Raw genomic sequence first — 53,678 nt, 5'->3', positions numbered from 1 at the left:
GAATAGAAGGTCTAGAGAAGAGCAAATCTTAATGGCCAGAAACATGAAAATGCTCAAATTCCTTAGGAGTAAGGGAAATAGAAACCAGCGAGTTTATACCCACAGACTGGTGGGCAAGACTTTTTAAAGTGCTGTATCATACAGCTGCAGCTATTCCCTGACGTTGACGGGTAGTCACCACTTCTCTTCTGCCTCACACTGTACAGCTGTCCTGACATATCAAAGTTAAAGGAGAGGCCTGTTTTCAATTTTCACAGATGTTGCCAGATTGACTTCCAAAGAAGCTAAAACACTTCATATTTTACCAGCAATATATATGTTTTTCCCTTCCACCTCCACATCAGCAACTTTTAAAATGATACAGCACTTTAAAAAAGATCCGGCCGCCGCCATTAAAGAGTGAGCTGAGAATTAGAGCTGCTCCCTAAAGGGATTCCACAAGGAAGGGCGAGTGGGAACAGAGAGGTGCGGAAATGTGCATATTATCTCATTCTAAAAATAAGTAACCACGTTACATGTACGCGTGTGTGTATTTGTGCTTATGCTTGTCTGGAAGGGACTAAGAGCACAGAGAAAAATGTGGAAGGATACATTCTAGATAATGACCTCTGTCATCTAGGATGGGATGGGCCCTTTTAGATTTCTTCCTGCTGCTCTCCTGGAACACAGACCTGACGGCTGGTGCTTCAGCAGCCATCTTCAACCTTGAGATGACCTTGATAGTGGAAACCACCCACATACAATGGCAGAATCTGGGTTCCTGTCAACCAGCCATCCCACTAGCCCTGGACTGCCTACCTCTAGACTTCTTTTATGTGAGAGGGAAATTAACTTTTTAAACTCTGTTACTTTTGGTCTGTGTTACAAGCAGCCGAACATAGTTCCTGTTTGATACAATATATACTTTAAAAAAAGAACTTAAAAAGAATACACGTTCAATCAACAAAGTGCTCAGTTACAGGAGGAGTATTAAAAATCGCAAGAAGAGACCAAGGCAAATGGATATCGTCTAGATTCAGTGCAGTCATGGATATTTGCTTCCAGGCTATACGTTCTGACTTGGCTGAATTCAAAGTAACTCTTGACCACCTGCTTCCCACTCTGAAAAGTCCAGGCTTCCTTTTAGAAGCATAGACATTATCCAAATTGCCAGAATCCAAGTGAGTAAAGCATCTTCTACTAAGCATCTTCTCTCTCCACCACGAAGTTACTCTGTACATTAAGGAATGCAAAAGATGGATCTGATCCAGTCCCTGACGGCAAGTTAAGACTCCCTAGAAACTAGAGAACAATGGCTGAGAGTGCAATTAAATACCACGTGAGGAAGTGCTGCAGAATGTAGTGCTCTGCTTTCTGTCATGTTATGGATTATTCCCTGGATTTGCTTTTGAATTGGAACAATAGTTTTAGAACATTAACTGGAAAAGATTTTTTTTTTCAAGCAAAAAAGAAAAATGGCTTTATAACCTCAGAGAAGTAGTATACTGTTGAAAGATGATAGGCAAAGACTTCAGAGGAATCTTAAATTAGACTGTGCTTTTGAAGACCTGCAGTTAGACAGAGGCGTGTTATCTCTTACATAATATTTTCTTGCTTAAATTACATTTCATAATGAGCTACTTATACTTGGGTTTCAGGAAACCAATTCCAGCGTGGGGAACATGATTTTCCTCGCAAGTGGAGAAACATCAGAATGACAGCACTGCCCTCTGGCGCCTCTCTCCTGGAACTACAGGTTTTGCCTCCGCAAAAGGCAATGCTTTTGAAGCTTTTCTGAATGTTAGCTTGCAAACTGGTAATGGTAGGGACTACCTCATAAATGAAAAAAAATTGGAAGTACTGATGAGAAGTTATGACCAGAAAGCAGAATTTCTTCCAACTTTGTGGAAGCATTTTTATAAACAATATGGAGCGTTATATAAGTTTTATTGTTTGTATATTATTGGTTGCTCAGGCTTATTACAAAATAACTTGATTTGGGAGCGCATAAAACAAAAAGATGTTGCCCGGTCTTTTTATGTCCTCTCCTTTTTTCATACAGCTCTAAATCAGCGGTTATTTTTGCCTTTTCTAAAAACGGAGGCATAGTTTACACACAGGGAGTGTATGCATCTGAGTCATAGTTCAGCGAATGCTGATGAACTCATGCAGCCACACCTCTCCTAAGAGAACAGAATGTCTCCATCCGCACTGAAGCTTCCACGTGCACAGCAAGCACCGTTCTGTCTTCCTTCACTGTACAGTAGTTTTGACTGTTGTAGAAGTTCGTGTAAGTGGAATCCGACAGCGGAACGTACTCTTTCGGTCAGGCTGCTTTTTGCTCAACATAGTATTTTTGAGGTTCATTCGTGTCGTTGTATAAATCAGCCATTTGTTCCTTTATTGTCCATTGTACGAAAACAGCGGTTTATTTATCCGCTCTCCTGCTGATGGGCACGTGGATTGTTTTCACTTTGGGCCTGTAACGAATGAAGCTGCTGTGAACAAGTCCTTATAGATACATGTCTTCATGTCTCCTGGATGAATACCTAGGAGTGGTGGGATTACTGGGTCATAGGGCAGATGGTGTTGGGCTTTATAAGGAGTTGACCAACCTTTCCCAAGTGGTGGCTGCTTGGAGCCTTCCCTTCCTGTGTCTTTAGAATTCTTTCTGCCCCACTGAACTAAAGTGGTGAAGCCCCTCTCATGAATTGTTCTTTGTATTAAATTTTACCTGTATCTTCCTCAGTGAAGTATTTGCTCAAGGCTTATGCCTCGTTTTGGCGGTTGGTTTTTTTTTTTTTTTGCGGCACTTGGGCCTCTCACTGTTGTGGCCTCTCCCATTGCGGAGCACAGGCTCCAGACGCGCAGGCTCAGCGGCCATGGCTCACGGGCTCAGCCGTTCCGCGCCATGTGGGATCTTCCCGGACCGGGCCACGAACCCGTGTCCCCCGCATCGGCAGGCGGACTCGCAACCACCGCGCCACCAGGGAAGCCCCTGGGGGTTGGTGTTTTTATTACTGAGTTGTAGGAGTTCTTTATTCAGGATATAAGTGCTGTGTCAGGTATATGTTTTGCGAAAATTTTATCCTAGTCTATCCTTGCCTATTCATTTTATTGTAGTAAAAACACAAAACAATTACCGTTACAAAATGTTAAGTGTATTTACATTGCTGTGAAACCCGTCTCCAGGACTTTTTCATCTTGTGGATCTGAAACTCTGTGCCCCCTGAGGAGCACGCGCCCCTCCTCCTTCAGCTCCCAACACCCACCACTCTCCTTTCTGTCTTACCTCACATAAGTAGGTTGATGCAGTATTTGTCTTTTTGTGACTGGCTTATCCCATTTAGTGTAACGTTCTCAAGACTCACCTGTGTTGCAGCCTGTGCCGGAACTTACCTCCTTTTTAAGGCTGAGTAAGAGTCCATTGTGTGGACGGACATTAGGCTTTTCCGTTCATCCATCCATGGACACTTGGGTGGCTCGCACCTCTTGGCTGTTGTGAATAGTGCTGCTGTGAGCATGGGTGTGCAAAGATGTCCTCAAGACACTGCTTTTAATTCTTTTGGTTGAATACCCAGAAGTGGGATTGATGGACCATATGGTAGTTCTAGTTTTAATTTTTTGAGAACCCTCCATACTGTTTTCCATAGTGCCTGCACCATTTTAAAATCCTGCCGGCAGTGCACAAAGCTTCCAATTTCTCTACCTTCTCGCCACTATTTGTTGTTTTCTGTTGTGTTGTTTTTTATAGTAGCCACACTATTGGGTATAAGGTGACGTCTCGTTGTGGCGTTATTTGCATTTCTCTGATGATTAGTCACGTTGAGCATCTTTTCAGGTGCTTATTGGTCATTTGTATATAATCTAGAGAAATGTCCATCCAAGTCCTTTGTTCATTTTTATTTTTTTTATTTTTAAATTTTTTTTGCGGTACATGGGCCTCTCACTGTTGGGGCCTCTCTCTTTGCGGAGCACAGGCTCCCGGACGCGCAGGCTCAGCGGCCATGGCTCACGGGCCCAGCCACTCCGCGGCATGTGGGATCTGCCCGGAGCGGGGCACGAACCCGCGTCCCCTGCATCGGCAGGCGGACTCTCAACCACTGCGCCACCAGGGAAGCCCCTTTGTTCATTTTTAAAGTGAGTTATTTGATTTTTGTTGATTTGTAGGAATCCTTTATATATTCTATTAACCCCTTATCAGGTACCTGATTTGCAAATACTTTCTTTGATTCTGTAGGTTGCTTTTCACTTTGTTTATTGTGTCCTTTGATGCACAAACGTTTTAAAGTTTAATCTAGTCCCATTTGTCTGTCTTTCTTTCGTTGCCTGTGCTTTTGGTGTCACATCCAAGAAATTATTGCCAAGTCCAGTGTCATGAAGCTTTCTCCCATGTTTTCTTCTAGGAGTTTTATAGTTTTAGGTCTTACGTTTAGGTCTTTTAGCCGTTTTGAGTTATTTATTATATGTGGTCTATTCATTTTTTAACAGTGTCTTGAGATGAAGTGTAGTTTGGGATTTTGATGTTTATTAATTTAAAATTTTGATTTTATGGTTAGTTCCTTTGAGTTTCCTAAGAAGTCTTTGTCACAGAGAAATGCTTCTGTGTTTTCTTCTAGAAATGTTACAGTTTTAGCATTTGTATTTGCGCTTGTGACCCACGTCAGGTTCACTCCTGTGTGGGGGGAGGTCGGGGCGCAGGATATTCTCCCTTGGAGGGTCTACTGCAGCAGACCTCCCCGTCCTGTTGGATGCTGCAGAGGATGCTGCGGTGCTCCACTGGCTTCCCCTCAAGGTGGCAGACGTTCTCCTCCAGCTGGCAGGGCCCCTCGGCTGTCAGTTCTCTCTGGGGACGTTTTTTGCTGAAGAAGCCCTGCCCTCCCCTGCTTCCCAAATCACACTTTCCTCCAGAGGAAGTGTGCGTCCAGTGACTGATCCATACAGGGCTTGAAAGCACCTTCTCTCTGACTCCAGACAGCCGTGCAGGCTGGCCCCGAGGCCCTGGGCTGGCCGGGGTGTCCCTGGGGCTGGACCTCCCTGCCCTGCAGGGCTGCGTCCCAAGAGCACCCCCCAATCAGCCTACCCCAGGGCCCGGCCACGCCTCACACCTCCTTGACTGGGGGCAGGGGTGGGGCTCCTGCAGGGCGCCTGGACCCTCCGGGGAGTGGGAGGGCAACAGCGGCCTACTCTTCCCAGAGCCCCTGGTCACACGCGTGGCACGGTCTTCGCGTGCAAGGCATCCACTTGGTCCCTTTCGGCTCCTTGTACCAGTTTCCAGGCGGGGTGTTTTCCCCCTCACCTCCAGCAAGCAATCCCTGGGCCTCAGCAGGTGCCTGGGACGTCCCGTCAGCTCTCACGTCCAGGGATCAGCCCTGCAGAATGGTCCCCCCGCCTCACACACACGTCAGACCCCAGTCACAAGGCTCGGTTGTCACCTGGGCTTCTGACTGACAGTCTGTAGATCAAGGTGTCCGTGACCCCCTCCTCAGGTTCAATTAACTTGCTAGAGCGGCTCGCAGAACTCAGGGAAACACGGTGCTTACACCAGATTAGCCCAAAAGGGGTGTGAAGATTAATGGAGGGAAACCTCACTGAAACGGGGTCAGGAGGCCAGAGGGGGCGCCCTCATCACGGACCACTCGCATCAGTGCAGCTCCCGGTGGGTGGACACTGCAGGCCGACGCTGCTTTGTTGCCCTTTGCAGATACCGTGTGTTTTTACAAACTGAAGCTTTGTGGTGACCTTGCGTCAGCACGTCTGTTGGCACTGTTTTCCCGGAAGCATTTGCTCACTTTGTCACGTTTTGGTAATTCTCTCAGTATCGCAAACTTTATTATTATTACCGTATTTGTTATGGTGACCTGTGACCTTTGAAGTTACGTTGTCATTGTTTTGGGGCGCCTTGAACTGCACCCATGTCAGCCGGCAACCTTAATGGATGGATGTGCCTGTGTTCTGACTGCTGACCGGTGTCCCCCCCCTTCCCCCGCTTCTTCCCCCCAGGCCTCCCCATCCCCTGCGGCATGACAGCACGAAATCAGGCCAGTTAATCCCCCTACAAAGGCCCCTAAGTGTTCAAGTGAAAGGACGAGTGGCATCTCTCTGCAAGCCGCACCCCGCATCCCCGCAGGGGCCTGCCCTGCAGCCCGACACCACCCTCTGCATGGCTCAGAAAGACTCCGCCTGGTGCCCGGGTCACCCTGGGTCCCTTCTAGCCCGTCCCTCGTCCTCCACGCCGCCCTTTGTCCCCAGAGCAGTGGGCTACCCTGTGACAGCTCAGAGTGTCCCGAGGCGGTGAGAGGCAAGGCCTGAGTCCGGTGTGCAGTTACCAGCGGCCTGGGCGGGCATGCCAGCGAGCCTGCTGCCACCCTCCCGGGGCTGAGTCCCGGGGTGGGAACAGCTGCTGCCCCCAGTGACCGGGCTCAGGCAGGAGCGTGTCAACGGTGGGTGTGTGGAGCCGCAGCCTTTGGGAGGAAGGCCCGAGCTGGGGCTCCGAGCTCGGGGGGCCATTTGGGCTTAGCCGAGGAGGCTCCCCACTCTTCTCCCCGGTTCCCATCCCCCATCGGGAGGGCTTCTTTGGCGCCTCTCCCTCCTGCGCCTCCCGCCATGTCCCAGGAGCAGCTCTTCTCCCTGCTCTGTTCTCGAGCTTCCTGTTGACAAAAACATTCATCCATATTCAATCTAAGAAAAAATGGAAAATTTTATTCGAGCCAACCTGAGGATTCTAACGCGGGGGACAGTCTTTCAGAAGCTCTGAGGACTGTTCCTCCCGTTAGAGATCAAAGCACAGTTGTATATGTTTTTGAGACAAAGAGTTATACGTCAAGGTAACGTGGACACTTTACAGAGTCCAGCAAGGGGAGTGGTGGGTCGTCGTGACCCCTTATGGGATTGAGAAAGGAATGTTATCTCCTAAGGAGTGACTTTGCTGGCGCCAGGGGAACCGGCCTTTTGGGCGTGTCTTGCGGCGGGGGGTGTCTAGTTAGTGTGTGATGCAGACGCACAGGGCGTGCTGAAAGGGGCCAACGGCAGAGAAAATTTTATGTTAACTTTTTCTTTTCTTGCCTTAAAAATCACCTTACCTTGGGCTCTCCTGGTGGCGCAGTGGTTGCGAGTTCGCCTGCCGATGCAGGGGACACGGGTTCGTGCCCCGGTCTGGGAAGGTCCCACATGCCGCGGAGCGGCTGGGCCTGTGAGCCATGGCCGCTGAGCCTGTGCGTCCGGAGCCGCAGCGGGACATGCCATAGCGGTGAGAGGCCCGCGTACCGCAAAAAAAAAAAAAAAAAAAAAAAAAAATCACCTTACCTCGTCATTCCCACCTGACGGCCCTTAGTCTCCACTGCAGCCGTCTGAGCCGGTGCCTGCCGCTGTCCCCACGTGCTGTCCACAGGCCCGCCCTGCTCACTGGCCACAGGAGCCTCGCGGAGCCTCAGGGGTCTCACGTGACACACAGGTGCGTCCCAGGCCGAAGGAATCGTGTTCGTGAGGGTGTCCCGCAGTGACTGGCCCCTCGGATGGCTTTGTTAAAGGGGGAGAAGCTGAGGGAGCCTGTGGCCCCCCGGTGTCTGCCAGGGCCTCAGGAGAGAGGGGGTGCGCTTTTCCCAGAGGACTGGTGGGGGGCTGCTTCCCCAGTGCCCACCATACCTTCAGGACCCGCGGCTGCTCTGCCCCCATGGAGTCCCCACGTGTCTGTCTGCAGAGGCCAGGCCCTCGGACCGCTGCTCGAGACCCATGAGGGCGGAGGCGACGACCAGGGACGAAAGTCTGCCCCAGTGGGTGGGCTGAGTGGAGGGGGGTCCCCGTCTGCCACCGGAAGGCCAGCCACCACGTGGCCACTGGTTCTCCGCCGGCCGCTCCCCACACCGCACATAAGTGTGTGGACGTGACCGTCCCCATAACGCTTCATTTGCGGGGACAGCTGGGTCACATTTGGCCCTTGAGTCATGGTTTGCTGGCCCCTGGTCTAGGCCCGTGGTTCTCAAACTTGTGCTTGCGTCATTGTTCCCCCGCGGGGGTATCGGAGCATAGATTGTCGGGGTCCACCCCCGGGTTTCTGAGCCAGGCCGTCTGCCAAGTGTGCCTTTCCAAGTTCCAGGTGAGGCTCTAGACCAGGGCTGGCTTTGAGAGCCCTGCTCCGGAAGACGGGTACGAGTGCCGGGTGGGCAGGGAGCAAGTAGATGGGGCTGTGGGTGCATTGGGACCAGCCAGGAGCTTCCAAGCCCCAGACACGCCTCCCGCGCCGTGACCCCGCTGTCTGGGACACGCCTCCCCGCCGTGATCCCGCTGTCTGGGACACGCCTCCCCGCCGTGACCCCGCTGTCTGGGACACGCCTCCCCCGCCGTGATCCCGCCGTGATCCCGCTGTCTGGGACACGCCTCCCCCGCCGTGACCCCACCGTGATCCCGCTGTCTGGGACACGCCTCCCCCGCCGTGACCCCGCTGTCTGGGACACGACTCCCGCGCCGTGACCCCGCTGTCTGGGACACGCCTCCCCCGCCGTGACCCCGCCGTGATCCCGCTGTCTGGGACACGCCTCCCCCGCCGTGATCCCGCCGTGACCCCGCTGTCTGGGACACGCCTCCCACACCGTGATCCCAATGTCTGGGACACGCCTCCCCGCCGTGACCCCGCTGTCTGGGACACGCCTCCCCCGCCGTGATCCCAATGTCTGGGGTGGGGCCGGGCGTCATACTTTATAAATGCCCCGGGAGGGGTTCTGACCCCGAGCACCCCTGTGCTGGGGGCAGGAAATGGCTCTAGCAAGGGTGTGGATGGGAAGAGAGAGAGAAAAGAGGGTACGAGGGGTCCCTGGGGGGGGGGGTCCAAGAAACAAGTTCCTCCGAACAACTTGAGAAGTAAAACAGATAAAGGCAGGGGTTGGGGTGACCTTGATGAGAACTGATGGCCCTGCCCAGGTCCTCCAAACCCGCCTCCCAGTCTGGGCACCACTGGCAAGGCTTGACCAGTGGAGGAGCCTTGGGGGATCCTGGAACAGCTCTTCACTCCAGGGAGAGGGTCTGGGACAGTTCCCTGCCCCCAGGGGGAGAGAGAGGATTGGGGACAGCTCCCGCCCCAGGGAGAGGGCTGCACATGTCATCACCCCCAACCACTGAGTTGGGAAGACCAGTCCCTGTGGGAGGAGCCAGATCCTCCGGCAGGGGCACGATGGGCACTGAAGCAGCCCTCCAGGGGTCGTTTGTCCCCTCTGCTCCACAACGGGGGGTCAGGTTGCCCAGGGCCTTCATCTTCCTTAGGGTCTGGGCACCCCACCCACCCATCCACACACACACACTCAAGCCCTGGTGTTGGCATGTGGACCCCACCTTCACCCCTGACTCTCCTGGCTTCTCCCCTTTTCCTGGCTTCACAGCTGCAATGCCAGGCTCAGGCTGGGCCTCGGTCTCCCTGCTTCCACTCCAAGACACCTTGTTGCCATGACTTTAAATGTCATCCCTGTGCTCCTGACTCTAGAGCATACAGCTGTTGTTTCCTCTGGGCTCTCCAGGTGGCATCTCAAACATAAGGCACCCAGCATGGCCCCAATTCCTGCCCCAGGCTTTCTGGACTTGGGAAAGAACATCTCCATCAAAGGTGCTGCTCTAGTCCAAACTTGAGTTGTCCTTGTTTTTATTTTTAGTGTTCCAATAAAACTTTATTGGGGATGGGGATATATGTATATGTATAACTCATTCACTTTGTTGTAGAGCAGAAACTAACACACCATTATAAAGCAATTATACTCCAATAAAAATGTTAAAAAAAAGAACAGAAAACTTTATCGGGAGACTCCCCTGGTGGCGCAGGGGTTGAGAATCCACCTACCAATGCAGGGGACACAGGTTCGGGCCTGGTCTGGGAAGATCCTATGTGCCGCGGAGCAGCTAAGCCCGTGCGCCACAACTGCTGAGCCTGTGCTCTTGAGCCCACGAGCCACAACTACAGAGCCCGTGAGCCACAACTACTGAAGCCCACACGCCTAGAGCCCATGCTCCACAACAAGAGAAGCCACCACAATGAGAAGCCCACGCACCACAACAAAGAGTAGCCCCCGCTCGCCACAACTAGAGAAAAGCCTGTGTGCAGCAACAAAGACCCAACGCAGCCAAAAATAAATAAATAAATAAGTAAATAAATTTACTAAAAAAAAAAAAAACTTTATTGGAACTGGCCCAAGTGGTGGGTCAGATTTGGTCCATGGGTCACTGTTTTCCACTTTTGCATTAATCCACTGTCCAGTGGTGTGTTTTTTAAAAAATTTTATAGTGATTTTAATTAATTAATTAATTTATTTTTGCAGTACACGGGCCTCTCACTGCTGTGGCCTCTCCCATTGCCAAGCACAGGCTCCGGACACACAGGCTCAGCGGCCATGGCTCACGGGCCCAGCCGCTCCGCGGCATGTGGGATCTTCCCGGACCGGGGCACGAACCCGTGTCCCCTGCATCGGCAGGCGGACTCTCAACCACTGCGCCACCAGGGAAGCCCTGATTTTTATTTTTATACAATTTTATTTTATTTTATTTTTTAATAATTTATTTACTTTTGGCTGCGTTGGGTCTTCACTGCTGTGCGGGAGCCCTCTCCAGCTGCGGCGAGCGGGGGCCACTCATCGCCGCAGTGCATGGGCCTCTCACTGTGGTAGCTTCCCTTGTTGCGGAGCACGGACTCTAGGGGCGCGGGCCTCAGCAGCTGTGGTGCACAGGCCTAGCTGCTCCGCGGCATGTGGGATCCCCCTGGACCAGGGCTCGAACCCGTGTCGCCTGCATTGGCAGGTGGACTCCCAACCACTGCGCCACCAGGGAAGTCCCTTTTATACAATTTTAAAGGTTACTTTCCATTTACAGTTATTACAAAACATTGGCTATATTCCCCCAAATACATGGAACACTTCGCGAATTTGCGTGTCATCTTTGTGCAGAGGCCACGCTAATCTTCTCTCTGTCGTTTCAGTTTTCACATATGTGCTGCCAGAGTGAGCACGAGTCGTCCCCTGAGTCTTGTCTTTGCCTCACACCCCAAGCTTCAAAACATGCTCCCAGGATGACCACCTCTCACTTCCTCCCCAGCCACTGTCACGCTTCTGCGGGACCCTGACTGCACAGCCCTCAGCGGCTCTCCTGACCCCTCCTGTCTGCCTCTCTCCACACAGCAGAGCTTAAGTCGAACCAGCCAGCCCTCTGGGGGCTGACAGTCACATTTAGGGTTAAACCCAGGGTCCTTACCTGGCTCCACGGCCCCTCAGCCAGCATCCGACCTCCTGGGCATTGTTCAGACTCTCAGGCTTGTGCCTGCCTGGGGCCCTGGCACCTGCCTCTTTCTGCCTGGCATGCTTGCTCTCTGCTTAGGCTCTGCTCAGACATCAGCCCTTCAGAGAGACTGTCCCTTGCCACCCTGTTGGAAGCAGGACCATCTATCACTCTGCTCCCTGTTGTTCCTTACAGCACTTGTCATCGCCCGACACTGGGGGAGGGTCGTCTGTTGCTGCTCCTCCCCACCAGAAGGTGTGCTCCAGGAGGACAGGGGCTGAGTCCCCAGGGCTTAGAGAAGCTCCTGGCACACAGCAGGGACCCACACACGTGTCACGTAAACAGTTAAGTAAGAGAACGTTTAGACATAGGTAACCATAAGCAAAAATACAATCAAAGCAGAATAGTGAAGAAGGCTGGCAGAGGAGCTGAGCTGCCAGAGGTGTCTGCAAATGACATTCAGTCACACACCCTGGAAAAGAAGCCACTGTTAGGATATCACCAGAAAAGCCCTGCCCGACATACAAACTTGGTTTCCTGGGACTTACGGTTAACCAGTGGGTTGTAAAGGAATGGCTTCCCAAGGTGAATTGTGGCCCAGATAGACAGAGGAGCACGTATGAAAGAGTCTGCTTACCCCGCAGGCAGGGGCCCAGGCAGGTGTTAGGACCCGCTCCAGGCAGAAGCCCAATGACAGACACACATCGAGCAGGAACAGTGATGTGAATGTGCAAACAGACGCAACACTGGGCTTTCTGGGTGGAGGGGCTGAACTGTGTCTCCCCCTATATTAACATGGTGAAGCCCTGACTCCTCAGCAGCTCAGAATGTGACGGGCTGTATTTGGAGACAGGACCTTGAAAGAGATGATTAGGTTAAAACTAAAAAACAAAATGTGGCCATTAGGGTGGGTCCTAATCCAATCTGACCGGTGTTCTTTTAAGAAGAGGAAATGTGTTCACTCAAAGAGACAAAGAGATGTGTGTGCAGAGAGCCATCCACTTACCAAGGAGAGGCCTCAGAAGAAACCCACCCTGCTCAGCTTGACATAGAACTTCCAGCCTCCAGAGCTGTGAGAAAATAAACTTCTGTTGTTTAAACCACACAGTGTGTGGTACTTTGTTGTAACAGCCTGAGCCGATTAACACAAACACTCCCCGGACAGGTTCATTTGCTTGTGTGTAGACAAGAATTACTTTTGCATTGTTGTCAGTTATCAAAATAACTTCTGTCGATGAAAAACATTAATCAACAGTCAATCTAAGAAACAGATGGAAAATTTTATTTGAACCAACCTGAGGATTATAACCTGGGAGACAGTCTTTCATAAAGCTCTGAGGACTGTTCTGTCTGTTAGAGGTCAAAGCACACTTATGTAAGATATTTTGAGAAAAAGGGTTATACGTCAAAGGACATATTGACAGTTTACACAATTCAGATCTGCACGTTCAAAGTGAGTAGTGGGTCATCATGACCCCTTACAGGATTAAGAAGGAAGCTTGTCTCCTAAGAAGTTAAGAATGTGGTGGGTCATTTCAACCTTAACAAGATTAAGAAGGAATGTTATCTACTAAGGAGGTCTGGTTAATGCAAATGCACAATGCACACTAGGGGGGAGGGAGGAAACCCAAACAGGCAGAGAAAATTTTTATATTTAAATTTTTCTTGTCTTGCCATAAAATACGAATTTTATGTCATCAATTTCCCCCTTTTGATCATTAATCTTTTGATAGAAAGCATTAGGTGGTCAAATATTTGGTCCCTCAATATCAGGGTGGCTGCTTACCTGCCCTGAGTCCATCATGTCCCTCAATGTTGGGTCTTAGTAAACCCAGTTCTTTCTTTCCCTTTAGGGGTTGCACTAGTAAGATATTTGGTGAGGACTAATGGTGAATTCCAATTTGTCCAATAGGACTTATGCCAATTTTACCTTGCATGTGCATGTTCATTAATTTATAGAGAACTCTAGATGTGAGCAATAGTTTCAAGTTGTTTAGATATCATCTTAATAGAAGTAGGTGATACACAGACCGAAAGGCAAGAAACTATCACTTTACTTTTTAAAAATGTTTATTTATTTATTTATTTAGCCTGCTCTGGGTCTTAGTTGTGGCATGCAGACTTCTTAGTTGCAGCATGCAAATTCTCAGTTGCAGCATGCAAATTCTCAGTTGTGGCATGCATGTGGGATCTAGTTCCCCGACCAGGGATCAAACCCGGGCCCCTTGCACTGGGAGCCCTGAGTCTTAGCTACTGGACCACCAGGGAAGTCCCCAAAAACGATCACTTTCTATGTTATACAAACTGTAATCAAAATTGACAATAACAGTAACAATGTCATTAGTAAAGGTTTAAGCAAAGATCCTGCTAAACCATAGCATTTTCCTAGTATCTCCCCTAAATTGGGAAGAGGATTCTTCAGAGCTGAAGTTTGATTCTTCATATGTATCTTAAGATGAATTATGTTAGAAGACTCATCAGGTATAAAAACCCAATGTTCAGTATGTGTCATAACACAAGTTCCCCCTTGGAGAGCAGTTAGAGAATATTTAGGGCTCTACGATTCTGGAGGACCGATTTTCTCATCATGAAGACTTCTGAATCAAGCAAGCTAATGGCTTGATTACTGCCAGAGCTTGCTGAGTAAACTTTGTTAAAGCCTCTGTGGTTCATGTTATATTCTATTCCAAGTGAAGGAACAAATATTGCCACCAAGTGGTCATACCATTGGAAAATCGATCAAACCCGGGGTGCTCACATTACAGGCAGATTGGCAGGGACTGTCTCCAAAACTACCCACGGGTGACCTTGAGCCAAAGGGAGAAATACATTCGGTTCCTAAGCAAAAGTGTGAACAATTATCAAAGTTATTGGTATGCAAGCCTGGTCTTGTATACCATCTTGCGTCAGGCGTCTACGTCAGATGTTTGTTGTCTCCTCATCCTGGTCTGGTAGTGCTGGTCTTAGTTGAAGTAGGGTGTCAGAAACAGGAGTTGCAGTCAATTCAAGAGAGGAGGACTGTTAGGTCCCTTCCAACCTGGCTGTAAAGAGTCCTTTATCTGATGACTTTTCCAGTATGCATAATCTCCTGATCGAAGTTCCTGGGGCATCCGATCTTCATCCAAAGATAGATTATTGTGATAAGATTCAGAAACAAACTTAGAATGTCCTTTTAATATAATCCAGTTAAACTTTACGGTAATGTAACATAGCAACAAGGAGCCATCTGGGAAGTGATTCTTAGGTGGTAAATACAAAACAAAAGCAAAAACACCCTTAAAGACAGCAACACTAGAACTTAATGTTCACTGAAATGTAATATTTTTCTCTCTCAAGTTACCCTCATTTCTACCAATGATATGGCCAAATTAAGACTAATTAATTTGCAAACTAAGTCTGGTTTCAATAAACTTGGCCTGATTATTTCCATAAGTGTAATTGATCATACGGGTTCTTACAATATGGCTGTGCTGGAACTTTTTCTAAAGAATCTCAAATTGAACTTTTAAAAGACCTCTCTGGGCTTCCCTGGTGGCGCGGTGGTTGAGAGTCCGCCTGCCAATGCAGGGGACACGGGTTCGTGCCCCAGTCCGGGAAGATCCCACATGCCGCGAAGCGGCTGGGCCTATGAGCCATGGCCGCTGAGCCTGCGCGTCAGGAGCCTGTGCTCCGCAATGGGAGAGGCCACAGCAGTGAGAGGCTCGCATACCGAAAAAAAAAAATAAAATAAAAATAAAAGACCTCTCAAGGCCAGGAAAGCCATGCCAAGGTCTTGTTATCAGATTCTGCCTGTAATATCTACAGATTTGGGTGGATTCCTTTCTTCTAGAGGTCCCCCAAGTATCTTGAGATTCTTGCACCTGTCAGGAGGTGGCCTTCCTTGTTCACCTGGAAAGGCTTCTGGGAACTTAAGAGTTTCCAGTTTCTGGAGGGATCAGGTAGAAAGAAAAGATAAATGTTTCAGTTCTAATTACAAAGGTATAATTTACCAAAGTTAAGTCATAAGTAGCTTAAGGGGAAGCGTTTCCTTATATCTGGAAAACACAGATTAAAAACCAGTAATATTCCAGACAAAAACCCAAAAAATTATAACCATACTCATCAGGTTGCTCAGTCTATGTGACTAATCCTTAATCTTCTTTTAACAGCTTTATGAAGTCACCAGATTAAAGAATTCTTTAATTTCTTACCCAGCTCAGCAGTATGACCTGAAAGTGATCAGAAACCTGTACTTGTCCAAAAGTCCTTTATATGAATCTTCTTGAAGATGGAGCATTTTTGCAAAAGCATCTGAGTAAAACAATAACTATCTATAAATGGCAAAAGACTTTAAAAGGCATGGTTAAAGATCTGATTACAATGCAATTGACAAACTTCGTTACTGTTGTGACATACAACATTTTAAGATGTTAACTAGAATTATAATGGATAACATTTTATCAGGATATACCCGATTTTTAGGAGTTCCATATAATTTCTTTTTTAAAAAATAAATTTATTTATTATTTATTTATGTTTTGGCTGTGTTGGGTCTTCATTGCTGCACGTGGGCTTTCTCTAGTTGCGGCTAGTGGGGGCTACTCTTCGTTGTGGTGTGCGGGCTTCTCATTGGGTTGGCTTGTCTTTGTATAGGAGCACAGGGTCTAGGTGTGTGGGCTTCAGTAGTTGTGGCACGTGGGCTCAGTAGCTGTGGCTCGCGGGCTCTAGAGCACAGGCTCAGTAGTTGTGGCACACGGGATTAGTTGCTCCGCGGCATGTGGGATCTTCCCGGACCAGGGCTCGAACTTGTGTCCCCTGCATTGGCAGGCAGATTCTTAACCCCTGCGCCACCAGGGACTTCCCTGTATAATTTCTAAACTATCTATTTTAATAAAATTTACCCATACAATATAACCTAAGAAGGTTTATCACTCATTTGTTGATGCTTCCCTTGTAATTTAACAACCAAATAAGCCTAATTAGGTTAATATGCTTCTTTGATAAGAAGAGCAAACAATTCTCTTGAGGTGTTCTGGGGGCCTTCGGGAAACCTCAAAGTTAGTCAGAGGTCAGACAAACTTCAATTAGAATTTGATCTTTGTCAAAAATATCAAAAAGGCTTTAAAAACCCTTTGTCAAATAGGATCATAGGTCTCTGTGAAACAATACTTATTGAGTTAACCAAGTGACAGTAAAAGATTTCAAAGGCACATACATAAAGTTACAATAGATTAATTAAAAGGTAAAGGAACCTTACAATCTGTTATCAAAAGCAGATTGATATTCTAAGAAAACTTTGTTCTCTTAACAAAGAGAAAATCATACTCCATTTTTGCGCCAGCCTTTTTTTTTCTTTTTCTCGCTGCACAGCTTGCGGGGTCTTAGTTCCCCAACCGGGGATTGAACCCGCGGCCCCAGCAGTGAGAGTGCCGAGTCCTAAGCACTGAACTGCCAGGGAATTCCCACCAGCTTTTTTTTTTTTTCTTTTTTTGCGGTACGCGGGCCTCTCACTGCTGTGGTCTCTCCCGTTGCAGAGCACAGGCTCTGGACGCGCAGGCTCAGCGGCCATGGCTCACGGGCCCAGCCGCTCCGCAGCATGTGGGATCTTCCCGGACTGGAGCACGAACCCGTGTCCCCTGCATCGGCAGGCGGACTCTCAGCCACTGCGCCACCAGGGAAGCCCCCACCAGGTTATTTTTAATAACAAAATTCATTTACTCAAATTCAATCTAAATCTTAGTCCTGACCACCGTAGAATTCCTTTATTTTTTTTATTTTTAAAAATTAATTAATTATTTGGCTGCATCTGGTCTTAGTTGCGGCACACAGGATCTTTGTTGTGGCATGCAGGATCTTTTGTTGCGGTGCGCGGGTTCTTTGCTGCAGTGTGTGGGCTCTTCTCTAGTCGTGGTGCGGGGGATCCAGAGCGCACGGGCTTAGTTGCTCTGAGGCATGTGGGATCTTATTTCCCTGACCAGGGATCGAACCTGCGTCCCCTGCGTTGGAAGGTGGATTCTTAACCACTGGACCACCAAGGAAGTCCCTAGAATTCCCTTCTAAAGATCTTCCCCCGCCCCCGCAAACCTTCTACAACTTTCTATATCCATATTAATTTGTGCTTTATTTTCTATACTATTTAGAAATAGCCAGCTTTAGGACAAAATTACTTTCTTTTCCTTTACAAAAACACATTTCCATTTCTTTTACCTTCTTTTTCCTTGCATACAGTAGTGTTTTCCTTATTAATTTTTAATTATATATTTTAATTACAATTTTTAACCTTAGTTTTAAAACCTTAAAAAACCTTAGTGAAAACCAAGAAGTTAATTATGAACTATTTATCATACCAGCATTTCCTGATTGGCAAATTTAAGAACATAGTCTAGAAACTAATTTCTTTCCTCAGTGGGATACAAGACCTGTCCAATGAACAAAACATCTTTAGTTTTTCTCTAATAAGAAGACTAAAGTAAGGGCTTCCCTGGTGGCGCAAGTGTAAAGAATCCACCTGCCAATGCAGGGGACACGGGTTCGCTCCCTGCTCTGGAAAGATCCCACATGCCACGGAGCAGGGGACACGGGTTCACGCCCTGGTCTGGAAAGATCCCACATGCCATGGAGCAACTAAGCCCGTGCGTCACAACTACTGAGCCTGCGCTCTAGAGCCCACGAGCCACAACTACTGAAGCCCGTGCGCCTAGAGCCCGTGCTCCGCAACAAGAGAAGCCGCTGCAATGAGAAGCCCACGCACCGCAATGAAGAGTAGCCCCTGCTCGCCACAACTAGAGAAAGCCCGCGTGCAGCAATGAAGACTTAATGCAGCCAAAAATAAAATAAATAAATTAAAAAAAAAGACAAAAGTAGGTAAACTTAGACTCGTTTAGCAATGAATGTTTCAGTATCTTATTTGGAAATGATATGGATATTCAATGAATTCCCATCATTTAACTTAATTTAGCAGTTTCAAGTTACCAAAAACCTGGAGAAAGTTTTTTTTTTTTTTTTTTTGCTGTACACGGGCCTCTCACTGTCGTGGCCTCTCCCGTTGCGGAGCACAGGCTCTGGACGCGCGGGCTCAGCGGCCATGGCTCACGAGCCTAGCCGCTCCGCGGCATGTGGGATCTTCCCAGACCGGGGTACGAACCCGTGTCCCCTGCATTGGCAGGCGGACTCTCAACCACTGCGCCACCAGGGAAGCCCGAGAAACTATTTTTAAGTAGACAGTCCTAAAACATACTTTTTCCTAAAGAATTCACCTAGAAACTCTTATTTACATTTAATTTACTTAAAAGTTTCATCATATCATGTTATTTTTCTTGCTGACAAATTTTGCAACAGGAATAAGATTTTTGTTTTTAAAAGAACTAAATTTTTTAAAAAAATTCATTTATTTTTGGCTGCGTTGGGTCTTTGTTTATAGAACTGCTTAATTCCCTATAAGCCAGTTAAACAGAGCTCTTTTACTTGTTAAATTTGGCAACACCACACATCTACAACACACACATATATATAGATACAACACACAGACACAGAGACCCCGTAGTTCCCATTCCAAAATTTCAGCCATGAGTCAGGTACAAGAGTACAAAATCCATCAGTTACATACAACACAGGGAATATAGCCAATATTTTATAATAACTGTCAATGGAAAAGCAATCAGTCAATCTAAGAAAGAAACGGAAAATTTTATTTGAGCCAAATTTGAGGACTCTAACCTGGGAAGAGCATCTCAGAAAGCTCTGAGAACTGTTCTGCCCATTAGAAGTCAAGGCACAGTTCTACAATTTGTTGAGACAGAAGGCTGTACGTCAGATGACGTATTATTGACAGTTTACATAATCCAGATCTAAGCGTCATCCTGGTGAGTCATGTGACCCCTTACAAGATCAAGAAGGAATGTGACTATTTGGGGAGTTGTCTTGTCGACGCTAGGAGAAAGTTCCTCTTCACGGTTGAGCAGGTATTCCTGCTGATGGGGGAGGGGGAGGTCTGGTCGACGCCTAACGCAGACACACAACGCACGGTGCGGGAAGTGAGGAGGCCAAAGGGCAGAGAAGCGTTTTTATGTTCACATTTTTCTTGTCTCGCCATAAAATCTGAATTTTGTTTCACATAACTATAAATAGAGCATAACTTTTAAAACTTGTGAATCGCTATATTGTACACCTATAACATATAATGTCTACATCAACTATACTGCAGTAAAAAAAATAATAATAAAAGGTAAAGTTACCCCCGCAAAAAATCTCATCAGTTACAAAAGGGGTTGGCTTCAAATTGGGTTTCTGGCGGGTAGAACAGATCAAGGTCACCTGTTTGGATGGCTAAACCCGTTTTGCTAATATACAGGGAGAAGACATTTGTATCTGTCCTTGACAAGTCAAGTTCCAAATTACCTATCCCTCCCCTCCCTTTTGTTTTTTCTTAGGTTAAGAGTTACCGTCCTGAAATTTGCATTTTTAAAAGACGGCCGGGATTAAAGTTCCCAGAGAGGACCAGGTAGAACATTGACATCTGAAAGGCATAGGAGAAAAGCGAGTTCCTCCCAGGAAGATTTTGTTCCCTTGAGGCCAGAATTATTTTTACTCTTGTCTTGCCAGAAAATAAGAATTTTATTTCATCACTTCCATGGAATCAAAATCAAGTACGGGAAGGGCTCTCTCTGGAGAGGAATCAGTTTTCTGGCAAACCACGTCGTGGTCCCTGTCGTCCCCCCAGCCCGCCACCGCCGCCAGTCAGGGTACAGGGCCTTGGTGTGCCGGCACCCAGGGAGGGAAACACGGACTCAATGCATCTGAGATGAAGCCCGCGGCTTGTTCCTCCCGCTACCCTGCATCCCCCTTCCCTTCCCTCCGTAGGCTCTCCTGCGACTGAAGGTGGTGGGCTCTATCTAGCCCTGGAGGGGGTCCCCTCGGGCCCTTCTGGACGGTGTGAGTGGGCCGGCTGGGGTCTCTGCCTGCCCCCGCCATCCCAGGCACTGGACACCGAGGGCATGGTCAACAGTGCTGGATCTGCTGGAGCGCCAGGGCCTGGGGGGACTGCCTGGGAGGGGAGGGCGACCCCGCTCCGCATTGGGGGTCCTCTGGCACCACTGTCCGTGAGGCACCTGGCCTTTGAGCCACAAGTCACAGCTACTCAAAACGCCCCGGCCCGCTGCACTGAAGTCGGATCGCCTGGGATCGCTCCGGACCTGTCCCCTATCCGCCCACCCGGGACCGGACCGGCCCCGCCCCGCCCCGCCCCTCCCCCTCCCCTCCCCCCATCCCGGGACATGCCCGACCCTCCGGCAAGTATCCGCCCCCAGGCAGGTCCCTCCACAGCCCCCGCAGGTCCCTCCCTCCCCCGCCCCGCCCCCGGCAGGCTCCGCCCCTCCCCCCGGCAGCCCTCTGCGCGCCCCGCCGCCTGCCGTCAGTCCCCCCGGTCCCCGGCCCCCTGGCTCACGGGCATGGCGCGCGCGGCGGGGCCCGAGCGGCGGCTCCTGGCCATCTACACCGGAGGCACCATCGGCATGCGGAGCGAGCGCGGCGGTGAGTGGGTGCCGGCGCCCGGGCACCGGGGGTGGGGTGGGGGTCGTCCGCTCGCCCTTTGGCCTGTCGGGGGTCGCCAGGCCCCGCAGGGCCGCGCACCTGACCCCGCCGCTCCCGGTGGGCGGTCAGCCCGCCCGGGGGCACAGCCTCTCCCCCGCGCTGTCGTCGGCTCCTCCCGGGGCCGAGCCTCGACCACCGTGGCGTCTGTCTGAGCGCCCTTCCCCGCACAGACAAGCCGGTGGGCAGGTGTTCAGAGCCTGCCGAGGCCCCTCACTGGGGACCACCGAGCGGCTGCAAGGCGACCCCAGCCGTTCCCCGCTGTTCCCGGCCCGGGCTCGGCTGGGCAGCGGGCACCAGACACCTTTGGGAAGTGTTCACGTGCACGAGCAGTCCGGGCAGGTTGGGCGTTTCGTTTCTCTGCCCCTGTGACGTTGGCCTGAGTGGGTCCTCGAGGCAGTGACTGCTGGGCCGGGCGCTGAGCTCTGCGGGCCACTGGGGCAGGGGTGCCCCCAGGCTGGGCAGAGCACCTTCGGGCAGCGACCGGGTTTGGGGAGCCTGGGGCCCCGCAGGGGTGGGAAGAGGACTGCACACACCTCCAGAATGTTCCAGCGCTCCCGGGAGAGCGGACACTGTCTGTGCCCTCCACACAGGCCCCCCTGGGCTCCCTCCCTGGCCCCAGGTGCCTGTCCGGGCTGTCCTCACACCTGGGGCAGCCCCACACCTGGCCCTGGAGTGTCCCCCTACTCGGATCCTCTGCCAGCTCCACAGCGGGGGACTTGCCAGAGCTGCCCCGTGCTAAACAGGACGGTCGCCTTTGCCCTTGGGCCTGGGGCCACTTCCCCAGCCCCCCCCTCCTGGCCACCGTTTCCATTGAAGCAGCTATCCAGATGCCACTAGCACTTTCTCGCTCCAGCAACTGCTTCTGGGTCCTCTGGGCCTGTTCGTGCCACCCCCCGATGCTGGCTGCCAATTCGCAGACATCTCTTGAGGCCCAGGACTCAGACCCCCAAAGAACCCTGTCCTGGAGGCGCTCAGGGATGGAGAGCATGGTTTCCACACCCCCTCACACCCTTCCCCCCCAGTTGCTCCCCCCGGGCTGCTGGGGAGTCTGCCCTGTGCTGCCCCAGGGCTGGGGCAGAGAGCGGGGAGTGGCTGGCCCCGTCTGCATCCCTGGACTGTCTGGGGCCCTGGCCCACCCCTGTCGCTGCCCCTCCAGGCTTGGCACCTGGCCAGCTGTGATTGCTGGGATTCCATTGAGCTCACTCATTGTTCTCCAGGGTCCAGGCTGCAGGGACAAGGTGGACTCTGACCTGGCTCCCACCTGCACTGCGTCGTGTCCCCTCACAGCCCCCCACCTCCCCGGGGCCCCTTAGGCTCACTCTCCCAGGCGCTGCATTTTCCAGAGAGGATGTAAACTCCCACGTCTGGAAGGTGAACTGGAGACTGACTCTAGAAAGACGAGGTGTGGTGGGAGCGCCTTTCAGACAGGCAGGAGTCATCCACGAGACCTCAGGACGGCACCCCAGGCTGGGGACGGAGCCAGATGGATGGAGGAGCCAGGCCTGGGCCCAGTGGGCCGCCGTGCTCTGCCGGCCTCTGCCCTCTCTGAGCCCAGCTGGGGGCTGGGGGGACGCAGACACTCCAGGCCCTTCCTGCCTGGGGCATTCTGATCCGGAGGGCGGAGGGCATCAATGATTAACTCGCCTGGCACTGCTGATGTGGGCTCCGGCCCACGAGGTGGGGTGAGGGGCGGCCACAGCAAAGCTGTTTAGATTGTCGCTGTTGGGAGCCCTTCTGCGCCTGCTGGTAAACAGTGGCCTGCAGGGCACTCGGCGCCCCACACGTGAGCTCTGCCAAAGGTCAGGATGGTGACAGGAGGGCAGAGGCCGTGGCAGCTAGGGACGCCCGCCACCCATCCCCTCTCTGAGTTTGGGGAAGATGTCACTGGTCAAGGGGCATCGTGAATCCCGTATCAGCGGGTAACCCCAAGCCCAAGGCCGAGCCGCATCGCGGCCGAGGAGCCCTGACGCCCTGAGCGTCCCGGTGGGCCTGGCTCCTGGCGGGCGTAGCAGGGTGAGTGGAGCCTCGGAGCCTGGCGGCTGAAGGTGCCAGGACATCCCAGGAGGCCACCGGAGGGCCTGGCAGCCAAGCCTCATCCGGAGGGGTGACGTCCATGGCTTCTTGCGCCCTTGGCCTAGACCCCCTTCCTGAGCGAGTTGCCACACGTTCACAAGTTCACTGTTTCATGGCCTGAGCTGTCCTGGGACGGCCCTTACAGATGAGTGGGTCTCGTGGAGCCGCTGCCAGGGACAGCTCCCTGCCTGCACGGCCTGGGGACAAGGCCCGGGCAGGGCGGCTTCTGCTTCTGTAGAGCCTGAAGCTTGGGGGCCCGTGCTAAGAAAGAGACTACAATTTACAAAATCAGAATTAGATGAGAAAGCAGGTGTTTATTTGTTTGTTTGTCTGTTTCGTTGTTGTTAGTGTTTTCGGCTGCACCGCGCAGCACGTGGGATCTTAGTTCCCCCACCAAGGCTCGAACCCATGCCCCCTGCGGTGGAGGTCTTAACCACTGGATTGCCAGGGAAGTCCCCTTGTTTTTGTTTGTTTTGGGGGGGACAGGTGTTTATTTAGAATGACGAAGGAAATCACAACAAACTGCTAGTTCTGAAAAGCCAAGAACATTACAAATCCCAGAAAAATATTTTTTGTTCGTTGACTTCCTGACCCTCCCTCAAGGCTGTTTTCCCCACACTTTTGGCTGCTTGGTGTAATGATGTGTCGGCAGAATTTTGCACAGAGCGAATAGAACAGAAGGAGAGTTTAGCCTTCTCTTCGGCTGGTTTTGCCTGTCCACCCACACGCTCCCCCGGCGGGGACACCAGGGTCTGGGCCGCGTGGGGCTCGCTGGCCCTGCACCTTCCTGCCGCCCCGAGGCGTGGGGTGTTCCCGGAAGCCAGTGTCCCACCGTCCACTAGCAATAGCCTCGCTCTGGGTGGAGATGACCGTGCACATCACCTGCCCCGTCCGTGGATCCCCAGGTTTACATGGACACCCCAGTGCCACCCACTGGGAGGGCAGCTAGTGTGAAGAGTGACGTGCGGGCTTCCTGCGGCTGCCCTGACCCATGAGCACAAATGGGGGCCTAGAGCAGCAGAAGCATCTCTCGGGAGATGCTCCGTCACTGCAGGCCGGTGTGTTCGTGTCTCTGCTCTGTCCTTACACGGCCTTCTCTGGGTGTCAGCTCTCTTCTGTCTCTGTCTTACAAGGATGTGAGTGGTGGCACTCAGGACCCACCCACATAAGCCAGCATCATCTCATCATCTCAGGACCCTAACTCAATCACGCCCTCGAAAACTTTGCATTTCAGGTCCTGGGGGTCAGGAGGGGACACCTTTGGGGGCCTGACGCAGAAGGGTGGGTGGCTCTGAGCCTCCCTCAATGCCCAGGGTCTGGAGTTCAGGCCTCCTTGCTGTCAGGGCTGGCGAGTCCAGACCTTTGTGGAGGCAGGTGTGTGTCCTGGTCACACTTCAGGCGTCTCGGGAGGGTGGCCGGGCTGGCAGTCACACACGATGTCCCCTCTGTCTACTGAGCCCCGTCACTCCTGCAGCAAAGCGTGTGGAGCCCCTAAAGGGCGCTTCCTGGGTTGGGGGGCTGTTCAAGGTGCTCCCCCTTGGGTCTCCTTCTCTGGCTGGGGAGACGGCACCACGACATCCTTGGGCCAACACAACTGTGTTTACTGGGGGGTGGCAAGGGCTGGGCCTGGGATTTACTTGGGGCAGTTTATTACGCGGCAGCAGGAGACTGATACACCGGGCAAAGGGTGAAGGCTGGGAGCAATGTCGTCGCCCAGGGTGACCACTGACCCTGGTCCTGAAGGTCTTACATGTTTCAGCCAAGGGTGCTTCTCGAGGGGGGACCCTGCTGTTCTCGCCTCTGTGTCCAGGTGTTCGACATAGCCAGGCGCGTGGGAGACACCCAACAGAACCTCAGTGAGGGGTGCATATGCCCAGAGAAGTTTAGCCGACTTGACCAAGGTCACGGAGCTTGCAGGGAGCAGGGTGGGGCAAAAAGCCAGGGCCCCAGTGCAAAGATTCTTCTGGGAGCCTTTGCTGAGGAGTTGTTTGTTTCCAGGAAACACTTGTGACTTCTCAGGGTTTTCTTAGAACACACACCATTTCTGCCCAGTGCCTCCTTAGATGCATGTTTCTGGACATGGAGGCTCAGGCAGAGGGCCTGGGCTGGACCCTGAAGGTGTCACACACAGTCCACGTAGGGAGAAACGGTAACGGGGAGCGTGTGGGAATGGCACCAGCATCTGGACATCAAGGAGGGCTTCCTGGAAGTGGTATCCTGAGCTGGGATGAAGCACCTGCTGGGTGAGAAGTGGAAAGGAATAGAGGACTTCCAGGCAGAGCCAACAGCGTGTCCACGGGCAGAGCGGTGTGGACGTTCTGGGAAGTGGGGGAAGAAAAGTGGGCACATGTGTCTGAGTTGTGAGAGGGCCAGGGCCCCTGAGCCTCGGTGGTGGAGCCCTGGGGCTGTCTGGGTGAGAGTAGCAGTCCCGACACGGGGCAGCTGCCCATCCTTGCCAGGGCCCGGGGCAGCTGCAGGCCCGTCTGCCCAGCCTCTGACTTCCCTGAGGGCCAGAGCTCACCCAGCCAGCTCCCAGCCCCCCACCCCTGCTGGGGCCCGGCCCCCAGTGAGGAGAGAGGGGCCGGTGGTGGAGGGTGTGTGTGGAGGGGGCGGTGCTGGTGGTGGCTACCAGCCTCTGACTCCGCCTCCCTGCCCCACCCCGCCTGCAGTGCTCGTCCCTGGCAAGGGCCTGGCCGCCGTTCTGAGGACACTGCCCATGTTCCACGATGAAGGGCATGCCCAGGCCTGTGGCCTCCCCGAGGACACCTTAGTGCTGCCGTGAGTGTCGACTCCTTGGGGGTCCCGGGCAGGGACGATGGCCAGTTGTCATGGGGTGGGGGGCATCCTGAGACTGGCGCCTGCCAGGCTGTGGCTTCTCAGCGTGTCCATGGCGAGCTGCTAGAGGATGCTGTCCCCACGGGCTCCCACTTCGATGGCTCTAGAACTGACTACAGCCCCCTTTCAAGTGAGCCCCATGGGGACTGAAGCCCATAGGAGGGGCAAGGGCTGGCCCAGGTGCCCGGCCTTGTGAAGGTCCCTCTGTTTCCCAGCTTGTGGCCCAGGCTGTCCGCTGCTCTGCGCTGCCGGCCGGCTGAGCGGGGAGCTGCCCTCCCGGTCGCTGACCTCCCTCCTGCCAGCAGCCCTCCTCCCAGGGTCGTCCTGGCTCACCGAGGGGAGGGGACACTGCTCTGGAGCAACCTGGCCTGGCCTGTCCTTGGCCCCTCCCGGGACCACGGTCCTTGCTCCTGGGGCCTCGAGTGGAAGGGAGCCGGTGGGGATGCAGAGCCCACGGCCACGGCCCTGGGTGCGGGGGCCTGGCTGGGCAGAAGGGACCGGGGCCGCCGAGCGAGCAGGCAGGCGGGCGCAGAGTGCGAGGCTGCCGTCCACCTCCTGCAGGCCTGCCAGCGCCGCCTGCCCCGACCAGAGGGTCATGTACACGGTGCTGGAGTGCCAGCCTCTCTTCGACTCCAGCGACATGACCATCACTGAGTGGGTTCAGATCGCCCAGACCATTGAGGTGAGGTGACGGGGGAGTGTGGGCGGGGCTGGGGCCAGGAGCCAAGTGGGCCGCACCTCAGCTGCAAGGCTCCCAAGGCCCTTTCACCTGCACCCGTGAGGGTGGGCATCGAGGGACCCCATTTCTCACCTTCCTCCCTTAAGAAAGCCCGCTCCCCACAGAGAGGCTTGTCGCACAGCCTGCCCCTTCCTGGCAGCAGGACGCTGGCCCCAGTTCCGCACTTGTCTCGTTCTGCTGGGGCAGAACGGCTTCCGGGGCCTCACCCCTCTCACGGTGAGCGCCTGGGACCGCATGCGGCCCTGGGCCCGGCCCTTGTGTCTCTGAATGTCCGTAGCCGTGCTCTGGGGCAGTCTCGCTGCTCTGTGGCCAGCAGCATCCTACAGTTGGGGCCCGACCGCTTCTCTGAACGCCTAGGGCCGCTGTCCTGGCCGCAGAGGCCAGCCATGCGCAGATTCACTGTGTGGCCAGCAGAGGGCGCCCCAGCCCGCCACGTGGCTCGGCTCCCCTGCAGCTACGGGCCCAGCCTGGCTTGGTCTTTCAATGGGCCGCGAGAGATGGTCCCCTGAGGTCCCCTTGTCTCCCGGGACTGTGCCCCTTGCAACCACAACCCAGGCCAGCTGCCCACTGAGGCCCAGACTTGGCTGCCCGCTAGGAGGTGGTGGCCGGGGCTGCGTCCCTGCAGAGGTGGCCTGTGTGCCTGGAGGCACCTTCCCCATGTCCGCCTGCGGGCATCCTTTCCACCTCCCACATCACAGCCGGCTCCCAGCACTGGCTGTGCCTTGTGTCCGCGCCTGGCCCCCCCACTGGACCGAGAGGCTGGCGGGCTTGCTCACCCCTCAGCCCCTGCTGCCCCAGGGGCAGGGGTCACTGAGCAAGGGGCCCTCCATGGCACCGAGCTGACCAGTGTGCTCGGGAGCCCAGACCGGGCATTGCACGGGGCAGACCTTCCCATCCTCAGATGAGAGTGTTCAGAGACCCCGACCTGAGTTCTCTCGGGGGTTAGGGGCGTCACGGAGAGGCCCGAGGGGACGGGAGGAGGCTGTCCTGGGCGCGAGGAGAGCACGGGCGCCGGGACTCCAGGCAGAAGCTCCATTTCCAGCGCGCTTCCCCGGCCGGCGGTGACCCGGGTCCCACTGGCACCTCCCCAGTTCCCTCCAGCTGTATGTGGGGCCCTTACCTTCCTTTTCCTGGTGGCCCCGAAGGCCAGGCCTGCCTGAGCTTGCCGCCCCTCCTGCAGAGACACTACGGGCAGTACCATGGCTTTGTGGTCATCCATGGCACCGACACCATGGCCTTCGCCGCCTCTGTGCTCTCCTTCATGCTGGAAAACCTACAGAAAACCGTCATCCTCACTGGTGCCCAGGTAACAGCCCGGGCTGCCCAGTGGGCACAGGGTCCGGGCCTTCCTGAGGCCACAGGGCAGTTCAGCGCTGCTGGGGGCCCAGGTGGGTCCCCGGGCTCCTTGCTCGGTCCGGCAGCTCCCCGAGCTGGTTCCTGCTCTGCCTGAGCCGGCCAGCGCTGGTCAGTGCCCTGGTCCTGCCTGGTGCCAGCCCTGCCACCCTGGGGCTGGGTCCACAGCCTGCTGCCCGCCTTGTCCAGCTGCCCTCCTTCTGTCGCTGTCATCCTCTTCCCACTGTGGTTCCCACCGATGCCATCCCTGGGCACCTGGGCGCATGCTACCCCCTCCTCTCTCACCCTGACCAGCACAACCCCCAAAGCCAACAGGTGGAATATTCTAGAAAACTGTTGGATTTGAAGGGGGGTGATGGGGGAAGCCTGGACCCCCGTCAGGGCCTGCGTCAGAGGCTGCCTGCGGTGGCGCCACGGGGCCAGCCCTCCCCAAGGCCCTGGAGAGCCTTCCCCGGGGTCAGAGGTCGGGAAACCCCGTTGCCAGGTGCTGACCCGGCTGCCTGCCCTGCTCTGTCCATGGTCCCCGCGGGTGTCACAGCGGGGCGGCCCCACTCAGGGGAGGCCCAGGGCCGCAAGCACACACCCCATTGCTGCCGAGCACGTCCCACTCGGAGCTCGAGTGGAGGGATGGGGTGCAGGCTGACCCTGGCCCTTCCCAGACCCTCCTGAGCCCCTGGGTGTAGGTCGCCATCAGACCTCTCCCAAGGGACGAAGGGGAGGGTTTTGAGCACTGCCGGCCCCGGGGAAGGATCACGCTCGTGCTCTTCTAACCCCCGCGCCGGCCCTGACGAAGCGTCCCTGTTATAACGCAGGGGAAACTGAGGCTCAAGGCGCGGGGCTGCTGGCCCACTGCCACACCCCTTCTGAGGACCCAGGACTGTGGCCCCAGGCCAGGGCTCGTCCTCTGGAGGCCCTGGGCCCACCCCTGCCCAGCCGGCCCGTCTGCACACCCCTTTGTTGCCTTCCTGGGCAGGAGTGGTGGGGATCTGGGTACGGGTCAGAGTCAGCCCCGGGGGCACTGGCCCTCACGTAGACGTGGGGGCAAGCCTGGGACCTGGTGCTCAGAGGTCCCGCGTGAGGCTTCTGGCCATCGTGTCCACCCACGGTCAGCCCTTGGCCACCTGGTCCAGAACTGGCCGGGGCAGTGAGGGAGCAGGGCCTCTGTGCCCCAGGGCCAGGGAGCTGGGCTGGGCAGTGGCAGGTCCCTGGGCAGGAGCCCATCCGGCCGGCCTCCGGCAGCGGGCACTGGGGCCTGTGGGGAGCAGAGGGCGCTGGGGTGCGGGCCAGACCGGCATGGCCAGCAGGTGCAGCTCCCTGAGCAGCGGTCCCCACCGACCCGAGCCTGCCTGCCCCCTCTCCTGAACCCCTGCCCGGGCTCCGCACTGGCTCCCTCCTACGCTGCCTGAGCCTCAGCCCCTCTCCTCTCCGTGGCCTCTCCTCCAGGTGCCCATCCACGCCCTGTGGAACGACGGCCGTGAGAACCTGCTGGGTGCCCTGCTGCTGGCTGGCCAGTACGTGATCCCCGAGGTACCTCCTCCTGCCTCCTTCCTGCGGCTCCTGGGAACCCAGGCCCGGGGCTCGGGGTGTGGTGCTCAGGGGGACACATGGGGGCGCGTCTGGAAGGGTTTAAAGATCTGTCTCTCCCCTTGAACGTGAAGTACACCGTAGAGAAAATGGGAAAATAGAGAAGGCGGCAGGAAACTGTCGCTGCCTCTCACCCCCCGAGACATCTGCTGCTGACAGTGTGGTGGATTTCTCCGGGTCATGTGCATATATGTGTGGTTTACGTATATTTGTCTCATGCCTATGATATGGTGTATACTTGTTTATACCACGTGCATATGTACGTGTGCACGTTCCCATCAGTAGGTCGTACTGGTTTTTCCTCTTCATCTTTCCTGGTCACGTGGTGACACAGGGAGGCATTTACAAGATTCCCCCTCACATCTCAGGGGACGGGGAGAGGAGCCCTGGGAGGGGGTCGCCCACCCTGGGGAGGGGCTTCATGGAACGCCGTCAGGGCCTGTCCCACTGCCGAGGTGCCCAGCCCGCCCCACGGGAACAGCTCCTGAGCAGGGTGGGGGCTCCCCGGCGCTGAGCTGCTCCCCGCCCCCCGCAGGTCTGCCTGTTCTTCCAGAACCAACTGTTTCGGGGCAACCGAGTGACCAAGGTGGACACGCGCAGGTTTGCGGCCTTCTGCTCCCCCAACCTGCCCCCTCTGGCCACCGTGGGCGCTGATGTCACAAGTAAGTGAGCAGGGGTCACGTCGCATCACAGCGTGCAGGGAGCTGCTGCGGGGACTGTGCGGGGCCTCCTGGGTGGGAGTGCACGGCTCGGGGTTCTGCCCTGGGCTGCGGAGAAGCCGGGGGCCGGGGGGCGCTGCTCAGAGTGGGGAGGCCCCAGCAGGTAACCCCGGCTCGGAGCCGGGGGGCCATCCCGGGAGGGGCCAAGTTTGGGCGATCAGCCTCGTGTGCCTTCCCTCGGCCACGTGGCCCCAGGCCCAGGAGTCCCTCAGTGACGGTCAGTGGCTCTGCCACTCGCCTCGGCCTCCCGGGGACGTGGTTCTGGTAGTGCGACCTCGTCCTGGGGACTTTCAGGGGTGTTTCAGGCCGCCCAGCCCCTGTCCTGGGGTTGCCCGACGCCTCCCGTGGGTGGTGGACCCTGAGCCCTCCCCCCAGGGGACCCCCGACGCCGGCCCTGGTGAGGAGCCGTCTCCAGCCGAGTCCTCGGCGAGCGCCGCGGGGTTGGTGCTCAGGCCTCACCCGACTCAGCCGCCCTCATGGCTGTGGAGACTCTCTCCACCCAGGATGTCCGCTCTCCTGGGTGTCTCCGGGGTCCCCCGCCCCCCCTCCGGCCGTGGGCATGGCCAGCCCCTCCGCGAGGCGGCGTGACGGCTTCGCTCCGGTGGCCTTGCTGTCCGCCCGGTCCCTGCCGTCACATGTTGCCCCTCGCCCCCCCCACCGTGTCTCCTCCTGTGCCTTCGAGACGTGGGCATCCAGGCGTGGTGGCGGGCAGGATCTCTGCCAGGCGGTTGTGGGGCTACAGCAGGAGGAGGGAAGGACCATGCAGGCAGGCACTGCGGCCCCGAGCCCTGGCTTCATTCTGGGGGTCTTACCCTGCATTTCCCTCCCCCTGCCCACCCACCCTGCTTGCTGGAGCGGCCTGGGGGTTGGTAAGGCCCAGAACGGTTGGTGCATCTAAGGTGTGTATAGCACGCCCGGGTTCTCGGGGCCAGAGTCAGGAAGGCTTTCTGGAGGAGGTGGCCCATGTGCTGGTACTGGCAGATGGGTCGCTTCCTTGCTGTGGTGGGCAGTGGCGCTCAGCCCCTCCTGCCCTGGTGCCAGCCAGCCGAGGAAGGAGGAGTGGGCGGGAAGGAGGGGGCGGCCTCTGTGCAGGCCTCCCTCCCCCGTGGGGGCTGAGTCACACCTTCTCTGGGGCTCAGAGGGGAGCTCCCAGGACACAGCCCACTGGCAGGTGCGGAGTTCACCCTGGATCCCCAGGCCCCTACCTGTGCCACGCCAAGCCCGCGCCGGCCTTGAGGTGCAGGGCACACTGGTGCGGGCTGGGCTGGACGGCTGGCCGGGCGCGGGGCTGAGGCTGGCCCCGAGAGGAGAGGCCGCCCTTGGACCCCCAAGCCCGTGATCCCAGGAGGATTGTGTCCCCCCAGCCAGGGTGCCCGTGTGGTGTGTGAGGGTCCCGGGCTGGTCCCGGCACCAGGTGCTGAGAAACACCAGCCTCTGCCAGGCGTGTGCCCGGCGGGGCCCCTGGGGAGGCGGGGGCTGGGGGCTGCTACCAGCACTGGGGCGGCCGGCGCCCTCTCACTGCTTTTTGTTGCGTTTTCCCTCCCCTCTGTGAGGCTGTCACAGACGAGGGGCTCGGGGCTCGGTGGGGGAGCTGCGCCGGGCAAGGCGGGGTGCACGGTGGGGGGTGGGGGGTGGGTGCTGACACTGCCCTTCCCTGAGTGGGTGAGGCACGTGCGGTCACACCGGGCCTCCAGGAGCCCCAGGTTCTCGCTGTGCAGAAGCCGTGGCCCCAGGGAGGGGGAGTCAGGCCGACAGGCTCGGGCCAGCGGGGTCCCAGCAGCTGAAGGGGACGTGGGACCCAGTGTCCCCTGTGCACGTGGGCTCCGCTGTGTGGCCCTGCGGTGGCAGTGTTAGGACCGAGCAGGGACGGTGGTCCTCACACCACCTTCCCTCCTCTCGGCCCCTCTGCGCATGGGGACAGCGGTCCCCTGGTGTCCAGTAGGCCCAGGTGGAAGGACTTGGGGTCCCATGGACTCTGAGGGGGATGGGCTGGCTGGGCGGGGCGGCGTGGGCCTGCTCTCTCTCCGTAAACCCCCCTCTGCAGCCATAACTCCTGGCTGGTGGCCTCGCTCCCACCCGCCGCCGTCTTATCTGCTCGCCCAGCTGGGGCCGGGGCCCGAAATTGAAGGACGCCTCTCGCTGCTGACGGATGCTGCGGCCGCCCTCCTCCCAAGCCCATCCCCCAGAGCCCCCGCGTCTCCCACCCTCCCAGCTCCCCGCGAAAGGGCAGCACGTGTCTGGAACGTTCCTCAGTTTATTATCGTATGAGAACTGCTCTGGTGGGAACAGCAGGAGGCCCGCAGGCTTGCACCCCCTCCACGGGACCGGGCTGGTGGTGGAGCCCTGGGCGGGGGCCCTGGAGCCCACATTCCCCTCCGGGCTCCGCACCTGACTCTGGGCAGCCTTGGGCAAGGCCCTTTCCCTCCCTGGGCCTCAGTTTCCCTGGGCTGGACAATGGGGCCTCTGCCTGCTCGAGGCTGCCATGTGCGAGGGGCCGAGAGAATGGGACCCTGACCCTGGGCTCAGCGCCGGGCTCCTGAGGGTCGAAGGCCAGGCCTGCCGCCCAGACGCCTGCCCCCTGCCCATGGCTGGAGCAGAAGGCCTGGGAGGCCTTTGGTCCCCGCAGAGCAGCAGCCTTTAGACCCATGGAGAGGCTGATCGTCTGGGGAGTTCTCGGCACGGCAGGCACTGGCCCCACGGAACTGCCCCCTTCACGCTCCACGGGGCTCAGGAGCCGCCCTGGGCGTGGAGAGCGGGCTGGGCTCACGTTAGGCCTCTGAGACTTTGGGGTGAATGAGATGGAGGTTTCCTTTCCCCAAAGGTTAGGGATCCAGAAGGCTCAGTCATTCATTCACTCACTGACTTGCTGGGCCGTGGGCCAGGGCGGTGCCCAGTAAGGGGCTCGTGAGACTGGCTGGTCAGAGGATGCCGCCCTGACCGCTCCTGGGACCCAGGATTGCAGGTTCCTGGTGATCCCCCAGCTCTGCCCCGTCTGCTGTGCTTCTCGCCATTGCACGTGCCATGCCCTCTGCCTGGAAGGCCCTTCCTCCACCTGCCCTTCCCCTCTCCTGCACTGGCGTGGCCTGCTGGGCTCTGGAGGCCTCTGTCCCTGCAGGGTCCTCTTCGCCCCCTGGACCCCACGCCCGCCACGGGGGCTGGCTCAGGCTGGAGCTGCGCCCCTCGCCTGAGCCAGCTGGGAGAGGGGGCAGGGGACGGGACTCCGGAGGCACCAGACAGAGGCCGGGGGGTCCGGGGAGGCTGGGCCGGGACCGTGGCCTGCAGGTGGCCGGAAGGTGTGCGTTCGGTCCCTCTGTCCTCGCAGTCAACCGGGAGCTGGTGCGGAAGGTCCGTGGGCAGGGCCGGCTGGTGGTGCACGGCGGCATGGAGCGCGACGTGGGCCTGCTGCGTCTCTACCCCGGGATCCCCGCCACGCTGGTAGGGACCCCGGCTCAGCCCCCGCGGTGCCTGCCTCCTACCCCCTCCCCTCCCCACCGTCGTGTCACTGGGACCTGCAGCCCCTCCGCTGCCTTCTCAGCCCGTTCACCTTACTTGTGACCTGGGCTTGTCCCCGCGGGCGTCACAGCACGGGTTCCGAGGGCTCCTCTGAGGCTGAGGGGGTGTGGCCCTGGACTCTGCTCTTTCTTGTGGCCGCTCTGGTGGTCCCTGCCGTCCACCCCTTGGCCACCAGCTGTTCCTGGGGCGGACACGGCGCCTGCCTCCGTCCTGCCCAGTGAGTCAGGCCCAGACGCTGGGCTGCCAGTTGGATGGAGGGGTCTCGGGTAGAAGCGCCTCTGGGCGTCTCTGGCACTAAGTGCGGGCTGCAGGGGCTCAGAACACGCTTGCTTCAGTGCTGTGACCGGCGGGCCACTGCGGCCCCCTCTTCCACCCGACACACGTGGCTTCCCAGGTGTGTCGCTGTAGCTGGGGTGGCCCGGCATCGGGCTGCCTTTAACCTCTGGGCCACAGTCTGTGAACTGGAGCTGCTCTCCTCCCAGGGCGCTGGGGACAGACGGGGTTTGCTGGAGGCGTGCTCCAGTGAGGGCTGCCCTCGAAGATGAGGGTCGTCCCGGGTGCTGGTGGCCGGATCCCACGCACGGGTCTCACGTCGTGTAGTAGCCAGAGGCCACTGCACGAGGCTGCCATCCTAAGTGGGGCTTAGCTGCACAGGCTCCTTCTGGGAAAGCATGCCGGCCTGTGAAGTCTTTCTAGAACGTGCCGTAGCTGGGGGAGTGCAGAGCCATACGCTGCGCCGAGCTCAGGCGGGGGGACGGGACCCCCAGGGCTTCGCTCGACGGGGACTTCCGGGCCGTCGGGGCAGGGCCTGCTGCTGGTGACCTAGGCTCCAGCGGCAGCGGGTCCTGGTCTCCAGTCTCCCCGTTCCCGGGTATCTGCCAGCAACAGGTCTGCTTTCACTTTTGGCCTCTACCTGGAGAAGCAGAGGGAGCCAATGGCAGTTCTGAAAGGCTCTGAGTGGGGCACAGCCAGAGGGCTGGACGCCTGCTGCACAGGCCAGCAGCTTGGCCTCTGGGCTCCCCCTGTGTAGCAGGTTCAGGGACAGACAGTGCTCAGCCCTGGGGCCTCTGTGCTGACACAGGGCACGGCTGAGCGGGGCAACAGGTGTCCCCGCAGGGTGGCCTCTGAGGGGACCATCCTTGTTTGAGGTAAACCCCAGACCCCGTCCTCTTCTTTTTTTTTTTTTTAAATTAATTAATTTATTTTTGGCTGTGTTGGGTCTTCGTTGCTGCACGCGGGCTTTCTCTAGTTGTGGCGAGCGGGGGCTGCTCTTCGTTGCGGTGTGTGGGCTTCTCATTGCGGTGGCTTCTCTTGTTGCAGAGCATGGGTTCTAGGAGCATGGGCTTCAGTAGTTGTGGCACTGCGGGCTCAGTAGTTCTGGCGTGCGGGTTCTAGAGCGCAGGCTCAGTAGTTGTGGCTCACGGGCTTAGTTGCTCCACAGCATGTTGGATCTTCCTGGACCGGGGCTCAAACCTGTGTTCCCTGCACTGGCAGGTGAACTCTTAACCACTGCGCCACCAGGGAAGCCCCCGTCCTCTGTCTTCCGAGTGGAGCCTTGCAGCCTCGTGGGACGTGCGGACAGCACCCTGGCTTAAGCAGAACCCTGCATGTGTGTGTGTTTAGCTGCAGGGCCCTTTCCTCACACACTGGCTTGCTGGGAGCATCACCTGTTGTGTGTCAGACGGGGCAGAGCTTTGGACCGGATGGAGGGGCCAGGGGCCGGGAGGGGCGGTGTGGTGGCCCAGCTGGGATGGGGGCCCTTCGCTCCGTGAGACCTCTGATGGCCTTTCTCATCTCCAGCTGGCTCCTTGTGACCTCTGACCCATTTCCACGGTGTTTGTGGCCTTAACACTTAGAAGGGGACAAGGTTCCCTTTGGGGGGATGTGTTGGGGAGCGTGGCGGGCACCGAGGGTGCAGGGCCAGCCTGTTGGTCCCATTGCTGGAGCAGGAAGCCAGGCCCCTCACCCTCGCCTCCCGGCCCCCGCAGGTCCGGGTCTTCCTGCAGCCCCCCCTAAAGGGCGTGGTCCTGGAAACCTTCGGATCGGGAAACGGGCCCACCAAGCCCGACCTGCTTCAGGAGCTGCGGGAGGCAGCTGAGCGAGGCCTAGTCATCGTCAACTGCACCCACTGCCTTCAGGGCGCCGTCACCTCGGACTATGGTGCTAGCACGGTGGGGCGGGGACACCGAGGCCTTGGGAGGGAGGGCAGGGGCAAGTCCGGCTTGACCCCGTGCCCCATCGTCCGCCGGTGCCTCCGTTCCTGCAGGCCCTGGCGGGAGCCGGCACCATCTCAGGCTCCGACATGACATCGGAGGCGGCCCTGGCCAAGCTGTCGTATGTGCTTGGCCTGCCGGGCCTGAGCCTGGATGGCAGGAAGGAGGTGCGTGCCCCTCCGGCTGGGGACCCGGGCCTGCACTGGTGGGCGGTGGGGCCCAGTCCGGGGGATGTGTGCCTGGGTCTGGAAGGGGGGCGAGGACGGGGGGGCTCCCCCGATCGGTTGCCAACCCCAAGCCCGGGCACTGCCTGTCCTCCCCTTGAGGAGCCCCAGGTCTGGCTTGGGCTAAGGATCCCCAAACTGTCCCAGGGTATCCCCTCCCTCTTGCTTTTCAGGCTGGCCTCAGACACGGCTGTCCCTGGGCCCTGGGGCTGGGCAGAGGCCACAGGGGCCCGGGGAGACCCTGAGCTGGAGGGCTGGAGGGTGGGGCTGGCCTGGTGTGGGGATCTGCCTGGGGTTAGGCTCCGGCCTCAGGCATGGAGCCCGAGGGAGGAGTTTCAGGCCCTGGGCAGCCCTCTCCCGGGGTCTGGGGTGCCTGGCCTGCGAGGTCGGTCTGGGCTGCTGGGCCCGGGCCCTGATGGAGCTGGCCCGGGTCTCCGTGCGCCCCCCCCCCCCGGCAGCTGCTGGCCAGGGACCTGCGCGGGGAGATGACGCTGCCCGCCACGGACGAGCTCCGGCCCTCTCTGCGGGGCAGCACGCCGGGCCGCGGGGTCGCCCAGCTCCTTAGTCTGAGCCAGGTACTGTCCAGCGTGGGCGAGGGGGTCTGGGCGGTGGGTCCTTGAGGGATGGGCTCCCGCCCCCTGGCATTTTGGTGCCAGGAGCAGAAAACCACCAGGCACGAACTGGTTCTGGGCTCGGGGCCACAGTGGGGAGGGTTTGCAGGAACTCGTGGGCCAGCGTGTGGGAAGGGGCCGGGCAGTCGAGAGGGGCCCTTGCAGCATGCACACGGTGCTCAGAACGTGGCCGCTCACCCGGTGGGCAGCCGGGCCGGGCCTGCTGGCCCTGGTGCAGGGCCGCCTCGTGAGGGGGGCGCTCTCAGGCAGCATGGGCGCTCCGTCCGTCCTGCTGCTGGCGGGAGAGAGGTGTCTGCTCTGGGGTCTCCCTGGGAAGAGGGGCCAGGCTTGGAGCTCCTTCCCCTTCTCAGCCAGGGTGCCCAGGCCCAGGAAGGGACCGAGGACTTGCTTTAGGGCCTGGGATCTGAGATTTAAGCTGGGCCAGGCTCACGGGGGTGACTGGGGCCTCCTGATGCCCCACCTTACCACCACCCCCAGCACTGGCCTCTGGGAGAAGTGTCCAGACCTGGTGCGCCTGGCAGGAGACGGGCACTGTGTCCCGTTGCTGACCCGGGTCACACCACGTGCCTCAGTTTCCCCTCTGCAGAGTGAGGGTGGGAGAGTGGAGAGTGGCAGGAACTTAACCTGTTTGCCAGGGATGGGCAGCAGCCAGACGTGTGCGGCCTGTCGTCACAGTGGATGCCTCGGGCCTTAATGACTCCAGATCTCAGGCCCCGCCATGGTGCCTGGCGCGGGGATGCCTACGGGGGCCTCTGATGGGACCCCCAGCCGTCTGGAGCCTTGGGGAGCTGTTAGGCGACCCCAGCACGGGGTCCAAGTGTCCCTTCCTGCTGGGGAGGGCCAGGCACCCCTTCCCACCCTCCCCCAGGCAGGTGCCCTATGAGTTACCCCTGCCTCCTGGCCCGCAGGAGAGGCAGGCGAGGACGTGGGTCTCAGCGGGCGGGTGGCAGGCCACGGTCACACAGCTGATGGGACAGAGCCAGGTGGTGGCCTGTGTCCTGCCTGGACTTTGCTCCCAGGGCTGGGGGTCCCGAGTAGGCCTCGGATGTGGTGCCTAGCCCCTTCCTTTTACCATGTCGAGACTTGAGGGGGCGCTGGACCCCATCCTGGGACTCACTGCCGGCGCGGTGTGTGGGCCAGCAGGGTTCCCACGGGCCCTGCACCCCACCTCTGCCCACCTGTTTCCCTGCTCCTGGCCCTGCCCACTCCTGGGGGTGGTGAGGACCCCAGGAAGTGGCAGGGGTCCCAAGGTGCTGCGGCGCCCCTCACCCCAGGAGGCTGAGGACGTGCGAGATGCCCTGGTACCCAGCCTGGCCTGCGCCGCGGCCCACGCCGGCGACCTGGAGGCCCTGCAGGTGCTTGCGGAGCTGGTGAGACCCTGCCCGCCCTCGGGGACCAGCTCCACCTGCACCAGGCCCCGGGGGGTGGGGCGCTGCCCAGATGTGGGCAGGACTGCCTGTCCCGGGGCTTGCTCACCTCCCCGCAGCCGAGGGGGGCACGTGGCTGTGTCAGGCCCCCCTGGGTGCACCCCGACCCTGTCCCTTCCCTGTGGCCTACCCGGCCCTGTCCGGCCTCCCCTCAGTGGGTGGTGATCCCTTGCACCGCCCCAGGGCAGTGACCTGAGCCTGGAGGACTTTGGTGGTCAAACTCCGCTGCACTCGGCCGCCCGAGGGGGCCAGGCTGGGGTGGTCACCATGCTGCTGCAGAGAGGGCTGGACGTGAACGCACGGGACAAGGATGGCCTCAGCCCGCTGCTGCTGGCCGTGAGGGGCAGGTACTGGGCTGGGGGGGGGGGCGCTGTGGCGGATGTGCGGGCAGGGGTGCCGTGTGGGGCAGGGCCTGGACAGGAATGCCTCAGAGGGGGCCTTCGGTGTGCCTGTGGTCACACAGCACCCCCAGGCACAGCCAGGTGGGACCAAGGACGCCTGCTTCCCGGAGCCTCGCCCACCTCCAGCTGGGCCCTACAGACTGGGAGGACTGACTCTGGGCAGGGTGGTCAGGGAGGGCTTCCTGGAGGTGACCACCAAGCTGAGCCAGGCAGGCCCGGCAAGACCCTGGCACGGAATTTCTAGAAAAGGAAAACGCTTACAGAGCACAAGGGGTCTCATGTGTGTTCCCTCCGTCCTCCACCTGAGGGGCTGGGGGTGGGGCAAGGGGAGAAACCCCCAACCCAGCACTGGGATGGAGCAGGTACAGAGCGGGTGACATAGTGCCAGACGTTGGGCTGGGTGAGCACAGGTCCCCAAGGGGGCAGGCTCAGCATGCATGCTAGTGGGGGGTCCCCCAAGCTGGCCCCATCCAACAAACCCTGGCTTTTTAGGGCAGGGCCCCAGCCTGGGTTTTTTGGGGGGCCCCCACCCAAGTGGAGAGTTGCAGAGCTGAGCTCTTGCTGAGGCCCGAGGGCCCTGGGCAGTCGTTGTGGGCACCTGACGTCTGGTTCCTTCGAAGGAGGAGCAGAGGCCCCCTGCCCTGCAGCAAAGGCCAGAGGCTGGGGCCCCCTGGAGGGGCCGCCCTGTGTGCTCACCTGTGACGCGCACTGCAGGCTGGGGCGGCGGCACCTTGCAGGGCGGGTTGTGTGAGGATCGACGTGAAGAAAAACACATGAGCTGGTGGTCACCACCCGGGAGCCGGGGTCACAGGCTCTGACCCCTTCCCTTGGGGTTGGGCCTGGCGGGCGGGCAGCCAGCCAGCCGAGGCTGGAGGAGCAGGCATCGGGGCTGGTGAACACCTGTACCCGTGTCCTCTGCTGGGGCGGCTGTCTCCTTGCCCTCCCCGGCCCGCCTGGCATCTCTCCGAGGGGCAGGCCTCTCCTGCTCTGACGGCGGATGGGCACGGGTGGGGCCTGGTAGCCACTTGGCCCTGCATTCTAGGGGCTTACGTTGCTCCGAGGCCTGGAACTTTCTGGGAAGACCTAGGGGCAGGGGCGGGACCACTCTCCCACCTGTTTCCCTGTCCCCTGCCCGGCAGCAGTGTGAGAGTGTGTGTGTGAGCGCACTGGTGAGCACGGGTGTGAGGGTGTGCCTGGGACACGGGGATCACAGGCCTTGCTTTCCATCTCTCGTAGTCTTGCTGTTTCCGAATGCAGAGCTGGTCTCGGTTTAGCGTCTGCCACAGGCCCCGGGCCCTCCCCAGGGGCTCTCGGCCTGCAGGACCCTGGGTTATTTCTCGGGGTCTCATGAGTCTTATGGAGAGCCCAGGCCACCAGACCGCTCGGCTCAGCCCTGGGCCAGGGCGCCTCACCCTTGGGGCAGTGGGCAGCGGGGTAGCCCCTCCCTCCCAGCCTCCTGGGAGCATCAAAGGGTTCTCAGAACAGGTGGGGGACCGAGGGGGAGGGCTGCACGTGGGGTGTGCCCGTGGCGCCCAGGCCGGGTGATCTGGCTGGAGACTCTGCGGCTCACACTTGGGTGTGGGTGGCAGCGTGGTGAGCTCACCCCGTCCTGGTCCCACCCGCTCGTCCCCAGCTGGCTGTCATGGCAGCTCCCTCGCCTCCCGAACCGGTCTCCCAGCTCACCCCCCAGCGGGCCCTGCTGTGCCCTGGAGGGGCTGGCCTCACCCTGGAGAGCTCCGGGGGGGTGGGGGGGCCCACTCTCCTCCCCAGCTCCCTAAAAGTGGGGTGACCATGCAGTTGATGGTACACCCCCAAACTGGGGAAGGGGCAGCCTCGAGGCTCTGTGCTCTCAGTTCCTGGGCTCGGAGCCGGTGCCTTGACACCCACAGGCCTCTGGGCCCCGCTCCGGGCCAGCCTGACGCCCACGTTCTTCCGTCAATGTCTCATGCCCACCCCATCCCCAAGGGCAGACTGTTGGCCCAAGGGATTCCGTTTTCCCAGACTCGGCCCTGGCGGGTGTGAGCTCGGCAGGGAGGCTCCTCCAGGGTGGGCTGTCGGAAGGTGCCCAGAGCGGGGCCTCGGGGCCTCTGGCGGGGGTGCTGTGGACGGAGGTGCTGCACAGCCGGGGCTGACTGACCGCCCCCCCGGCGTGGTCTGGGTGCTGGGGACCGAGGTGGGGTGGCCCTAGTCTGGGGAGGGTGGGTTCCTGGTCTTGGGCACAGGACAAGGCCCTGCTGGCGTCTCGCAGAGGCTGCGGCGGGCAGGCGGTCACCACGCTGTTTCTCACGGCAGGCATCAGGGTGTCATTGGGCTGCTGCGGGCGGCTGGGGCCTGCCTGTCCCCCCAGGAACTGGAGGACTCGGGGACAGAGCTCTGCAGGTGAGGGTCGCAGGCATACCTGTGCTTCCTGGGACGCGGGCTTCAGAGGGGAGAGAGCCCATCGTGCACCCGCTGGGCCCTTGGAGCACTTGAGGGTGGCGTTTGTTCCTAGAGAGGGAGCAGTCCAGCAAGGGGGTGCGTGTGAGAGTGTGCGTGCGTGTGTGTGGGTAGAGGAGGGCCGTGGAGGGGTCGGCTGGGAGGGTGCCTGGGCTGCGTTTGGGGAGGTTGGGGGCACGGGGTGGGGGCAGGGCAGTCGGCAGCTCTCACCCGTGGGGAGGACACCAAGGCCCAGCAGCTACCCTGCCCTGGTCGGCGTTCGGCTGTCAGCTGCCAGCAGGACTCTGACCCCAGCCGCTCTGAGTGGCCACCAGGCAGACCTGGGGAGGCTGAGGCCCGGGAGGGGTGGTGGTAGGCTGGGCGGGGGCAGGCCCAGGGCTGCCAGCCTCCGCTCCTTCCTCTGTCCCCGGGACCCTCCCCGTGGCTCCCCCCCACCCCGCCCTGCCCACCAGCCCCTCCTGTGTCCAGCCCGGGCTGCCCTGGGCAGGTCTGAGGCCTCGAGGAGGGGAGGGGCCGAGGGGGGGCAGGCTGGGGGCCGGAAGCGCCTTGGAAGTCAGAGCCCCCAGGCGTGGGCTGGGTGACAAGGGCGTGTCTTAGACCATGGCTGCTGTGGTGTGAGGGGGGGCTGCCTGCTCTCCAGGAAGAGGACCTGAAGCTCTGGCCCCCTCGTCCCCACCGGCCAGCATCCCCGCACCCCCGAGCCTTGGAGGCCCCCGTCCTAGACACAGTGGGGTGGAGAGAGCCCACTGGCCTCAGCCCCTCCCTCCCTGGAGTGCAGCGTCCCTGGGGGGACGAATCCTGCTGGCTGACCTGCCTCTTCTCAGCACTGACAGGGCTAAGGCGGGCGGGGCTGGGGGGTCTCAGATGCGCGGGATGGTGGCGGGGCCCAGGCGGGGAGGGTCTTGGCTCTGAAGGGACTTCTGGGGTGACTTGGTTCAGAGCTGCACCCCAGGTGGGCCTCGACGGCTCCGTTGACAGATGGGGCAACAGGCAGAGGGGGGAGGAGACAGCAGCTCCCACGGGAGTGGGTCATCCGACCTGAGCCGCTTGGCTGGACTTGTGGGGGGCCCTTGGCCAGCTCTTCCAGGAGGTGAGCGTGTGTGGGAACCAGGGCGAGAGGCCTGCAGGCAGATCTGGGGGCGGGGCGGGTGGTGGCGCCCTCAGCGTCAGCGTGATTCACCTCAGGGATGACCCAGCGCCGCTTTGGGGGCTGCTGCTGCCGTTTCCTGACCCAGAGGGAGTCCCTAGGGCCCCGTTGGGGGATGGCCCTTCCGCCCGGCAGTCCTGGCCAGCACACCTGGCTTGGACCCCTTCCCTGCCTGGTCCCAGGGTGAGAGCAAAGGGAGGATGCAGTCGACCCCACGAGGGCCCGGGAGGTGCGCTGTGAGTCCCCCGCCACCTCCCTAGGGCAGGCAGGCCCAGGCCCCCTCCTACCAGGACCCCCCCATGCGGCCTGCCTCTGTGGGCCCCGCCAGGGAGAGCTGTGTTGTGAAATATGAAACTGGCGGGCGGCACTCAGCCGGTGGGGTGTGTGTGGTGTGCACGTGCGTGCATCCTCACGCGTGTGCCTTCGTGTGTGCACCCTTGACCTGAGTCCCAGTCACCCCTGCTGGGTGAAACCAGACTCCAGGCCGTCAGCTGGCCTGCAGCGACTCCTGCGCTCCCGCCCCAGGGCTCGGGCACTGCTGGGTCAGCTGCTGGGGTCTGGCTTTGCAAAAGTGCCGGTGGGCAGATGGACATGTGCCCGGTGGTCTCTGACGGCTCCCCGTCCTCCGCTCCCCCTCCCAGGCTGGCATCCAGGGCAGACTGTGAAGGCCTGCGGGCATGGTGGCAGGCAGGGGCCGACCTGAGGCAGCCGGGCTATGATGGGCGCAGCGCCCTGCATGTCGTGAGTGCCGCCAGTGCCCTCTGAGGCCACCTCGTCCAGGAAGGCCTCCCTGACAGCTCCATTGGCTCCCGCTTCCCAAATGCCCAACTCCTGCTCTCCGGGTGGATGCACTTCATGTGCGGGAACCACAGGGGTGGGAGGGCTGTCCCTTTTCCTGTCCCAGGTTCCCTCCCAGGGCCGAGACCTGTGAGGACAAGGGCAACGGAGGAGTCATGGGGTCCTTGGTGCGTGGGTGGGAGGGCAGCCTGGTGGGCCACTGGGGGTGGGAGGCGGGGTTCAGGGCCAGGTTGCTGGTCCGAGTCCCTGAGGCAGCCCCTCCCGCGTTCCCCCTCACCCACCCTGCAGGCAGAGGCAGCTGGGAACCTGGAAGTGGTGGCCCTTCTGCAGAGCCTTCAGGGTGGGGTTGGTGACCAGGCCCTGGGCCCAGTAAGTCCCCCACCCCCCTGTGGGGTTGGACCTGGTGGGGACTGTGTCCTGGGGACAGAGCCGGTCTAAGTCAGTGGGGCCTGCAGGGCCCCTCCTGTGGGTGGGGCGCACCCTCTGTGGGAAGCTGCAAACTGCCTGGAGGGAGGGCCAACCCCAGACCCCCTGCTTCCGTCCTGTCAAGCCGCCCCATAGTGCACCCTGCCCCATGGCGCACCCTGCCGTGTTACTGGAGGCCCCAGCCGTGGTCAAGAAGCTCCCCGAGCCTGGAGGGGGCCTGCCCGCCCTGCCCCACCCCAGCAGGACCAGCACCCACTGGGCTGGGTGGGCCAGGTTCCAGCTGACTCCCCACCCCCACCCCATCAGCTGGCCTTCCGGAAAACCCTCCAGGCTGGTTGGGTTTGCTCAGGTCCTTGGGTCCCTCCCCTGTGAAAGGCTGCTTCCCACTGACAGGTGCCCGGGCTTGTCTGTCTGCTCTGGCCCCATACAGTACCTGGGCCTCCACTCCTCTAGAGACCTCCCATTGTCAGGAAGTGCTGCCTGGTGTCTAACCTGAAGCTGTCCTGCTGCAGCGTAAGCCATTCCTTCCTGTTGAGACCTGCTGGAAGGATGACAGCAGACCCACCCCTGTGGCTCTGACTGTGCTGTGCGCCCCCTTCCCCTGCCCCCTCCTCGCTGCTGGAGCTGCTCCCCATCCTGTTTGCACAATGCAGCCTAAAGGTCTTTGCTGGGTCGAGCGGCAATAAAATCTCTCGGAGGGCCGTTCCCTGCCGAGATCCCCAAAGCCCGGCTCCAGTGGGTCTGTCTGGGTCCCAGGACCGTGGGGGTGTGTGTGGGGTGTCAGGCCCCAGGCTGTGGGTCAAAGGGCGTGTCTTCAGCACCCTGGGGGTGAGGGACGGTCCGCCAATCCTTCCCAAGGCACCAGGAGTGAGTGTGAGTGTGAGTGTGGGCCCCTGGGCGGGGTGGGCAGGCTCTTCCCTCCCCAGACAACCTCTGCCCCATCTCCTCTCCTCCCAGACCTCCTCTTGAAGCTTGGGGTCACCTCCTCCAGGCAGCCCCCACCCACATCTGCTTCTGCTGAACTCTCCTCATGGAGACCATCTCTCTACCTCTCCCGGTGCCCCTCATCCGTTCTTCACAGGGGCCTCTGCGGTGTGCCGGCCCCTCGGCCCCGTTCATTGCAGCCCCTGATCTGCTGGTAGCACGGGACCTGCTGCCTCTTATGAGCCAGGCCCATCCTGGGGAGCCTGGGTGGGTGGGAGCGCCCTGCTGTGCGCAGGTGTGGGATGGGCAGGGCAGGCCCGGGCCTGGTGGGTGTGGCTCTCTGAGGCCAGTGTCAGTGCCTTACCAGAGGCCCCGCTGGGGCTGAAATCAGGTGTTTGGACCCATGGCCTGAACCGGAAGCACCGGAAGCAGTCCGGTGGGGCGACAAGGGCATGACCTTGGGCCTGGGCTGGCCTGAGGCCTCCCGCCCCCGCCCCGCCCCCGGCCCTGCTGGGCGTGAGGAGCCTCCCCGCTCCAGGTCCCCCACCACCTCGGCCCCTCTCTAACTGCCCCCATAAGGACTGCCTTCAATCTGTCCATCTGGCCCCTGAACTGGGGGCTCAGGAAGCCGCTGGGCCCAGCCTGAGGGCAAAGGTGCCCCTAAAGAGCTCTCCCTTGCACCCACCATGCAGCTTCTCCCAGAGGCGCTGGGCCGGGGGCGGCTCCGCCCGCACCCCCAGGCTTCTCAGCCCGGTTCCCAGGCCCGGGCTGGCAGCCTTCCAGATCTTGCCCAGACACGGGTGTGCCTGGGTCTTGCACAAACAGGTGACACCACACGAGCGTGGTGGGGCCCCATACCCTGACGACAGCCCAGTGAGCTGGGGCCTGGGGGGAAGAGGGGCCCTGGGGCTCCAGAGCCGGGAGCCCCTGCAGTTGCCGGTGGGCTGGGACCCTCAGAAGGCCAGAGGGCGGCAGGACCATTGGACAAATACCTGGACAATTGGAGAGCACCTTCCGCATCCCACGACCGGTACCCATCCCCACGTCCTCCGTGGCGCCCGGCACACAGCAGCTCACCAGACACAGCCATCCCCTTTGGCTCTGCTGCCAAGGGACGGGGGACCGGATGGGGCAGAGCCTGTGCTCACGGCCACGCCACACTCAGCGCGTCTCCCAGGCCCCGCGGAGCCCAGATCGTGAGAGCTGCGGTGCCTCAAGTTACCCCACGTGGGCCCTCCCTCCCAGAAAGCCAGCCAGTGGAGGAGTGCCCACTGGAACCCGGTGTCCCAGGGCGAGAGCACTCGCTGCACTGGCTTTTCCCCAAGTGGGTCATCGAGGGCAGGGGAGAGGCTTCTGCCAGCGGGGCGGATGCGGGGAGCTCCCCTCCAGGCCCCCACTTCTCAGGCCCCTCCCCACACTTGGGGGATGCAGAGCCCCACAATGAGCGGCTCCTGGACTGGGCAGGTGTCCCAGGAAGCTCTGGAAAGTCTCAGACATCTGTCTGGAAAGTTCCCCAGGGCCATTCCTCAGAGAGTGGCCAAGTCGCAGCAGGGGAGTAAGGGGCCGCCCTCCTTGCCCAGCGCCGCGCAAGGGGGGGTAGCCCTGCGAATAACAAAGTTGAAGGGTCACCTGCCGGGAGCTAGCTTCCATCCCGCGACGCCCCCGAATGGGCACCAGCCCATCTTCCTTCCCACTTTACAGTTGAAGAAACTAAGGCCCAGGCCTGTGCTCAGGGTCCCAGGTGGGCACGTGGCAGAGCTGGGCTACCAGCCCGCCTGGCACGGCACCGGCCCCCTCACCTCTTGAAGGTAGTGCCACCGGGAGAGGTCGCCGGGCTGGTGGGAAATGCGGGAGTGAGGCGAGCTCAGCGAGGGCGGGGTACACGTGCAAGGCGCCCAGACCCCCTCGGGGTCTCGGAGGGGCCGGAGCTGCGTGGCTCGCACCCGGTGATTTCACTTGGGGTGGCGCTCCGGCTCCCAACGGCCCATCTCCTGTCACTGGGATCCCAGGGTTATCGCTGGGAAACATCTCTCATTTAGGCCGTTATCCACATTTACCCAGTGTCTTCCGTCCTTAGATTTCTCAGTCAGGGCCGCCCTCACCCCAGCCACAGGTCACACCTCAATACCTCCTGCTGCGAGTGGGGGTCCCAGGCACTGGTACTGGTCACCTCTTCCTCTCCACTCTTACCAGTCCCCTCTGGTGCCGGCGACAGTGGCAGTGTGGAGGGAGAGGTCTGCCCCGGACTGGGCTGCACCAGGGCCGAGAACAGGGGACAGGAGAGGTGGGGTCTTTCCGCCCATGCAGTGACGGGGGTGTGCGTGTGTGTGTGTGTGGGGGCAGGAGCTCCCAAGCTCATTGTCTTGGTTACACACCTCTGTGCCCCCTCCCCCCAGTTCCTGCCCACACACACTGCCACTCAGGCCTGTGGACTCAGCAGAGATGTGGGGTGTGGAGTCCCAGCTCCACCATGGAGCGCCGTGTGACCTCTGAGAAGTCACTGCCTCTCTCTGAGCCTCAGTTTCCCCAACTGCAAATGGAAACGATGAAACCTTTGCTACTCACGTTACTGGGTGCTGGTGCAGGTAAACTGCACACAGCGTGTGTGACGAGGTCTAGAGGGTCCGTCACACCTCGGTGGCTGCACCCCGACCTGGGACCAGCCTGGGCTCCCGAGCCCAGAGGACACGGGGGTGCAGCTGGTGGCGCGGCCTTGTGTGGCCACCCTGGACTTGGCCAAACGATGGTGACCACCACCCACCGCCCCCCCACCCCCACCCCCGGGCCGCACCAGTGGCTCAGGGTTTGGGCCGAGGACCTTAGGGGTCACCTCCCTCCAAATTTTCTCTTTCTTAAGCTTGGACTCTGCCATGAGCCCCCAGTGGGCAGCTCTGCTGCCCCAACATGTCCAGGTGACTAAAGCGGGCAGGCGGGTGCACGGGGCTGCGGGGTGCCAGCCCAGGGCTCTGCCGGGCGCGGAGGGGACGGGGACAGGAGTGTTGTGCCCTGGCTCCCCTGCCGCCCAGGGTGGGGAGTGTGGGCGCAGGATGGGGCTTCCAGCGTGGGCTCTGAGGAGGGGTCCGGGCTGCCCTCCTTACCCTCTGGGAGGAGACAGGGTCTGAGACCCAGAAACCTGCCGGCGCGTCCTCACCCTCCCTCTAGTTTCACTTTCCATTTGTTCCCTTCCTCCCCTCTCCCACGAAGTTCCCTTTGAAGTGAGAAGGGACACGGATGGGCGTGTCCAGCCGGCCCTCCCGCCACCCATGGGCGGTACCCGGGTCCCGGGCTTCTGCCGGCTCCGGTCCTCACCTGGGCACCAACTCGGCTGCCGTCCCCACCTCCCCGCAGTGAGCCCGGGCGCCCCGGGTCCCTGGCGGGACGGTGCGGGTATGGTCCCCGGGCCCGGAGCGTGGAACCCAGGGGCGCCGGGGGCAGCGGGCCGGGCGGGGCCGGGAGGCCGGTGAGTCAGGGCCACCCCCGCGTGGGCGCGCCGAGCAGGTACCGGGGCCGCGGACGACCGGCCGCGCGACCTGCCGGCCCGGGAGCCGCCCCGCCCGGAAAAACCGGTCGGGCCGGCGCGGCCCGGGCGCATTCCGGCGGCGGGGGAGGGCGGCCACCCGCTTAAAAGGCGCCGCGGCACTGGCCGCCGCCGCACGGACGCACCGCCGGGCATCGCGGGGCCGTGGGCAGAGGGGACGCGCCGCCGGGACGGCTGGGCTCGCGGGGGCTCGTCGGGCGCGGTCGGTCGGTCGGGGCTGGGTCCGGCTGCCGCGCTCCCCCTGCGTGTCCGGGAGTCGGGGCGCGCGGCCGGGGTCCCGGGCGGCGGGGCTCTTCTCTCCACAGCGCGGCGGACGCGGATCGCGCGCTGGGTTCAGTGGTTCTTAACAGTTCAACAGTTCTGTAGCGCAATTGTGAAATGTTTAGGACCACTAGACCCGGCGGGCCTGCACGCAGCGACAGCAATGGAGCGGCCCACGCGCGGCCCGGGAGCAGGGCCAGGGGCGGGGGCGCCTGGAAGGAGCCCTCGGACCCTGCGCCGCGCACCCTAGGCCGGCCCAGGCCCTCTGCACCTCGCCCGGCAGACCCCGAGGCCGGGCCTGGGGCCGAGCGCAGCGGGAGGCGGCGGGGCGTGATGGCGCCGAGCGCTGGGAAGCGCTGGGAAGGGCTGGGAAGCGCTGGGAAGGGCTGGGAAGCCCTGGCAAGCGCTGGGAAGCCCTGGGAAGCGCTGGGAAGGGCTGGGAAGCGCTGGGAAGGGCTGGGAAGCGCTGGGAAGCCCTGGGAAGGGCTGGGGTTTGGGCGCGCCGGGCCCACGCTCCTGGCGTGCTGCCTGCGCGGAGAAGCCACTGCTGTCCTCCTGTAGCCCGAGCACCCCCCCACCCCTCCGACACTTAAAACTCCGTCGGCTTCCCAGCCGGGCTCTGGCGGTGGCCGCGCGGGGTGAAGGAGCTCTCCTAGCCCTCGGCCTCCCGGTCCTGGTGACGCGGCGGCCGCGCCCTCCGGGGCGGGAGTGGGTCGTGGGCTCGGGCTCGCTGGGGGAGAGCCGGAGCCTTCGCTTCGAAGGGGCCCGTGCGGGGCGATTGCAGGCGCCCAGTGACAGCGTGTGGAATGAATGAAGGACCCCCAGGGACAGAAACGTGTGGGGGGGAGGAAGTTGGGAGACCACGCCCCAGGTAGGGGAACAAGCCCGCGGACTCGGTGGGCCGGACCGCCTTGGCCAGGGCGTCCCCTCTGCAGTGCGTCCTGGGAGCACGCGCCCGATAGGTCCCGTGGGAGCCGCGGGAGCCCGCGTATCTCTGGGAGGGGCTGGCCCCAGGGGGGGCTCAGCAAAGTGTCACCCCATTCCCACCTCTCGCCAGGGCGAGGCGTCCCTCCCGGAGCATGAGACTGACCTGCTCGGGAGCCTGCCTGGCCCGCGGGTGTGGCGCCACCCTCTGGGGAGGGAAGGTCCCTGCCTCCTTGGCCCCGGGAGTAGGGGAGCCGAAGGGCAGCCTGGATGGCGGGTCGGACAGGCCTGGGTTTGAGGCCCACCGGAGGCGCGCGGACCAGCTGGATGGCTTTAGGCCAGTCACCAGCTCGTGAGTGTGGTGGTGGTGGTTCGCGGGGTGGGAGGGCGGATGCCAGGCCCCTACAGGGGGGATGTGAGGACAGGAGGCGTGGCGCGGAGGGAGAGAGCTGGCCGCGCGCAGAAGGATGTGGCCCCAGCCCCGGCTGTGGGCCCTCTGGCTGCCTGGGGGGGGGTCGTGTACTCGGCATGAGGGTCCACCTTCCGGCCAGCACTTTCCCCTTTTGCTCAGTAAACTCTACTGCAGCCGCCTCTCGGGAGCACAGCAGGGCCAGGCCGGGTCCACGGTGCTCTGAGGGGTCCAGAGGGTCTCAGCAAGCATGCTGACGCTGTCTCCTGATCGCCAGTGGCAGCTTCATTCGACAGTGTTCTTCCTGCCCCGCCTGCTCTGCCCCCAGCAGCCCGGAGGCAGGGGCTCCCCTGCTGGGGTCCAGGTGAGGGGTCATGGGGTGTTGCCTAGTCTGTGGTCTGGAATCATTTTGTACGATGTGAATATATACATTACAGACTGATGAAAATAAACATATGTTCTAAAGCATCATCGTGTCCCGGGCTGGCTGTCCTTTCTCCCCCGGGCCTCGTCGTGGTCTCTTCTTCCTTCCAGCCCCAGAGGAAGAGAAATGAGGACAGTTGTGTAGGGGGGTGGCCAGGTCCCGACCTGGCCTGGCTGCCAGCCTCTGCCTTGCTTCTGGCCCCGTGGTCTCCCAGCAAGCCCCTAGCCCCTGCCACCAGCTTTCTCTTAGTTGGGGAAGGGACACCTCCTGAAACCTTCTCCCGCCTCCCTGACCCAGGCCCCTGGGCCCCTCCCCCCTTCTGTTTTGAGCTGCTGCCTTGAAGAGCCGGGCTGGGGAGAGGGCTCGGTCCCGGGGCCCCAACTTCAGGTGGCTCCACCTGCTTCCAACCTCACCCCATACTGGCGCCCGGCTGGCTGCTACCGTGCCCAGCCTGGCTGGGCGCTGGTCACCGGGAGGGGCAAGGTTGGAGGGCTTAGGGGCTGAAGGGACGGAGGGCATCCTCGGCCGCACCCGCCCCCCTCCCCCATCCTGGCACAGTCGGAGAGTCAGTCGTGGTTACAAGCCTTGCCGCCCAAAAGCAAGTGACCGTGGCAATTCCCTCCTCTCAGAGAGCCCATTGCTTCCTCTGGCAGTGGGGCTGGTAGTGCCCATCTCGCGGGGCTCGCTGCAGGGCCACTCCCAGAGCGCTGATGTGGGGCAGAGCTAGAGCTTATCGCAGGGACGGTAATACCTCGTGGGGGAGGGCTGATGGGGGGAAGAGCCCAGGTAGCAATGGGGTGGGGTCTCAGCCCACGCCCCCTCGGTCCCTGGGGCTTTCTGTGACAAGCCCTGTCTCTCCTGACATACATTGCCCCCTGCCCCTGCCCCCCGACCCCTCTCCTCTCTCTGGCATTATGCCCAGGGTCCCCAGTACCCATTCTCTTTAGCAATGGAAGCCCCTAGTGTCCACTGGGCACTTGGCCCCCTGGGCTGCTAGTGTGGGGTTCTGGCCTGCCTCTACTTCCTCTTTCCCCTTGCCGGGTGGAACCAGGCCACTGTGGTGCTAAGCCCGCCCTGGCCTTGCAGACAGAGGGCCACCCTGGGCCATGGCAGAGCCTCCCTGGATGAGGCTGACCAACTCGTCAAGGTTTGCCTGGGACTTTCAGGTTTTAACACTGGAGATCTCATGTTCTGGGTGCCCTGTTTGTTCAGGGCAAACTGGGACAGCTGATCACCCCACCCTGGACTAGTTCGGGGGAGCCACCACCCTGGTTCCTTGGACCACTTACCAGCTTGTCTTTTCCACAAGAGAAATTAACCTTCTGTCTTTTTAAAGCCACTGTTATTTTGGTCTCTGTTAAAGTAGCTAAACCAGTCTTCTGAGCGAGTGGTCTCCAGCTTTGCCATGTGGCTGTCACCGGGAGGGCTGGTGAAGGTCACCAGGCCCAGGCTCAGAGCAGGATGGACGGGGAACCCACGCCTTGGCCAGGTTCCCAGGTGATTCTGATCGAGGCCCAAGGCCGGGAACCACTGTCTTAAGTAATCGATCTCAGCAAGAGAAAAGAATTGGAGGAATGAGGGTAGACAGACCCCGGAACCTGTGGCTTTTGGAGATGTCCCGAGCCTCTAATCCCCAGGGAAGCAAGAGCCCAGAACAGACACTGCCTGTCGGTCCCTCTGTCCCCAGCATCCCTGCCTGAGTCCCTAGGGCATGGGCAACCTGCTGGAGGCTGCCCCCAGGCTATAGTGAGTCACATCCAAGTGCCCCTGAGGTTGAGAATCTTCATAGAGGAGGAGGGACAGATGACAGTTCCCTACTTTCTCCACACCCTTGGTGACTTGGTGAGTGTCCACTGTGACGGGCTCTCTGAGCATCTGCTGTGGTTCTTGAAGACTGCGGGGCACACAGATGGCAGGGGACATGTCCAAGAGAGCTTCCCTCAAGCCCTCCAGTCGCTGGGGATCACTCTTTTTTTTTTTTTTGAAGTCTTAATTTTATTTTAATTTTTAATCATACCTCATCTAAAAAAATAACTCTGAAATTGCAATGGATACTATTGAATACACATAGTTGATGAAGTTAATCAGGTATTCTTTGTTTTTTTTTTTAACATCTTTATTGGAGTATAATTGCTTTACAATGGTGTGTTAGTTTCTGCTGTATAACAAAGCGAATCAGCTATACATATACATATATCCCCATATCTCCTCCCTCTTGCGTCTCCCTCCCACCCTCCCTATCCCACTCCTCTAGGTGGTCACAAAGCACCGAGCTGATCTCCCTGTGCTATGAGGCTGCTTCCCACGAGCTATCTATTTTACCTTTGTTAGTATATATATGTCCATGCCACTCTCTCACTTTGTCCCAGCTTCCCCTTCCCCTTCCCCGTGTCTTCAAGTCCATTCTCTACATCTGCGCCTTTATTCCTGTCCTGCCCCTATGTTCTTCAGAACCATTTTTTTTTTAGATTCCATATACATGTGTTAGCATACAGTATTTGTTTTTCTCTTCCTGACTTAACTTCACTCTGTATGACAGACTCTAAGTCCATCCACCTCACTACAGATAACTCAATTTCGTTCCTTTTTATGGCTGAGTAATATTCCATCGTATATGGGGATCACCCTTGTCTTTATTTTTTCAGTGTCTAGAGAGGTAATTAACATATAGTAAAATCTACAATGTATGTTAAAAGCGTACAGTCTGATGGCGTTTGCCCTATGCATACATCCATGAAACCATCTGCATTACCAAGGTAAGGAGCAGATCCACCCCCCAACGGGGTTAACGTGGCCCTTTGCGATTACTTCCTCCCTTCCCCAACGCCCCCCACCCCTGACACGAAGTTTGCTTTCTTGGAACATTTTCAAATGCAAATTCAATGTCTTTAATGGATATAGGACTATGTGCTTTATCTATTTCTTCTCAGGGGAGTTCTATCAGTTTGTATCTTTCAAAGAATTTGTTTATTTAGTCTAAGTTGTCAGATTTATTGGTATAAAGTTATTCATGATATTCCATTATTATTCGTTTGGCATTTGTAGCATCTGTACAATGTCCCATCTCACATTCTTTTATTTTTTCAAAATTTTATTTATTTATTTATCTGCCCAGCATACGGGATCTTAGTTCCCCAACCAGGAATTGAACCTGTACCCCCCTTGCATTGGAAACTCGGCGTCTTAACTGCTGGACCACCAGGGAAGTCCCCTCCCCTTCTTTTTTTTTTTTAAACCCAAACTCCCTGATGGTTTTCAGGGAGGATTTTTTTTTAAGATTTTTAAATTTATTATTTATTTTATTTATTTTTGGCTGGGTCAGGTCTTAGTTGCGGCACCAGGATCTTCACTGAGTCATGAGGGATCTTTTGTTGTGGCACACAGGCTTCTCTCTAGTTGTGGTGTACGGTTTCCAGGGCGCGTGGGCTCTGTAGTTTGTGACATGCGGGCTCTCTCATTGAGGCGCACAAGCTCAGTAGTTGTGGCGCACGGGCTTAGTTGCCCCATGGCATGTGGGATCTCAGTTCCCTGACCAGGAATCGAACCTGCATCCCCTGCATTGTAAGGTGAATCCTTTACCACTGGACCACTAGGGAAGTCCCCCCTCCCGTCCTTAATATTGATGATTTTGTGTTTTCTCAGCCTGGCTAGAGGTTTATCATTTTTATTGATCATCTGAAAGAACCCACTTTGAGTTTGATTAATGTTCTCTATTATTTTTCTGTTTTCTATTTAATTGATTTCCACTCTTTTATCTCTGTTATTTCCCTTCTTCTATTTACTTTAGGTTTTGTTTGTTCTGCTTTTCTAGCTTTTTTTTTTTTTTTTTTTTTGCGGTATGCGGGCCTCTCACTGTTGTGTGGCCTCTCCCGTTGCGGAGCACAG

The 53,678-nt window shown here is 58.9% G+C and overlaps 1 protein-coding gene, 1 long non-coding RNA gene and 1 other non-coding gene across 3 annotated transcripts; 2 read left to right on the top strand and 1 right to left on the bottom strand.

The window, feature by feature from the left end:
• Nucleotides 1-10,853: 10,853 nt before the first annotated feature.
• LOC132504528 (U6 spliceosomal RNA) lies at nt 10,854-10,960 on the bottom strand. The gene has a single exon (XR_009534929.1). It is a non-coding gene; the product is annotated as a U6 spliceosomal RNA (small nuclear RNA).
• A 9,691-nt stretch (nt 10,961-20,651) lies between these two features.
• On the top strand, nt 20,652-43,913 carry ASPG (asparaginase). The gene is made up of 18 exons (XM_060141216.1): nt 20,652-20,764; nt 20,964-21,132; nt 24,677-24,722; nt 25,536-25,644; nt 26,263-26,383; nt 27,621-27,746; nt 29,237-29,320; nt 29,913-30,039; nt 33,419-33,531; nt 35,598-35,780; nt 35,876-35,989; nt 36,505-36,621; nt 37,953-38,048; nt 38,289-38,452; nt 40,799-40,885; nt 42,731-42,830; nt 43,176-43,256; nt 43,744-43,913. The coding sequence occupies exons 1-18, from the start codon at nt 20,652-20,654 to the stop codon at nt 43,807-43,809; spliced, it is 2,016 nt and encodes a 671-aa protein (XP_059997199.1). The 3' UTR covers nt 43,810-43,913.
• Nucleotides 43,914-47,916: 4,003 nt separating this feature from the next.
• Nucleotides 47,917-49,837, top strand: LOC132528965 (uncharacterized). Its single transcript, XR_009543347.1, has 2 exons — nt 47,917-49,312; nt 49,532-49,837. It is a non-coding gene; the product is annotated as an uncharacterized LOC132528965 (long non-coding RNA).
• The last annotated feature ends 3,841 nt before the right edge of the window (nt 49,838-53,678 follow it).

This window comes from Lagenorhynchus albirostris, chromosome 1 (assembly GCF_949774975.1).
Source record: "Lagenorhynchus albirostris chromosome 1, mLagAlb1.1, whole genome shotgun sequence".
In the NCBI taxonomy this organism is placed as follows: domain Eukaryota; kingdom Metazoa; phylum Chordata; class Mammalia; order Artiodactyla; family Delphinidae; genus Lagenorhynchus; species Lagenorhynchus albirostris.
The sequence above is the reverse complement of the archived record's forward strand: the minus strand, read 5'-3'. Positions and strand labels throughout refer to the sequence as shown.

Coding starts and splice junctions, on each gene's coding strand:
- ASPG (XM_060141216.1), top strand. CDS start 20,652: ATGGCGCGCGCGGCGGGGCCCGAGCGGCGGCTCCTGGCCATCTACACC. Junction 26,384..27,620: donor AGATCGCCCAGACCATTGAG/GTGAGGTGACGG, acceptor CCCCTCCTGCAG/AGACACTACGGGCAGTACCA. Junction 29,321..29,912: donor GCCAGTACGTGATCCCCGAG/GTACCTCCTCCT, acceptor CGCCCCCCGCAG/GTCTGCCTGTTCTTCCAGAA.